The sequence below is a fragment of the Hyperolius riggenbachi genome, chromosome 10 (assembly GCF_040937935.1).
Source record: "Hyperolius riggenbachi isolate aHypRig1 chromosome 10, aHypRig1.pri, whole genome shotgun sequence".
Classification (NCBI taxonomy): Eukaryota; Metazoa; Chordata; class Amphibia; order Anura; family Hyperoliidae; genus Hyperolius; species Hyperolius riggenbachi.
The window spans coordinates 204165474-204237562 of NC_090655.1; the positions used below are offsets into that span (position 1 = coordinate 204165474).

General features: G+C 45.8%; 1 protein-coding gene across 1 annotated transcript; it reads right to left on the reverse strand.

Annotated features, from left to right (window-relative positions):
* Window positions 1–13178: 13178 nt before the first annotated feature.
* LOC137536215 (membrane-spanning 4-domains subfamily A member 15-like) lies at window positions 13179–40599 on the reverse strand. Its single transcript, XM_068258326.1, has 7 exons — window positions 40528–40599; window positions 35889–36353; window positions 27611–27730; window positions 25613–25669; window positions 21490–21624; window positions 17596–17702; window positions 13179–14809 (listed from the first exon to the last, which is right to left on the reverse strand). The coding sequence occupies exons 2-7, from the start codon at window positions 36339–36341 to the stop codon at window positions 14803–14805; spliced, it is 879 nt and encodes a 292-aa protein (XP_068114427.1). The 5' UTR covers window positions 36342–36353; window positions 40528–40599; the 3' UTR covers window positions 13179–14802.
* Window positions 40600–72089: the final 31490 nt, after the last annotated feature.

Consider the following 72089-nt stretch of genomic DNA (forward strand, 5'->3'; position numbering starts at 1 on the left):
TATAGCTAGCATAGTGCCCAGTATATAGCTAGCATAGTGCCCAGTATATAGCTAGTATAGTGGCCAGTATAGTGCCCTAGTATGGGTAGGTAGTGCCCCCCTCCCCCCGCAGCCGCCGCTCCTGTTACCTTATGAGTGGGCGACGCTTCTTCTCTTCTATTCTCCCGCAGCCGCTTTCCCGTCTGCAGCATATCATATTACAGCAGTGCTTCCTGCGCGGCTGCTGTAAGTAAGGGAAGGAAGCAGGGCAGCGGCTTCCTGTAGCGGCGATATGCATCGCCGATACCATAGGAACCGCTGCCCTGCCTCCTTCCCTTCCTTACAGCAGCCGCGCAGGAAGCGCTGCTGTAATACGAGATGCTGCAGACAGGAGAGCGGCGCCTGGGGGAATATAAGAGAAGAAGCGGCCGCCCGCTCATAAGGTAACAGGAGCAGCGACCACGGGGGGAGGGGAGCGAGGTGACAGACCCGCCGCGGCCCAAAAGAAAACTGCCCACGGACCACCAGTGGGCCACGGCCCACAGGTTGGGGACAGTGTAGAAGACAGGTCTGCTGGTCCTAGTAGTGCACCGACCATAACCCAGTAATCCTTCACACCACTTCTGGCATCTAGTATCCACTACTGGCCCCTGTATAAGACCTCAGTTCTGTTGGAGACAGGTCTGCTCTGCTGGTCCCAGTAGTGCACTGACCAAAACCCAATAATCCTTCGCTGCCACTACTGGCATCGAGTATTCACTACTGTCCCCTGTATAAGGCCTCAGGCCTGGTGCACACCAAAAACCCGCTAGCAGATCCGCAAAATGCTAGCATATTTTTAAACGCTTTTTGTTATTTTTATGAGGCGTTTTGCTAGCGTTTTGCGGATTGCTGCTGCGGATTTCAGTGTAACATATTTTAGATATTGTTACAGTAAAGCTGTTACTGAACAGCTTCTGTAACAAAACCGCCTGGCAAACCGCTCTGATCTGCCGTTTTTCAGAGCGATTTGCGTTTTTCCTATACTTAACATTAAGGCAGAAACGCATACACAATCCAAAAAATGCCTCACCCCGGGAGGATTCGTTTCTGCAAAACGCCTCCCGCTCTGGTGTGCACCAGCCCATTGAGATACATTGACCAAGCGGATCCGCAGCCGCAAGCGGATCTGAAAACGTCCAAAAAGCCGCTCGGTGTGCACCAGCCCTCAGTGCAGAATCTGTGTTTTTTGGTGTCTTTAATTCTCATTTAAGTGAATGAAGATTGTTGCAGAAATGTTAAATGCAGAGCTTTTTAAAAATGAATCATAAATGCAGCTAGTGTGGACAGGCATTAGCCCATTATACTCCCCTAGTTGTTCTGGGTCAACATGAGCTTTCTGGGTATTCACAATTTTATCTACTCAAGCAAAAACTAAAACTCTTTTTCTTTATTTTGAAGACAGCAGTGGTAGCTTCTGATTCTTCAGTACTGATTTGCCTTAAACTGCACATTTTCGATAGCACTAAATGGTTTATAAACTATTGTCTGCCTACTACCAATCTTCCATTGGCACTTGAATGCATTATGTCAGCTGTTCATTCTTTTGCAAGACGGAGCAAAGTAAAATGCAGTAGATTAGATATGTGACTGGAGGAAAGTAGTATTCAGTCAAGAAAACAATCAGATGGATCACTAGCCAAGTGCAAAGTCCAATTTTGTATGGCCCAACTTTTTATGGAGTTACATGGATACCCATTCTGTTTAACAGAGACATATATGTATGTCAGAGGTTAACTCCAGCTCAGAAAGCATTTGGCCTTAATCCACATCTGCCATTTAGCAACACCCATATGTGCACAGTGCACACTAAATTCAAGGGGGAGAAATTCACATACCGTTACACACATACCAAATGAGAAGAGCATCCTGCAGTGTCTCCCGGTGTGCTAATAGTCCCATAGCAGCTTTTCACTAGTTTTAGAACAATGAGAATAGGTCATCTGACCACTATTTTAAGTTTGAACTAGATTAATGTATGTCATGCTAAGTAGTGTTGTGCCACAGGACTCTGCCACTTCTACTGAATATGTTACAGGATCACACATGCAGCTGAACAGAGTAGAGTCAATATAATACTATGTTCTGTAGTGGAAAAGAAAAGGATGCAGGAGTGAGAAAAGAAAAGGGAGTGATCTGAGCATAAATGTCAAAAATTCAGTTTGGATTTTTTTTTTTGACAGATTTTTAATTGTGATGTTTCCACAAGCGGTCCTAACCATTATAGAAAATTGGTAACCATGGTATGATTGTGGGCTTTGCAGTTAACTTGGACAATCAGGCTGATATAAAAATTCTAACATATTCTAGATATTCTAGAGTGTGCTATAGAATGTGCAAATATTATGAAAATCTCACGACTGAAAGGAGATCTTGTCAATGGATTGCCGAGAGACCGGGGTGAGCAGTGGCGTAGATAAGGGGCTGTGGGCCCGATGCAATTTTTACAATGGGGCCCCCCAAGCACTCTATACATAACAATTGATACGGCAAACCAAAACCTGCCAATGGCAACTACAGTGTTAGAGGTGCAAGAAGGGGACAGGGAATAGTTTGTTAATGATTACCACTATTCAAATTATCTATAGAAGTGAATATTATGATCACAGGACCAATAGAGAGCTAATACTGTAGTTGAGGGAGGGCCCTTTGGGGCCCCTCTGGCCCAAGGGCCCCGATGCGGTCACTACCTCTGCACCCCCTATTGCTACGCCCCTGGGGGTGAGTAACCTCTCATTTTACACCCTGCTCGGGACTCTACATAGGAAAAGAGGGAGGGAGGTATTCAGGGAGGGGAGTGAGTCGCCTTTCCATCATCAGGTGCCTGTAGGCATGGGCCTACAGTGCCTTATGGTAAATCTGGACCTGGACATACTGATAGTAAACAAGTTACAATGTATGCTGATCCCTGTTTCAAAAATGTGGTTTTAAACTTTATTACTACCCCTACAGTCAGGGCCGGGCCGAGGCATAGGCTGGAAAGGCTCCAGCCTCAGGGCGCAGTGTAGGAGGGGGCGCAGATTTCATTCAGCTGTCATTCCTAATTATGTTTGAAGCAGACATAAATAAATAAGAAAAGGGGATACATGGCAGTGACTACAAGCCAGATAACTAGATATTAAGGTGTTGGGGAGGTTATGGGCCCTGTGGCCCTCTTAGTCTAATAGCAATCAGTGTGTGACAGCTGGGGTGGGAGGGATGGGGGGGCGCACTTTGGTGTCTCAGCCTTGGGTGCTGGAGGACCTTGTCCCGGCTCTGCCTACAGTATTATATTTTCCTACAGCTTTGACTTAGGCAGCAGAAACACATCAGCTTAGGATTTTCCTATCGGTACAGCAGAGTGTCTTTGGATCTGGAGACCAGTAGCCTTACGTACTGCATCTCCCAGTGGTGTATCTAGGCAAGACAGTGCCCATGGCAAATACTAAAATTGCACCGCAATCGCAAATCGGAATCACAAATTGGATTTGCAGGGGTCCTTATACTGTCAGGTGAGTTTGATTGTTATTGTACTTAAAAGAAGTGTTATTTTGAGTCCTATGGGAGAAAAGCACTACAAAAATGTTATTGTTATATTTGAATTTAGTGCAGGCAGAATATGTGTCAGGCAGGAACTGCAGGGTTCATACACAGCTTCATACAGAAGCTAGACAATCCTCGCCTGAGATGACTAATCAACATCAATCCTATAGAGTCCCAATCACTACATTTTTTAAGCCATTAGAATTCTGCCCCACTCTGTGCAACTAAATGGGATTTCAACTGTGTTTTTCCTCTACCTTTGTTGATTTAAAGAAAACCTGTACTGAAAAGTTCCCCTGAGGGGTACTCACCTCAGTAGGGGGAAGCCTCTGGACCCTATCAAGGCTTTCCCCATCCTCCTGTGTCCCACCGCGGGTTCACTGCAGCCCCCGGAACGCACAGCTGACAGTTTTTCGCGCTGTGCAATATTTACCTTTTCTGGCTCCAGCGGGGGAGCTATTGCGGCTCTTCCCACGGAGATAGGTGAAAATAGCCGATCTCCCTCAGGTCCGCTCTACTGCGTAGGCGCAGGAGACTTGCGCCTGTGCAGTAGAGCGGCCCGACGGAGATCGGCTATTTTTGCCTATCTCCGTGCAGAGAGCGTATACTGCACCTGCGCTGGAGCCAAGGAGGTAAATATTTACATCGCCGCCGCTCCCGGAGGATTTTTGCTGCCGCCGTGGGACCGAGGAGGACGGGGGAAGCCTCAATAGGATCCGGAGGCTTCCCCCTACTGAGGTGAGTGCCCCCTAAGGGAGGTTTTTTCGTTGCAGATTTTCTTTAAAATAAAAAGAAAAAAAAGACCTTTACTATTAAAGGGAGCTCTCAGTCATACTTCACTCTAAACCACATGCTCTCCTGGGCTCACATCTATGGGTGTAGTCATCAGGTACGGCTTCAGGGGAGTAGAAGGGAGGGCAGTGATTGGCTACAATGACAAGCCTGGTCCCGCCTGTGAGACATTCAGCTCCAATCATTAAACAGAAATTCAAACCTGCATGAGAGGACGGTGGAGGCAGCATTCTGTTTCATGAGGTACCTCCGTATCTCTTTGCTGGGCATAGCGAAAAGGTGAAACAGAGGAGGACATTGGGAAATCCGGGGGGACAGATAAGAGCAATCAGGACATAAGGAAAGCTGAGGGGGGGGGGGCACAGAGGACATAGCAGAAAGCCAGGGGACAGAGGAGGGAGCAGGGACAGATGGTGACAGGAACAGATTTTTTGATGCTGCTCTGTCCCCATCCCGCTTTCATGGTCCCAGGCACCGGTCTGGATTGTATTATTCAGACCATAAAGTACACTGACCTTTTCTCCCAACTTTTGGGGCAGAAAAAGTGCATATGGTAGTTTGCAAACGAGCAGGCCGGCCATCCGGCATTTTTTTTATAGATCCTTTCCAGGGGGTGTTTTTATGAAGAATAGAGAAAACATTGAGAACCCCTCATGAAGAGATAGACTATTCCGAAACCTATTAGATCTGTAAGAAATTTACAGTGCATCTTGCTGTAGGAGAATTGTACATTGTTTATGTATGTATGTTTATGTATGTGTAAAACAATGTGTAAAACAATTATGTATGTGTAAAAAAAAAAAAAAAAGATCAAAGATGGCGCCTGAGTAGGACGCCTCGGCACACAGGGCTCCGGCTCTTCTGGCTCTTTCCTCCCTTTCCCTTGGTGGCTCACCTGCGCCGGGAGGTCAGAGATGTCCCCCCTGCTCTCCTCATCCTGGGGAGTTTGGGCATGCTGTGCTCCGGAACCTGGATCGCCAGGACCATCGATGCAGCCATTCCTCACTCGGCTGCACAGCACATGGGGCCGCTCCATCGCCAGACGCTAGTGCAGCCGCTCTGAGTTGTCGCTGCTGGCTGCTGCCGGGGAACAGGCCGCCTCGCCCCACTGCCAGCCGGGGCACGTTGCGGCTCTTCCAACACTCATGTGTCCACCACGTGGGTGGCCACACCGCCGCTGCCGGGGGAACCAAGAGACGCCGCCCGCTTTTTGAGGGGATGGGGACTGTGCTGCACCACCGCGGATCCTGTCCTGCTCCAGTCGGAGCCTGTGCACTCTGCGACGGGGGGAGATGCTGCTGCGGATGGAGGGAGCTGGGACGTTCTCCGGGTCTGCCTTGCTGCTTGCTGTGGGGCCTCTGCCCATACCCACTGATGCTGGTCCGCTCTCCCGGGCCCAGGGGTGACCTCCGGGCACTGCTGGCCGCTCCAACACCCGCTGCACTGCCACATATCTCTGCTCGGCCACCCACGTGGAGGAGATCCCCAGTGCGAGAGTGGCTCTGCTGGCCACTCCAGAGGCAGCCTCTGCCGACTCCAGCCTGGTAAGCCACCAACGTGGAGGAGCTCCTCTCCTCTGAGATCTCCCGCAGGCCAGACCTCCCTTGATGAGGCCACTGCCACGAAGATCTCCCCCACATCCAGCCCTTAATTTGCGGCCATATCTGATCACCCCACCAGGTCCCCTCTGCCTGCAACCATCATCGAATGGACTCTGGACCTGACCAGCCCAGACCGAGCACCAAGCCAGGACTATGCTAAGCGTGGCCCCTCTCAGTGATCCCCTCAGTTCGGCTGGGAGCACTGATTATCGGACTGTACACAATCTGCAGTCCTAAAGGGGACTCTCTGTCTCTCTCCTCTTTTTAGCTATCCATTCTCTCTCGCTTTCTCTATCCACTCCTTTTCCTTTACACTCTTTTACTTTACACAGCTCTCTCAGTTGCTTTCTCAGTTTCTTTCTCTCTACTTTCTTCCTCTCTACTTTCGTGGACAAATCAGGCACCTGTCTTGTTGGGAGCATGTCGCTGTGTAGCGTCCAGTGCCGAAAATGGCAGCGCTCATATCAGCTCTCAGGCTGCTCCTCCAGTTCCACTCTTTTCTGTCCCTGCTATCAATGTATGCTTTGCTATGTTTTGTATTTACGTTAAATGTACGTGTGTGCTGCAATGCTCTGTTTGCTTTTTATTTTTGCTTTTTATTTTTGCTTTTATATTTTATACGTATGACCCATGCTTGACTGCATGTGATGCTGCACTCTGCTTAATTGTACGCACAAGCTGTAATGTTTTTTTGTCCTATGTATGCTTGTCCTATGTATGTGCCATGCTTAACTGTATGCTATTTCTTGTCTCTTCACCAACGACCCTGTATGTGCCAAAACCAATTCCGGGTACAATCCACCGGTTGTACTTGGCGATAATAAATTCTGATTCTGATTCTGATTCTGTAAACATGAGTTTTCAACTTGAAAATTTTTCAGAATAGTGGTTCTATAGGATCTGCTTTATTTACCACTACTGGAGGCAAATCCCAGCAGCAATTTCTTGTCATGCACCGGAATGCTAGACATGTTTTATTAAAATAGTTAAAATTCCCAGGCGCATGCGCAGCGATTCCAAGATGGCTGCTTAGGCTCCGAGCTCCAGCCCTCGCCTCTGCTACTACAGGCTGCACACAGCCACTACTCCGATTCAGCAACGCGGCCACAGCGGGTCTAGCTCCAGGTCACATACGGGCATGGATGGCTGCAAAGAATAACCCCAAAGCCTCCCCGCAAGCCGGCTCCATGGACCGTTTTGTCCGCCCCCCGCCTTCCCAAGATGGCGCCGATCGCGCTCCGGACTCCGCCACAGCACAGCCTCTACCTCCTCCGCAACAAGCCGCACACCTAGCCGAGGAAACCCCTGCTCCTCCAGACCTCACCCCACTTACCTCAGCAACGCTGGAGATGGCTCTGGAAAGACACTACAGAGCCCTACAGGAGTCACTTCAGCAGGTAATCCTTACAGCGGTGAAGGACCTCAAGGGGGATATAGTCACACTAGCAGATCGCACCACCTCCCTGGAGGTAAAAATGGATGCCATGTCTCTGAAACAGCAGGACATAGAAGATGAACAGCGCCTAATCCAATCTGATCTTAAAGCAATAAGATCTTCCCAGGAGGACTTTGAAAACAGAGAGAGGCGGCAGAATATCCGCATTAAAGGTATGTCCATGTCTGTGACCTCTGACAAACTCCCCCTGCACCTCCTAGATCTATACAAATCAATAGTCCCTGACCTTCCTGATGAAATGTGGAGGATGGATAGAGCACACCGCTCACTAGGTGAGAGGAGACCCACAGCACAGCGCCCCAAAGATGTCATAATCAGGATGCACTATTATGAAGCTAAGGAAGCACTCCTGAGAGCCATTCGTAATACATCCACTATCTCTTTCAGAGGCGATGAACTTTCTATTTATAATGACCTTTCCCTGATCACCCTGACTAAGAGAAGGGCCTTCAGACCAATCACCCAACTTCTGAGGGATGCCAAGATCCAATATCAATGGGGATTCCCCTTCCGTTTAATGGTCAACAGAAACGGCGCACGCTTCTCAGTCTCAGACTTGGATGATGCACCCATGTTTCTCAAACAATTAGGTCTCCGCCTTCCTCATCCACCCAACCTCCATCAAGATCTCCCCTTGTCACCGACATCACCACCAAGAAAGATCCGCCACATGAACGACAGGTCTAGAGGTTCTATTCGCAGTCTCACCTTCCCGGAGGCTCCCGAAGACATGGAAGCTCTCCCCACTGGATGACCACCGATACCCTGATATAGCTCCTTCCTGACCCGGACACACACCATGTCCAAACTCAGATATCACCTTTATTACCACCATCCTTGTGCTTTTGGTTCTTTCCTTACCTTCTGATTTAAAATGTTACTCTAGCTTACTATGTTATGCTTCATCTATGCCCTAATGTTGCTGTTATTGTTATTGACAATGTTTAATATATGACCCTTATAACTGAATTTGGCTATATAGCAGAGGAGATCTGGGCGACCCTCTTGGCTCACCCACATGTACCTCAGAAGAGCCACCACACTATCCCACAAAATTCCCCAGGGATGGTGTCTTTTTTGGCGGCTCTTATCTCTGCAACTCTTTACAGTTGCCTCACCATTGTGCCACGTACTATACAGTGGCAGTTTTCTTAAGAATGTCTTTCAACCACTGCCTCATATAACTTATGTATGGTTCCTCACTTTCTCCCCACCTGTTCTCCTACCTCTTTTTTCTAGACCACATCGAATACTCCTGGATCTTATCTACACATACATCTTTTCCATGACTAATGATTAATCTCTGTACATTAAATACCAAGGGCCTGAATATTCCACAGAAAAGGTCATCCTTACTGCGGGATCTTAGAAAACTTAATGTAGATCTGGCTTTCCTGCAGGAGACCCACCTGACCTCTAGTGACTCCATACGACTCACAAATAAACACTACCCAACTGCACACTTAGCTTCAGGACCTACAAAACGTGCTGGTCTAGCTATTTTGTGTCAAAAAGATCTTCCGCTCCAAATTGACAAAACTATAAGCGATCCACAAGGTCACTTTCTGATCTTGGTTGGGTCCCTAGCGGAAAAGCCAATCACAGTGGCTAATGTGTACGTACCTAACTCAAAACAAATCACATTCCTCACTACATTCTTTATTAAACTTAATAGGGTACTGAAGGGTACCCTCCTCCTGGGTGGTGACTTCAACTTGGCTTTCTCATCCTCAAAAGACAGAAGTGTCTCTCCCACCACCTCCTCACAAGCCTCTCATGACAGAAACTCACGCAAATTCAGAATACTCCTAAGGAAATACAAACTTTTTGACCTATGGCGTATAGCTAACCCTACAAGTGTAGAATACACCTTTTTCTCCCCCCCCCCCACATGCATCACACTCCAGGATTGACTATTTCTTCGCTAATACCTCAGTCCTCCCCATCCTCATTTCCTCTAATATTATCCCAATGGCCTGGTCTGACCACCATGCTGTCACTATTGAATTGGACAGGTTTTCTACACCTCACAAGCCCTTACATTGGAGGCTCAACGAGTCGCTTTTTAGAGACAAAACGTTACTATCCAAATGCGCAGATGAACTACAACATTTTTTTTCCACAAATCTAGACTCAGTTTCCTCTTTTGGCTTGCTCTGGGAATCCCACAAGGCCTTTATAAGAGGTCTCTTCATTGCTGAGAGTTCAAAACGTAAACGTTTTTCCTCTCAAAGGCTGACTCAACTCAATTCTTCCCTCGCTAAGGCCTTCTCCACTTATAAAAGCTTCCCCACCCAAACTCACTTTTACAATATTCAGCGAATTAAATTGGATATTAAATCCCTCCAGACCTCCCAACTGGAAAAAAGCTTAAAGTGGACAAGACAATTATTCTTTGAAAGAGGGAATAAGCCCCACACCATTTTTGCCCACAAACTAAACCCTAGGAGCACCTATCAACCTGTCCATTCCTTAAAAGACCCCCAAGGTACCCTACATCATGATCCCTCAAAGATCGCCCAAATCTTCACATCTTTTTATGAGCAACTATATAATCTGCCAGACCCCTCTTCTTCCCCTGAATATGACTCAAAAGTCCTATCCTTCCTAACCCCACTTGATCTCCCGAAACTCACAGATCAGGAAAGTTCGGCCCTCAACTCTCCTATAACCATAAATGAGATTACAGAAGTACTTAAAACTCTTCCCTCCTCTAAGTCCCCGGGTCCCGATGGCCTCCCCTACTCATATTATAAGAATTTCAGCTCCATCCTTGTCCCACACCTGGTATCCCTGGCCAATAAAATCATGAATGGACACATCCCCCCTAACTCTATCCTCTCCTCACTACTCACAGTCATCGCAAAGGAAGGGAAAGACCCCCACTTACCCCAAAGCTATTGACCCATCTCCCTCCTTAACTCTGACCTTAAGATAATTGCGAAAACACTAGCCAACAGGCTTAACCCTATCCTCACTAGAATCATTGATAATGATCAAGTTGGCTTTATCATGGGGAGACAGGCAGGAGATAATACCCGTCGAGCTATAAACCTCATATCTATAATGAACAAGTCAAATCTCCCCTCTCTGCTCCTCAGTTTGGATGCGGAGAAGGCTTTTGATAGGCTTTATTGGCCTTTCCTATTCCACGTTTTAAAACATCAAGGTTTCTCAGGTCCTTTTCTCTCCATGATAAAATTTATCTATTCCTCCCCCTCAGCCTCATTAAAACTCCCCTTTGCCCCTTCCTCCCCCTTCCTAATCCACAACGGGACTAGGCAGGGCTGCCCACTTTCCCCTCTCCTATTTGCTCTAAGCATAGAGCCACTGGCCACTGCCATTAGACAAAATATTAACATCAAAGGAATTTCCCTTGGAAAACATGAATACAAGATCTCATTGTTCGCGGATGACATACTCCTAACACTCTCTAGCCTCCTTACAACCCTCCCCGCTTTACATGACACTTTAAAAATCTTCGAATCCCTCTCAGGATTTAAACTCAACCAAGACAAGACCGAAGCCCTCCCCATTAAAATCCCCCCTCAACTCCTTACATCCTTACAATCCTTCTTCCCCTACAGATGGCAAACCCGCTCTTTAAAGTATCTAGGAATCTACCTTACCCTTTCATACAAATCACTCTACATGTCTAACTTTCCCTCCCTAATTCAAAAAATACTACAAGATTTACACAAATGGACAGCCTATAAAATTTCTTGGTTAGGTCGTATCTATGCCCTTAAGATGAACATTCTCCCCCGTCTCCTATACTTATTCGAGACCCTCCCTGTCCTAGTACCTTCCTCACAACTGTTCACCCTACAATCAGCCTTCTCTAAATTCATTTGGAATCATAGACCCCCAAGAGTTCTAAAATCCATTCTTCTCTCACCTAGAGACCAGGGTGGCCTAGGAGTCCCTCATTTACGACTATATTATCAAGCAGCACACCTAAGGCAAATACCAGAATGGTCCAATTTAAAAGTATACACTAAATGGGGTCTCATAGAGGCGACTAGCACCCTTCCTATCTCACTAGCATCACTTATATGGACACACCCTTCTCCAAAAATCGACGATCAAAATTTACTCCCTACCATCAAATTCACGCTACAAATCTGGAGATCTTCTGTCCACATTGCCAAGTTGAGGTCATCACCCTCCCCTCTGTGCCCAATTTTGGGAAATCCTCATTTCCCCCCCGGTCTTTCCAGGCCTTTTATGACCAAGTGGTATGGTTTGGGATACTTCAACCTTAATGACTGGCTCAATCCCCTCACAGGGAAATTACATCACAGATCGCACTTGGAAGAAAAAATTCCCTTCACGCCTCAAATGACTATGCAATACAACCGAACCTCTCATTTTTTACAATCTCTCCTAAAAAATTCAAGTCCTACAAAATCCGCATTTGAGAGGATCTGTAGCCAAGCTGGACACCAAAAGGGTTTGATATCCCAAATCTATACCATTCTACATACAAGGTCCGGCACATGGTCCCCTGACCACCCCTACATACATAAATGGGCAAACATAATATCATCCCCTATCACAATGGACGACTGGTCAGAAATATGGAACAATGCTAAGAACTCTTCACAATGTATAAAATATATATAAGATTATTTTCCACTGGTACCTCACACCTGATAAATTAGCAAAGATCTACCCGGGCTCATCAGACCTATGTTGGAGAGGTTGTAACAACAAAGGGACCATAGACCACATTTTTTGGTCTTGTCCCTTAATAGTTCCTTTTTGGTCCAAAGTACAGGACCTTATTAAATCGACAACAGATCTTATGGTCCCTCTTGACCCCCTCTTTATGATCCTGGGCAGAACTTTGAAAAAAACTAATAAATACACCAATCGCCTCATCACCCACATCTTAACTGCTGCTAGACTAACCATAGCTTCCAACTGGAAAAAATTAGCTCCTCCAGATATCTCGGAGGTTATACACAAAACAGATTGGACTAAAAATATGGAACAACTTACAGCTTCCCTCAGAGATACTGAATTAAATTTCCACAAGGTATGGGACGCTTGGCCCTACGTCTCGCCTACATATCACCCCCCCTGAGTAGGATACATTCTACCCTTCTTTCACCCTCCTACTCCCTCAACACAACTGGACCCCTTACGTTTAATTCCATCATCTCTTTCCCCGGTCTCAAACCACTCCAGGCCCTTGGTACTACCATTGTACCATCTAACCCTTTTAACACTCAACAAGGTCCTGAATAGTATTGATGTGGTCCCATACCTACACTCTCCTTAATAGGAGTTACCTTTATTTCCTCTTACTTTCTCTCATCTAACCTACTTTCCCATCCTCTCCTTGCTCTCTCCATGTGTATGTCCGCCACTCCTCTCTCTCCACATTCCTCTCCGGTCTATGAGGGGCTCCCCCTCTTCCTCTTTCCCAACAGGTATCCCCTGAACACATCACTGGAGATGTGAGGTCATTTGCCTTTCAAGGTTTCCAGCTCTTTGATTTAGAATTCTCTGACACTATCCTGCTAACAATGGATTCATCCTGAACTCTAAGCTACAAGGGGACTGCCCACATAGCAACTGGTTACTTTTCTGATTCGAACTACACTCTGTACTTGATACTTTATATGCTACGGTTTATTATCTATCTGTTTAACTGTTTTACTTGACACCATTGTTTTAAGACTTGTGAGAAATCATTACTCTTTTCTTTCAAAATAAAAACAAGTATAACAAAAAAAATAGTTAAAATTCTCTTTTGTATTGAGAAAACAACACGTAAACCGTTTAGAAAAAAAAAACATTTATTTTAAAGTCATAATGGAAATAATAATAATAATAATAATAAATAGGATGCATTAAAATTACTCTTTTTAATAAACACATATATTTACTGTATATTATTGTCATATTTAAAAAAAGCTACATTTGAATGTGCTATATACTGTAAATATCCCAGTGATAACAGAAAGGAGTGTTTGCCAGTTAGGCCCAGTTCAAACAAGATTTCGCTGGCATTGCATTTAGCCAATGCTAAACACTTCATTGCAGATTAGTAGAGAAGCGTTTGGCATCGTACGGGCTCTGACCCCCGCAGGTGGTAATGGAATCACCGTGCTTAGCTGAACCTGGATGCTACATGCGGTGTCCAGGATGAAATGAAATGAAAGGAGACAACAAGATCATTTCCCCAAACAATGGGAAAAGCTGGTACCGAAGTTTAAATAGTACTGTCCATTCATTTGAATAGAGAGCATTTGAGCAACAAACTCCAAGCGCTATGCTTAATGCCATTTTTTTTACGCCTGTGTGAAAGTGGCTATAAGTTTCTGCAAATAGTAGCCTTCTGTCTGCTGAATGATTTGTTCCTGGCTGTGCCCGACCCGAGGTGTCTGATTTGCAATAGTCAGATGTGCCATCATTGTGCAGAGGGAGGTATAAAAACCACACTTCTTATCAAAAGAGAATAAAGAAGCTCACTACCTTGGAGTCAGCTGCTATATTCAGTCAGGATTGGGGTTTGACCTCTGTTATGAGAGAGCTATTTGTTATGCTGATGATTGGTGCTAGTGACAGGTTTATTTAAAATGTCCACAGAGGCATCACAGATGGTACAAAAACATGACGTGATATCTAGGGATGCTCATTCCGATTCCGCGGAAATTAATTGTACGCATTTCCGAACGGAAATCAGATTTCTGCGGAAATACCGCATTACCTCAGCAATTTTAGCCTAATCGCAGAAATCTGAAGTATTGGACCAATCAGAGAATGCAGAGTCAGAACGGACTAATCAGACAATGCAAAAAATGACCAGAAAAGACTACTCGGAAATCAGATTTTGGCAGAAATACCAGATTACCCCAACTCGGTATTTTAATTCAATCACAGCATTGGCCCAATCAGAGAATGTAGAGTCAACTTGGAAGTATTTGGCCAATCAGGGAGTGCAAAAAATTGGAAATCAGAAATCTGTGGATCGGTAATTGCCATTGGCAGAAATTGGAATTTCCGTGGAATCGGAAACCGTAATTTCCGACCATCCCTAGGGATATCTAGCCCGTGGCAGTTCATGCGCATTGCCTGTAAAAACTAAATGCAAGGTACTTCTCCTTCCCATTGTTTTTGCTAATGTCATCTTCCTGAGGTCAGTGGTGGAGTTAAATACAAATATGAACACCATGAATAAGTAAAATATAATCAGATTTAATATCAGTACAATTTTGAATCACACCACCAGCTGTGCAGTTTTCAGTGGAGCCATATTGTGCCACGTGGATCCCAGCCGTGACGCTGTGGCAGATTTTCTCATTACTACTTCTCATGTACATTCATTTAGGTTGCGACTTGTTGGCAATAACAGGTAAAGCTGTGGAGGATATACTGATGAAATTCTCTCACACTCAAACACTAATACCTATAAACGGAAACATAAACATAAGACAATAATTTATTACCGTAGTGCAATATGAAAAAAAAGCTGTTTCGGTTTAATCAATTAAGGAAAAATTTGATTTGATTTATTTCTCTTCAGATTTCTCCTAGGAGATCATTTTTTCATTTTCTGTTTAAAATAATATTTCAGCACTCTGCAATTTAAAAAGTACTAAAAAGTAGGTTAAAAAAGTATTGTAAAAATTAACATTGAGTATTTTCTCCTGGTAGCTTAAAAAGCATTTTATTGATTAGGTGTGAATGGGAAGTAACGGTTTGCATGGTAAGTAATGGTTCATTAGTAGTTATGCACATGATTTGCATCTGATTTGAATGCGACTTGTGCAGATAGCTTATTAGAGGTACTACACATGTGAGCTGTTGGTCATTTGGGATGCAGCCTGTTGTGGTATGCGCTGGCCCTCACTTTGCTGTGAAAATAACACTTTGTAAAAAAAACTTAGGCTATGTTTGTAGTGGGTGTTTGCGTTCCCTGTAAAAGCAGGAATGCAATGGAGGAGAACGTATAAGTAGTACCGCATGTTAGCCACGCATTGCTTTGCATGCAGTGAAGCATACAGTCAATTAAAAATATGCTTCACGGTCACTGTTAATATGCACGCTTTGCGGTAATGCACTGCCGTTAGATACCAGATACCATTAGATTGCACCAGCTGCAGTATGAACGTTGCATAGGTGGTGCATTGTGGTGCTACATCCTGCGTTACAATGCGGCCATTACATCGCACTGCAATGTCCCAGCGTGAAAGTAGTCTTAGGAAAAAAAGTGAATTTAATAAACGCCACTGTGTCTTTGTATCTGATTATTTCTCTACATGATCACTTTCTTTATTTAAGCAATTATCATGTATCTATACCAGGTTTTCTATTTGTTGCAGTAGCATTACATTCCATACCTATGGGTCAGAGGCATTAGGGATGGGGAGCTTCATGTTAATGCTACTGAATAAACAGTTACCAACATTCTGCAGTCACAAGTGGTGCAGGGAGAGAATAGATTAACCTGACAGATGCAAGTTAAATTACACCAAATGTATACCTTGCCTGGCAGATAAAGCAATTGGCTGTTACTTTTTGGATGAGCCTTGTATAAACTCTATAAAAATAATTTGTTTGCACAGCTGCACTGGATGTCATGTCACTTGCAGATTTTTATCAAAGTAATATTCGCATCAAAAATGCTATTTTCAATTTTGAAAATATATGCCCAAAAATACATTGTATTTTTGCAATGTGACTTTTCCCCAAAACTGCAAATTGTCATACATGAATTAAGAGCAATTTACACCTTGTAAAGCGAAAAATCACAAAAAAAGTAAAAATTACACATTTTAAGGTAAAAAAATAATAATCACAAAATAATGTGAAAAAAGCAAAAAATCACAACACCCCCCCCCCCCCCCCCCCCAACAAAATGAATTTAGAAGGCATTTTTGCTTGAAAGTTGAAATTCAAATTTTACATTGTTTTTGGGAGATTTAACTGAAAAAAAAAATAGAGACATTTTCACTCATCACTAGATGTCAAGCAACAGCATTGCTATGGGGGGGGGGGGGTGGGGGGCAATGATCTCCTGGGACACCTGTGCACTCTTTGGGCTTGATTCATAAAAAAAGCACGCCCATGCTAAGCAGTTAGCATGCGAAGTGCCGCACGCGCACTTTTGCAAGCAAAGTCTTGCAATCGCGGACAATTGCGCGCGATAACGTGGCCACGCAAATGTCTGTGGTATCGTGCGCAAATGTCCGCAATCAGGAGACTTTGCACGCGCAAAAGTGCGCGTGCGGCACTTCGCGTGCTAACCGCTTAGCACCTTTTCGTGAATCAAGCCCTTTAAGTTTTTGACAATATTTACAGGTAAATCTTGAAAAATTTGAATATCGTGCATTTATTTCGGTAACTCAACATAAAAAGGAGAAACTAATATGTGACATCATTACATTCAAGGCCAGATATTGCAACCCTTTGTTATAATTTTGATGATTATGGCTTACAGCTTATGAAAACCCCCAAAATAAAACCTCAGACCATTAGAATACTGTGAAAATGTTTTTTTTTTATGCCTGCCAGTAGTAAAGATGATTACATGTAGCTGATTGTGGATCAAACGATACGAACAAATTACATGGCGGATATCAACCATTTCTCTATCTCCTATTTTTTAACTTCTCACTTTGCAATGTATTGATTTATCCCCCCCCCCCCCTTTCCCCTCGCTAAAGATCCTCTTTAATCAGCAATCATTCTGAGGGTTGGGAGCCACAGGAGCTGTTTCAGCCATGCTTTAGATAGACACTGGCGATTCCAAAAGCGCTGGATTACTGAAAGCCAATGGAGGTGATTACACAGAGGGATTGTGATTTCCCAAAATCGCAGTTGTGGGTCCTGTCACATGTTTAGAGCTATTGTGCATCGATTCAAAGTATAGGATCAATGCAAGTTTGCTTTTCAATCACTGCATAAAGCGTTATTGCAGTGATTTTACTACTCAGAACCGCCCAAAAAAAAAAAAAAAAAAAAAAAAAAAAGGAAATCACAATTGCTGCACAAATCGCTAGCATTAAATTCAAGGGCACTTTACAATCTCTTTGGAAAACGCTGCTAAATCAATAAAAATGGGCTGTGCAATTGTGTTTTGTGATTCCTTGTGGGCCCCGGCCCTGAATGCACACTTACAATCATCTAATTTAACATTTTGTAAAACACTTTATTTTGCAATGGAAATGTACATACCTGGGGCACACTTACTCTAGCTTCCTGAAAGCGCAGCATCCAAAACAGAGAGAAATAATGGAGAGAAATAGAATAAACCCGTTTGTACTCACAAGGCCCCAATAAAAAGGCATCGCATCAAACTGTAAATAAACAAAGACAAAAATAAATAAGTACATACATACTATAAACAAGCAATCAATTTGCAAGAAATTACTTAAATGTAGCTAAAGACCATGGAAAACTTCACTAAGGGCCCGTTTCCACTAGCCACCGTGCGCGGCTGCGAGACGCGCGGCGGCACTGCCGGGTCTGCGGGTACGCAGACGGATCCCAGAAGCTGTGCCGCGAAAACTAACGGCAATGCCGGCCGAATCGCTAGGGCAAACAATTCGGCCGGCGGCGCCATTATTTCCTATGGCAGAGTTTCCCCGAGCGATTTGCCTGCGGGGAAACTCTGCGGATTCGGCTCGGTTTCTGCGCTAGTGGAAACGGGCCCTAAATTACACTGGTTTAAACATTGCTTAGGAATAGACATTTTTAATTCAACTGTTTATTTTATCTATGCATTTAAATATTTATATACTGTCATTCAAAAGTTATCAGCTAATTAGAGGACTCTGCTATTTGTAGGAGATAACAAGAGAAGCAGATAATTTTGCATTGCAGATGCAAGAAAAAAAAGGACTAGCTTTGGACACAAAATAATGCCTGAGAGAAACAGCTTATCACTCAAGTGTACCCAAAGTGACATGAGACACGATGAGAAAAATATGTAGGGTACAAAACATATTAACAACCAAGCTGTTATATTTTTCTGCCTGAAAGAGTTAATTTCTAGGCATGGAAGTGACAGCTCCTGGCTTGTCTGTAATACACTAAACATCACTGATAAGCAAATTACAGCTATAAAAGTTTTCCTGGAAGAATACAACATCTGAGGGCAGGGAGAGATAAAATACATTAAAGAGACTCTGTATTGAAAACAAAAATGTTCCTGGGGTACTCACCTCTGGAGGAGGAAGCATCTGGATCCTATCGAGGCTTCCCCCATCCTCCTCCGTCCCACGGTGGTCTCGCTGCAGCCCACGGAATGCACAGCCAACAGTTTGTCAGGCTGTGCAAATTTACTTTTCCCTGTTCCAGTGAGGGCGCTGTTACAGCTCTCTGCTCGTAAATAGGCAGAAATGGCTGATCTCAGTCGGGTCCGCTCTACTGCGCAGGCGCAGGAGACTTGCGCTTGCGCAGTAGAGGGGCCCCGACTGGGATCGCCTATACCCGCCTATTTCCGAGCCAATTGCCGCCACTGCGCCTCTGCTGGAGCTGGGAAGAGAAATATTTACATTCCCGCTGTTCGGGGAGCTGGATCGATGCTCCTGTGGGACGGAGTAGGACGGGGTAAGCCTCAATAGGATCCAGAGGCTTCCCCCTCCTGAGGTGAGCACCCACCAGGGGCATTTTTTTTGCAATGCAGATCCTTTTTAACTTTTTTTTTTCCTTTTTCTAACTCTGGGATGCTTAATAGGCTGCCACTGATTGAAGGCATTAAAACATTCAACCTACTTGGTAAATGTTTAAATGTAAAAGAAAACTATGGGATACTTTAAAAAGTTGTTTTTAGGAGTAGGAGGATCTATATAATTGTTTATCTCATCCGTTTATTTTCACCTCAGGTTCAATTTAACACAAATGAAGTTGTGGAAAAAAAGGTCCATTTATCTCACTTCAGAATTATACAGTGTCTTCAAGAGCAAAAAGATTAGTAGAGGTTTCTCAGCACCCGAGAGAAAAAAGGCACAGGAGACCAAAAAATTTTAAAAAAAGAACATGTACAATAAGTATTGTAAATTGCCCGTGAAACGCGTTGCCTGTCCTAAATAAATATTCGTCTTTACAAAGATCTCGTCATTAAGGTAAGCCACCTCATTTTTTTTCAAGTTTATCTTGTTTTTAATCCAATTTTTTCACACTGGGGCGCCTCTTTACCCAAATTATGTCATGAGCAAAAAAGCTGTTTTCGTTCCACAAGTAAAGGAAGACACAGCTTTCAAATACTGATTGTAAAAATAATTATAACTAAGGGATACTTTTTTCCCTACAACATCCTTGAGATGTACTGAAAAGGAAATGTGTAGTGACAAAAAATAATGAGACTGCTATCTTCTTGGCTACCATACTATAGTGAGGGCAGCCCAGCAGGATTGTGGTTGTGAGAAAATACTTAAAGTGGTCTGAAGTGGTCTTATATATTGAAATCTTCTAATGAGTTGTTCTGAGCTCTGTGTGTGCCTGAAGCAGAGACAGCTTCTCAGAAAGTGTTTTTTACTTGTTACAGACAAATGTATCAACATTGGAATGTAAACAAATATACTGTTATATCCAGTTTGGATGCAGATTTGAAGCTGAATAGCAGGACAAAGTGCTTTGTTTAACCATTTCAGTGATGTCCTGATAAACAAAATGTCTGGGATAGTAGCTTTAAAGCTATGAGGAATGTTTTAAAGCAAAGTAGAAATGTTGACTTTCAGACCACTTTAAAGTGAACCCGAGGTGAGAGTAATATGGAGGTTGCCATATTTATTTCCTTTTAAGCAGTTGCCTGTCATGGTGCTCCTCTGCCTCTAATACTTTTAGCCATAGACCCTGAACAAGCATGCAGCATATCAGGTGTTACTGACATTATTGTCAGATCTGACAAGATTAGCTACATGCTTGTTTCTGGTGTGTGATTCAGACTAGACTGCAGTCTAATAGATCAGCAGAGGTACCAGGCAACTGGCATTGTTTAAAAGGAAATAAATATGGCATCCTCCATATCCCTGTCACCCCGGGTCCACTTTAAACTGTGGTGCAGGGGTGGGGGTGGCGGGACTACTGTAGGGAGAGATTGGGAGAGAGCATTGAAAGGTACATGCTGCCACATATTAGGCCAGTAGGAAATATTGGATCAATCAGAGATTGTAGAAGTGAACCAAGGAAATTGGAATACCGGAGACATTTTAGACCAATCACAAGACTTGGAAACTTCTAAGTGTTGTGATTGGCCTAAAATGTCTGCAGCATTCCGATTTCCATGGTAATCCTCCACATTCTCTGATTGGTCCAGTACTTCCAAGCATTTCCTAATCCTGTATCTGGCATACAATTTCTGCTGTATTTTGATTTCTGCGGTAAAACTCAGCATTCTCTGATTGGTCCAATACTTCAGACTTGAAATGCCATGTGATTGTTTTGCCCCAAAACAATCACATGGCATTTTTTCACAAACAGCACTCTCCATCCCCTGATTTTGTACCAAGATCCTGGTGAGTGAATTAATGGCTTTACATTTTCCCATCTGAACAGGTAAAAACCCCTCACACCTTGGTCATGCTCCCTCCTGAACTGTGGCTGCAGACTATCCTCTGTACCAAAGAAGTACATGTTAAAGTGAAACTAAACTTACTCTCTGATCTAAAAATAAATAGCCAAAGCATGATAACCTTTAGTGGAAAAAAAACGTCAGTACAATTATTAGCGATCCTAAAAAAACTAAAGTTTTAACTTGACCACACATTCTTGGGAGCAAAGAAAGGGTTAAGTCTCAGTGTTTACTTATTAGCAGACAGCCTGGACAGAGCTTATAGGTTTGATTCACAGCTGCTGATCTGATTGGACATTTTAAACTGGCTAACAAACACAGAACACACAGCTGTGATTTTTTTTCAGCAGCTTTATGTGGAATAAAGACTTTTCATTGTGTGCTGTACAAGAGTTTGGGTCCGCTTTAAGAGTCAGTGTTTGATTAAAACTTAGGAATCAAAGTCTTTGGAGAACCCCATCAGTGACAGGCACTGTGCTGCACTCCTGATGTTGCAAAATTGCAAACTATGAAGTTTGAGTTTACAGTGATCCAGTCTAGGATGAATTTAAAAAACTATCTCAACTTACACAATCATAGCTTGGTCCCCAAAATCCGGGTCCGAACCAGCAGTCATTTGCATCATTGAAATCCATCACATTGATTACTAAATCAATAGCAGCAACAATCGAGGTCCCAAAAGTCAGGACAATAGCACAGATAACCTGCAGAAATTAATAACAAATTGGGAGAATTAATATATTCTGGTGATAGTATTGCCAGGAAAAAAAAAAAAAGCTTACAGTATCAATAGAAAAACAAGAAGATTGTGTGCCGTAACCATTTGGTTGTGCAAGTTTTCCTTAAAGGGACACTATCGATTAACATGTTTTTTTTCAATTGAGATAGGAAATGTTTGGAAAGAGCTGCTAAGAACTTGTGTATACATTTCACTGCTTATCTTTTTGTTTACTGTTATCTAATTCCTTTCACATTTTTCTGACGGCAGTCTGCTAAAATTCTGACGGCAGACTCAGCCATGAGGGCTGTTGGAAAATTCCCTCACAGTGTATCTTTTAACTGTGTGTGTAGGGAGCTCAGTCAGAGACAGGCAGAGCTTTCCCTCACAGAGAGCAGAGGAAATGTGTCTTATGTGCAACATAAACATTTGTAATACTACAGTGTGAAACCTGATACTTGTTTTCATATAATCTGCTTCAATATTACACTGTTCTTAGCATGTCAGATTGCAGAGATTCATACAGATTCATACCTTTGCAAATGAGACATTGCAAACGTAACTAAAATCTGCACACAACAAATTACAGCTTTTGCCTCTGATATTCAACATGAATAGTAGGAAAATGTTTACACAGCTACTTAGACATTATTTTTACATTGTCATTTTAGAACACTTGGATATTGATAGATTTCCTTTAAGCTAGGTTTGCATGGTTGGCCATCAAGGACCATCTCAGTCAAGAAGGTAGCATGTAAACAGGAACCCCCTTACATCATAAAAAGATCTGGCATGATGAAATCGACACCCAACTGACACTCGTGGATTTATCTCCTCCTCACCCCAGCCACCTGAAGCTGCTCAGTCATGCATTGTGCATGGTCCCTCCTCTTCTCCCATAGAAACAGAAGTGTCGCTATCCTCTAGAATAGTGCTCCATTTGTGCAGCACTCAGTTCCAAACTGTTGGCTGAGGAGCATGGTAAAAAGTCTTTAACCTGCTCTGCACACATATATACATAGGCCCATATGCAACTTTTTTCCTGAGTTTTCTCCTATGTGATATTTTTGGGTCTTGTCAATAAAATGCCATTTGAACCTTTAGCAATCAAAAAAATACTTAGACTAATTATAACAGTACTTTTCACCTACTTTTTGATACTTTTTCAATTGCAAAGTGTTAAAAAGTTATTTCAAAGAGAAGCTGAAAAACTATCTCCTAGTAGAAAACTCTGGAGAAAAGTGAATTGCATATGGGTCCGAGTGTCTGCTTTCTCATAAAAGTAGAAAATAGTGTGGTTGTAAATATCTTGCTTGGGAATCATTTTATATTTCTAAAGATTAAGGGTGCTTGTACAAACATCTAGATTATCTGAGGAGGGGGGTAGTACTATTTGGACTAGTTGCTTCTACTGAGTTGGACCCCCTTTTGCCTAAAGAACTGCCTTTATTGTTTGTGGCATACCTTAAAAAAGATGTTGGAAGCATTCCTCAGAGATTCTGGTACATATTGACATGATAGCATCACATAGTTCCTCCAGATTCGTCAGCTACACATCTATGATGCAAATCACTACCTCCCAAAGGTGCTCTTTTGTATTGTGATCTGGTGACTGTGGAGGCCATTGGAGTACAGAGAACTCTTTGTCATGTTCAAGAAACTAGTTTTAAGGTTCATACAAACGTCTAATTTTTCCAAACGACCGATCATTTGGATGTCCAAATGACTGGTCGTTTGGACGTCAAATCGGGTGTGTGTACAGCTTGGCAGATCAGTCAAAACCAGCGTTATCAGCTGAACGACCGACTGTACACACGCCCGATTTGACGTCCAAACGACCGGTAGTTTGGAAAAACCTGACGTGTGTATGTACCTTATGACAATGTGAGCTGTGTGGTTATTGTCTTGGTGGAAGTAGCCATCAGAAGATGGGTACACTCTAGTCATAAAAGAATGGCCATAGTCAGCAACAATACTCATGCCAGTTAGTTTACATATTGCTCAGTAAGTACTGAGGGGCCCAAAATTCCAACAAAACATCCTCCACACCTTTACTATACCACCACCAGACTGACATGATGACACAAGGCAGGGTGGATCCATGATTTTGTGTTCTGTCTGTATCTGTAACCATCTGAATGTCACACCTGAAATTGAGACCCTTCCGACCACATTTTTCCAATTTTGTACTGTCAAATTTTGGTGAACCTGTGCAAATTGTAGCCTCCGTTTCCTTTTCTTATCTGACAGGAGTTGCACCCAGTGTGGTCTTGTGCTGCTGTAGCCCATCTGCTTCAAGGTTCAATGATGTAATCAGAAATGGTATTCTGCATACCTTGGTTGTAATGTTTGTTTATTTGGTCTACTGCTTCTTTTTGATCTTCTTGAACAAGTATGCTCATCCTCGTATGACCTCTGACATCAGTCATCCCTTTTTTTTTTTTTACACAACTGCTTCTCATTGGATATTTTCTCTTTTTATGGACTGATTTCTGTAAACCCTAGAGAAGGTTGTGCTTTAAACTCCTAGTAGATCAGCAGTTTCTGAAATACTCAGACCAGCCCTTCTTGTACCAACAAACATGCCACATTCAAAGTCACTTAAATCCCCATTTCTTAATCATTCTGATAATCTGTGTGAGCTTCCTCAACTTGTCTTCACCACATGTAGATGTCCAGATGCACTGGGCACTGGCATGTGATATGGCAGAAGCAGTGCATTTACAAACAATTGAGCAGGCATACCTAATAAGGTGACCAGTGAGTGTACAGTTTCCTTCATTAAAATATTTTTCTGGGCTTTCTTTAAAAAAATGCTTATGTAACATTTTTCTTCATGTAGATCAAAGATCAGATATGTACAAGTCTACAATATTTTTATCTGGTTGTATACTTTAATTTTGATATAGTTTGTATCCCTTTCCTTGCCTTCACCCAACCCTGACCTCATTTCTTCTTCTTAAGTCATCAGGGATCCTATTCGGAAATATGAGAATCTCTGATGGAATGGTTCACAGACAAGGGGCTTGATTCACAAAACGGTGCTAACCCAGTTAGAGACTTTAGGCGTGATAACCATTGCACCACGCTGGGGAAAAGCCAGTTTAGGTGTGATAAGTTTAGGCGTGATAAGTTTAGATATGTTTAGGTCACGCGCAAAGCCCCGCGCGCAAAGCAGCGCCATTAAACTCTATGCGAAGTGCACCAGAGTTTGCTAGTACAAAACTTTTGATCAGCTCTGCACTGCGGTGCTAACCCAGTTGGTGCTTAAACTTATCACGCCTAAACTTATCATGCCTAAAGTTATCACGCCTAAACTTATCACGCCTAAACTGAGTTTAGGCGTGATAAGGGGCTTTTCACCAGGGTGCTAACTGTTAGCACCACTTTATGAATCAAGCCTAAGGAATGAAAAAAAAAAAAGAAACTTTGTAGGACAGCAAATACATCTTAAAGGGACCCTGAGCTCTCTGTAACAACATAATTTGGACTTCCTCCAGCCCCCGTAGCTCTTGAGGTCCCTCAGCATTCTCCTGGTTCCTTTCCTGGTCCCACTGGTGGCTCCGTTAATTGGGGACTTCGGCCTAAAGTCGCCAGTGTGCACCGACGCCACACACGCTATGCGCCATCATGCCGGCTGGCGTGAGAGTCCTGCCATGCTCAGTTCAGTCTTTTGAGAACCAAGAATGCGCAGGACTCTCACTGACACGTTGCGTGTGCGCCATGGACGCGCACTGGGGGCTTCAGGCCAAAGTCGCCAATTACCGGAGCCACCAGCTGGGACAGGAGAGGAGCCTGGAGGACGCCGGGGTACCACACAAGCCAAAGGGGCTGGATGAAGTCACATGTAAGTCCAAATTGTGTTTTTACAGAGAGCTTAGGGTCCCTTTAATCCCCAAATCCAGGTGAACATACTAGCTACATCCTATGAAGTATAATTCTTCCCACTTGAATCTTTTTTGAGGTTATCTTACCTTGCAGCGGGTAAGTGAAGCATGAGCTGCAATATTGACGGATCCTGTGATGATGTGCTTTAAAAAAAAAATAGAATTAGATGCACATTTTAAATTGGATTGCACAATACTGTATACGTTGTAAAGTTATTGACTTAATGAGACATATCCTAGTAACTTTTCTTCTAAGTTTCCTTCAAGGAGATATTTTCAAATTTTAACAGTAAAATACCTTGAAAGTTCCCACTGTACAAGAAAAGTCTCAATAATAATTATGCTATTGCTTTATACACACTGTTTAGTACTTTTTTCAGTTGTTAACTGCTGAAGTTATTTTTAGATAAGATGACAAATTATCATCCTGGGAGAAAATTTGAGAGAAAAAGTTAATTGGAGAGGGGTCAATGGCTGAAGAAAAAAACAGGAGAGAGCGATCTGTGAAAGCGATATCGAGGCTGCCAAATTTACTTCCTTTTAAACAATATCAATTACCTGGCTGACCTTTTGATCTTCTGGCATTAGTAGTGCCTGAGTCACTCACAACCCTAAAATAAACATACAGCTAATCCAGTCAGGCAGGGGTATAACTTTACTGGACAGAGTATAACTATACTGGCAGAGATCTGATGGCAAACACCTCAACCCCCATCACAGGGGACAGACTGGGATCTAGGGAGGGCAGGTCCTGTGCAATATTATGCAGAACAGAAGCATTATTATACATTACCTGCCCCCAGCACATGCGTCTCCCCCACTTCCTGGACCGTTTGCAAGTTGCATGCAGCTAGCCTATCACCATGCGAGGGCTGCAACCGCATGGTGATTGGCTGACTGCATAGAACTTGAAAACTAAGGTGGGCTCAAAAATATAAAACAAAAGTAGGCTACCTGATCCGGGGGGGCTGAGGTAGCCGCAAAAAAACAATGCTCCCGTGGGCCGCAATGGCCCACTTTCACTTTATTATTATTATTATTAAGTATTTATATAGCGCTGACATATTACGCAGCGCTGTACAGTGTATATATATATTGTCACTAACTGTCCCTCAAAGGAGCTCACAATCTAGTCCCTACCATTGCCATATGTCTATATTATGTAGTGTAAGTACTGTAGTCTAGGGCCAATTTTTAGGGGGAGCCAATTAACTTATCCGTATGTTTTTTGGAATTTGGGAGGAAACCGGAGTGCCCGGAGGAAACCTACGCAGACACGGAGAGAACATACAAACTCTTTGCAGATAGTACCCTGGCTGGGATTCGAACCAGGGACCCAGCGCTGCAAGGCGAGAGAGCTAACCACTACGCCACCATGGTGACCTATGGATCACAACGCTGCACAGAGAGACTGGGTGTTTCTCACGTCCTGCTGGGAGGTGGGGAAGCATCAGTGGGCGTGGCCATGGAGAGAGAGCTGCTCAATAGCAGCTCTGGAAACCCTGTAGGAATGCCCTTGATGGGCATTTTGAACAGGAAATCCCTCTCCCTTTGTTTACCTCTGAGATGGTGACAAATATTGTCGCTAATCTCAGGAGGCTATAGCGCGGCAGTGGGGAGGGCAGAGAGCTGCAGTGTGGAGACACAGAGGCATGTCATGAAGCAAAGAACATGCCTCTGTGTCCCATCTGCCCACCTCAGGTTCTCTTGAAGGAGACATGATCATTGGGAGCAGGTCATGTATAATAATTCAATAATGCTGCTCTGTGATCTGCATATTAATGTACAGGACTTATCTGCCATGGCAGTCATGTGACACAGGGGAGAGATCAAATTACAACTTGTTACCGCTTGTTATTAGACACAAATGCGGGGGAATTAAACAGGCTAAACTCTCTAAACACATACGGTGCATTTCTCTATGTTTTCCTAATGTCCAGAGCAAGAGTTCAGGTCTACTTTAAACCTACTTTAGTTATTTACCAAAACTGCACCTTGGCCTCGTGACAGAAGTGTGTTATATATAAATACATGCCTGGACATTATAATCCAGAGAATTTTATGAGTTATGTGTTTTATACTAACCAATGCAGCTCCCCAGAAGGGAATGCCACTAGAAATAGTTGAAGATCCGCCACCATGGTAATTCGCAGTCAATCCAATGCCGATTCCAAGGTGTGCAATTGCCATTATAATCATAACAATCTGTAGGACAAGAGAAATAAGGAACACATTTACCTACCGTAGCATTACATGTAATGTATACTTAAAGAGAGCCCGAGGTGGGCTCAAAAAATAAAAAAATTAGGCTACCTGATCCGGGGGGGCTGAGCAGATCAGGTAGCCACAAAAACCGCTGCTCTCCGCCGCTCCTGTGGGCCACACTAGCCCACTTTCACTTTCGTGACCTATAGGTCACAACGCTGCAACGAGAGACAGTGTGTCTCTCATAGCGTGCAGGGAGGCGGGGGAGGGGCAGGGGGTTCGGCCGCCGGCCAGGAAGAGAGAAGAATCCCTGCAGGAACACCCCTGGTGGGCGTTTTGAACAGGGAATCCCTCTCCCTGTGTTTACCTTCGAGATAGAGACAAATATTGGTTGGGGAGCTATAGCACTGCAATGGCCCATTGTGTTAATGATAAGGCCACCAAACCTTGTTTCCAGCGTGTAGCTCCACCCCCTTGAAGAAAACACCACCAGCTCTTTTTCTATCTCTGGTGCTGGAAAGAGAAGTGGCAGAGGCCATTTTCTTGTAGGTGGAGCTATGCACCAGAACCTGGCTGAAATGGGGTTATTACTAAGCTATTACTAAGACAATGGCCCGTATTCAATTCACTTTTTCTGCTGTTTAACCACGTCACTTCCAAGGGTTTTTCCCCTTAAAAAAAAACAGAGCAATTTTCACCTGTCAGCACTCCTTCCAGTCACTTGCCTATAACTTTATTACTACTTATCACAATCTATATCTTGGGGGTTTTTTTTCCGCCACTAATTAGTCTTTATTGGGGGGGTGGGTACTTTTTTTTGCTACTAAATATTTTATTCTAACTGCATTTTAAGGTGTTCCCATTTATTGATCTACCGGCTAATGACTGGCGGAGGTAATGATCGTGGGAGGGCACGTGAGGGGGGGGGGAGCGAGCGGGAAGGGACATAGTAGCTATATCCCTGCAGGGAGATATGGGATTTTTCAGGGATGTAGTTACTGTTCCCGGGGAAGAGGAAGTAGTAAATATCCCCCCCCCCCCAAAAAAAAAAAGTACCAAAAAGTAGTTCATTGTCAAAATGATTCTTAGTATTTCATTGCTTGCTGGTGACTTAAAATGCATTTTATTCACAAGGTGTGAAAATATCAACTTGGAGAAAACTTTATTATAACTTCAGATAATTAGGTATCTATTAGTTTGTTATTTTTCACCAGAGGAGTGCTTTAAATATTATTTTTTGGCCTTAAAGAGAATATATCAGGGCTCTTTTCCACTGCAAAACACAAAAAGTTTGCAATTTTGATGTCTGTTTTTTTGTGCGTTTGCTTTTTTCTGATTGGCAAATGTTGTCTTGATTTTTGAAAATAGATACTAGTGGTTAATCAATACAAAACACAAAATGCATTTCTATGCATTTTTTATGCGTTTTTCATGTGTTGCTATACTTTATATTGAAAGGCAAAATGCATCATAATCGCACAGACATGCGTGTGCGTTTTTTTCTTTTTAAATCGAAATGCAGCAGTGGAAAAGGATCATCCAAGATTGTTATTTTAAACAGGCTGCACTTAAGAATCAGCAAACGCATGCCTTTTGCGTTTTTGGCAAAAACGCAGCTAGTGAAAAAGACGCCTTAGGGATTGTCTGTTACTCAAATAAGGGAGAGTCTACTCTACACCAAAAGACTATTCTCAGTAACATAACATTGCTTCTCATTTTTTTAATTCTTTTAATTTCATCTATTTATTTATATAGTTTTAACCTGTTTCAGAAGTCACTGATTGAAATGTATGCCTTGCTTACTGACTGTTATCTCTGCCAGGGTGAAGAATTCAGTCTCTTATCACTGCTTGCTCTTGTGCTCAATGAAAATGGCACCTGACCCTGTGATCACTGTGAGCCAATCACAGTGATCACAGCAGTAAAATATTGGGGGGAAAGGCTCTGGTCCTTAAGGGGCCAGAGTCTGCAGTTTCAGAAAAGGTTACATTTTAAAAATGTCACCTGAAATTGTGGCAAAATGTATTCATAATTTCTTGGCTTCACCTTTCAAAGAGATATAGCCCCTGATTCATTCAACTTTTTTTCCAGAGGTTTTTTGTTTTTTTTTATACAGATGAACCCTAATAAAAGCAAAACAATTACTCAAGTTAATTTGTCTGAAATTATCTTACCAACTTTGAAATAGAGATGTCCCGAACGGTTCGCCGGCGAACGGTACCAGGCGAATTTCGGGTGGTTTGCTTTCCCGGAAGTTTGAATCACCCTATAATGCTCTATTGAGCAAACATTTGACCCTCTACATCACAGTCAGCAGGCACATTGTTGCCAATCAGACTGCACTCACTCCTAGAACCCCCCCCCCCAGGCGCGGAGCTAGGGGGGGTCGGGGTAGGACAAGTGCCCCGGGGCGCCTGGTCCCCAAGGGCGCCCTCCGCCTGGCTGAGCTGCGGGGGTTTTTTTTTTTTGTTTTTTTGTTTGGCGGGTGAGGGGAGCAGCGCAGAGAAGAGGGAGAGCTGTGCGGACGGTGGGGAAGGGGGGCCATATCCCCCCTCCTTCCCTCACCTTAGGTGCTCTCTCCCTCCCTCGCTGTCCCCTCCAATGTCCGGGTGGCTCTTGGCTGGCAGCGGCGGGCGGAACTCACCTCCGTCTCGCTCCAGCGCCGGGCGGAAGTTCGGGTGCGCAGCCGCTGCTCTGGTCTGGACCAGACCAGAGTAGTGGCAGATCCATCCGGCGCTGCGACGAGACGGAGGTAAGTTCCGCCCGCCGCTGCCAGCCACCCGGACATTGGAGGGGACAGCGAGGAAGGGAGAGCAGCTCTTCTCTGCGCTGCTCCCCTCCTGCTGGGGAGGGGGACACCTGACCTGGCTACCTACTCTGGGCACATATACCCCTGCCTACATATACTGGACTTATATCCCTGGCTACCTACTCTGGGCACATATACCCCTGGCTACCTACTCTGGGCACATATACCCCTGGCTACCTACTCTGGGCACATATACCCCTGGCTACCTACTCTGGGCACATATACCCCTGGCTACCTACTCTGGGCATATATACCCCTGGCTACCTACTCTGGGCACATATACCCCTGGCTACCTACTCTGGGCACATATACCCCTGGCTACCTACTCTGGGCATATATACCCCTGGCTACCTACTCTGGGCACATATACCCCTGGCTACCTACTCTGGGCACATATACCCCTGCCTACATATACTGGGCATATACCCCTGGCTACCTACTCTGGGCACATATACCCCTGGCTACCTACTCTGGGCACATATACCCCTGGCTACCTACTCTGGGCACATATACCCCTGGCTACCTACTCGTGGCACATATACCCCTGCCTACATATACTGGGCATATACCCCTGGCTACCTACTCTGGGCACATATACCCCTGGCTACCTACTCTGGGCACATATACCCCTGGCTACCTACTCTGGGCACATATACCCCTGGCTACCTACTCTGGGCACATATACCCCTGGCTACCTACTCTGGGCACATATACCCCTGGCTACCTACTCTGGGCACATATACCCCTGGCTACCTACTCTGGGCATATATACCCCTGGCTACCTACTCTGGGCACATATACCCCTGACTACCTACTCTGGGCACATATACCCCTGGCTACCTACTCTGGGCATATATACCCCTGGCTACCTACTCTGGGCACATATACCCCTGGCTACCTACTCTGGGCACATATACCCCTGCCTACATATACTGGGCATATACCCCTGGCTACCTACTCTGGGCACATATACCCCTGGCTACCTACTCTGGGCACATATACCCCTGGCTACCTACTCTTGGCACATATACCCCTGCCTACATATACTGGGCATATACCCCTGGCTACCTACTCTGGGCACATATACCCCTGGCTACCTACTCAGGGCACATATACCCCTGCCTACATATACTGGGCATATACCCCTGGCTACCTACTCTGGGCACATATACCCCTGGCTACCTACTCTGGGCACATATTCCCCTGGCTACCTACTCTGGGCACATATTCCCCTGGCTACCTACTCTGGGCACATATACCCCTGCCTACATATACTGGGCACATATACCCCTAACTACATATACTGGGTACATATACCCCTGGCTACATATACTGGGCATATATACCCCTGGCTACATATACTGGGCACATATACCTCTGGTTACATATACTGGGGACACATACCCCTGCCTACATATACTGGGCACATATACCCCTGGCTACCTGTTCTGTGGACATCTCTACCCCTGGCTACCTGTTCTGGGGACATCTATACTGCTGGCCACCTATTCTGTGGACACCTATAGACCTGGGGCTACCTATTTTTGGGGAAGCACTGCTGTCAGATTGAGTGTATTTTGGGGAACTGCTGCCAGGTGAGAGGTGTCTACCATATTAAGGGGGCATTCTGCCTATTTATGTGAAATGCTGTCTATTTATGTGCCTCATGACTGCTGAATTTGTCTTGTTGGGGGCCTCATGGTTACTGAATTTGTCTTGTTGGGGGCCTCATGATTTGTTGGGGGCCTCAAGATCGCTGAATTTGTCTTGTTAGGGGCCTCATGATTGCTGAATTTGTCTTGTTAGGGGCCTCATGATTGCTGAATTTGTCTTGTTGGGGGCCTCAGGATTGCTAAATTTGTCTTGTTGGGGGCCTCATGATTGCTGAGTTGGTCATGTTGGGGGCCTCATGTTTACTCATGATTGCGGAATTTGTCTTGATGGGGGGGGCTCATGATTGCTGAATTTGTCTTGGAACATGCTGAAAGGTACATACTGAGGGAGGGTGGGTGAGCGGGAGCCTGCTAACCTCCATGTACATTTGAAGGGGCGTGACCAAATGTGGAGCACCCAAACGCACGCCCACATTTGGTCACGACCCTTCACCTTAGGGGGCGCATTAATAGTCTTTGTCCCCGGGCGCTGAAAACCCTAGCTACGCCTCTGCCCCTCCCCCTTATACAAGGTAAGGTCCTTGCGCCGTTTTACTCACTAGTCTGCCTACACTAATTAGTTAGAGGACAGCTGCTGACAGACTCTGCTAGGGAGAGTTTAGTGAGGCTTGTTCCTTATATTCCTTCCTCTCTCTTTCTCCTTCCTCCTTTACTCACTCCTCCTCGGTCTCATCTTCCAGGGAATTGTAGAATTTCAAAAGCCAGCTTATATACCTTGGCCAGGAATTGAACCCAGGTCTTGGCCGGGAATTGAACCTAGGTCTGAGTGCTTGGTAGATAGCTCTCTTAACCGCTATACCACCACCAACACTACATGCTGAAGGCAGCCTAGCATGTACCATTATGATATATCCTAGAGAAAAATGAGCTTGCTTAAAGATTTGTAGGCTTTCAAAAGCCAGCTTACATACCTTGGCCAGGAATTGGACCCAGGTCTCAGTGTGTGGTAGGTATCTGACTTAACCCCTATACCACCAACCACACTACATGGTGAAGCCAGCCTAGCATGTACCATTATGATCAATCCAAGAGAAAAAGTAGCATGCGTAAGGATTTGTAGAATTTCAAAAGCCAGCTTACATACCGTGGCTGGGAATTGAACCCAGGCTGGGCTGGGAATTGAACCCAGGTTGCAGTGTGTGGTAGGTATCTGACTTAACCCCTATACCACCAACTACGCTACATGCTGAAGCCAGCCTAGCATGTACCATTATGATCACTCCAAGAGAAAAAGTAGCGTGCTTAAGGATTTGTAGAATTTCAAAAGCCAGATTACATACCATGGCTGGGAATTGAACCCAGGCTGGGCTGGGAATTGAACCCAGGTCTCAGAGTGTGGTAGGTATCTGACTTAACCCCTATACCACCAACCACACTACATGCTGAAGCCAGCCTAGCATGTACCATCATGATCACTCCAAGAGAAAAAGTAGCGTGCTTAAGGATTTGTAGAATTTCAAAAGCCAGATTACATACCATGGCTGGGAATTGAACCTAGGTCGCAGTGTGTGGTAGGTATCTGACTTAACCCCTATACCACCAACTACGCTACATGCTGAAGCCAGCCTAGCATGTACCATTATGATCAATCTAAGAGAAAAATTAGCTCTCTCTCTCTCTCTCTCTCTCTCTCTAGGACTTGATGCCACTGAACTGAATTTTCAGCTTAAAACCATCAACGGATACCGGCAGATTTTCGCATGCATTTTCGGAATTCTGCCAGATTGAAAAAGCAATTCCGTTCCGACCAAACGGAATGGAATGACCAATTTCCGCCTAAAAATTCCAGAAAATACAATTCTGTGGAAAGCAGTGACCATCCCTACTAGAGAGAGAGAGAGAGAGAGAGATGAATCTACCTGGCTATCTAGGGTTCTCTTCTGACAACTGTTGAACACAAAAGGCAAGGCCATGCCTGGCTACAAATACTTAGAGAGAGCTCATTTTTCTCTTGGATTGATCATAATGGTACATGCTAGGCTGGCTTCAGCATGTGGTTTGGTTGGTGGTATAGGGGTTAAGTCAGATACATACCACACACTGAGACCTGGGTTCAATTCCCAGCCCAGCCTCGGTTCAATTCCCAGCCATGGTATGTAAGCTGGCTTTTGAAATACTACAAATCCTTAAGCATGCTACTTTTTCTCTTGGATTGATCATAATGGTACATGTTAGGGTGGCTTCAGCATGCTGTGTGGTTGGTGGTATAGGGGTTAAGTCAGATACTACCTACCACACACTGAGACCTGAGGTCAATTCCCGGCCAAGGTATGTAAGTTGGCGTTTGAAAGCCTACAATTCTTTAAGCAAGCTCATTTTTCTCTTGGATATATCAGAATGGTACATGCTAGGCTGCTTGCAGCATCTTAGTGTTGGTGGTGGTATAGCGGTTAAGAGAGCTATCTACCAAGCACTCAGACCCGGGTTCAATTCCTGGCCAAGGTATACAAGCTGGCTTTTGAAATTCTACAATTCCCTGTAGATGAGACCCTCCTCCCTCCGAGAGGAGGGAGAGAGGGATATACTGTCTGATGTTGTAAAGCAGTGTAGGCCTGTAATTGAACATTGCATGAGATTTGTGACCTAAAAATAGGGGTTTATGTGAAATCTAGATTTTTGCCTGGGACTTTTGTTGCGTATTTCACTCAATAATGTCTTCCTCCAGGTATTAGAACCCTTGAAACATGTTTTCTATCATTTTTCCAGCCAGTAGAAATCTTTCTAAAATTTAAAGTTCGCCTCCCCATTGAAGTCTATTGCGGTTTGCAAAAGTTCCTTCCGCGAAAGTTCACGAACGGGGTTCGCGACATCACTACACATTTTCCCTTGCTAGGGGCTGAAAAAGTGTTTTGCCATATGTAAATATTACCTGTAAAAAGTTTTGTTGAAGACTTGCCCTAGAGAGTGGTCAGTTCAGCAGTCCCTACCTAGATCGGGGTGGGGGTTTATTCAGATTTGTGTTTAACTGGTTAAGGTTCTTGGATGCAGAAATGATTTCTAAAATTGAAAACCACTGCATGTTGCACATTCATGAGTGCGCTCCGGCACGCTTACACCCCTAATGCCAGTGCACATTCACAAGCACACACACTTGTGTGCTATACCAAATGGCAGAAATAATTCACTAAAAAATAGGCATAGAGGGAGGGGTGTATAGTTTTAAATGCTAATTATAGTGATATGAGTTTCTTCCATGAATTTGTAACCCCTACCTAGCCTATTAACCCCTTGGTAACCCCCTCAATATATGTACCTGTCCATACACCTTTAATGACTGCTGCCTGCAGCAATCGCATGCTATCGCTATGGTGACAGATCAAGGCCCCAATAATCTGCAGAGTCATTGCTCTGCCTAGCGATGCATCTGTACAGCACTGGGGCCCCTAAACTGTCGCCCTAGTGATTGCATCCGATCACTACAGATGTGCAGGTGTGTTTTCCTAATTATTACTGTTTAAAAGTCTGAACAATCATTGACAAGCACTGCGATTTGGACTGCTATATTTGTATTGTTCTGTATTGTTTGAAGGAATTCAGAAAAAAAGGGTTAAAGTATGGAGAATTGTCATTAGGTTTGAACAAATGAAGACACATTAAACTTTCCAAAGATAACACAATGACCTATAAGTTAAGCACATACGTAGCATTGTCTAAAAGCTCTTTACTCATCACTTACGCCAATACATGGATTTCCCCTTCTCTGATTTCTACTGACTGTCTCCTGGGGCCAGACTGGTACTGAAGTCTGAGTAGTGTTGATCACTGGTGGATTTGTTGTTGGTGTGCTGTAAGGGATATTGTTAAAGGTGGCTGATGGTTGTATGTTCCACTGTTGGTTATTAGCTGGAACCTGCACTTGGGAACCATTGTAATACTTAGGCCATGCATCATTAGGTCCAGCTGGAGCACTAGGAGTGACATTCAACTGAAAATCACCAGGATACAATGGGAAATCACTGATTGTTTCATAAGCCGGAGGAAGTTCAGGATCATGATATTGTTGAACAGGATATGGAGCTACAGGGACATTCTGTAATGGTAACGCATGTTGTTGAGGATGTGCTGCAATTCCAGCGTACGGAGGAGGAACATATCGCTCGCTGTTTACGTCATTTCCAGGTGTGGGCATCCCCAATTTAAACTGTGAAAATAAAATCTTAATTTTAATTAATTCAGTAACCTAAATAGAATAGTCTTAAAAATAACAAAACAAGGACAATAAGAGTAGAAAATGGGCCTGATGCAATTGTCAGACTCACCAACATTAAATGCTGCGCTGTGTCCGATAATCAGGCGATGATAACATCGTCTGATCCAATTGCATTTAGCCCTAAGCAGAGTGTTAAAAAATCTTGCTTGGGCAATATTATCGCCCAGCGAGTTATTTACACCCTATTCCATTACAAATTGCATGCCTCTGGGAAGCAATGGTTCCGGGCAGACATGAGCGTTAGCTCAGACCTGCAAAATGCAGGTCTAAACCAGCTAACGCACATCGTCGCTGCTATATCTGGGGGAGCTCCCCGCCGGGCCACCGCACATCTCTGAAGCTATCCACGTGGCAGCACAGGCACCCCAGTGCCTGGTGTAGCCTGTATATGCCAAATTCGGCTACAAAAAGGGCGCCTGGTGTAACCCATATGCCAACTTCGGCTACAAAGGGCACCTGGTGTAGCCCGTATATGCCAAATTTGGCTACAAAGGGCGGCTGGTGTAGTCCATATATACTAAATTCAGGTTCAAAGCGCATCTGGTGTAGCACATATATGTCAAATTCGGCTACAAAGGGCACTCGGTGTAGCCCATATGCCAAATTCAGCTAGAAAGGTCACCTGGTGTAGCCCATATATGCCAAATTTGTCTACAAAGGGCGCCTGGTATAGCTGAAAAAGCTAGTTTTAGTTTATAAAAAGGATGCTGTTATAAGCAAAATTTGTTGGGCTATAAAAGGGCTCTAGATATAGCTGAGAAAAGTTATTACTATGACCTAACGTCTCCCTACTCTCACACAGAACCCTCCCCTAACCCTAAGACCCCCCCCCCCCCCCTACTTGTGATGCCTAATCCTAACCCCCTCACCTCCAAATCAAAAATCTTGGCTATAAAAGGGTGCCCTTTTGTAGCAGAATCAAAAACCTTGTAGCCGAAAATCTTGTAGCTGGATAAAAAATGTTGTCTACAAAGGGGCGCCCTTTTGTAGCAGAATCAAAAACCTTGTAGCCGTAACCTTGTAGCCAAATAAAAAATATAGGCTACAGTAGGGCGCCCTACTGTAGTCGAAAGCCTTGTAGCCGATTAAGAAATATGGGCTACATAGGGGCACCCGACTGTAGCCGAAAGCCTTGTAGCCGAATAAAAAATATGGGTTACAAAGGACTGCCCTACTGTAGCCGAAAACCTAGTTGCCGAATTAAAAATATGGGCTACAGGGGGGTGCCCGCTTGAAGCCTATATCAAAACTCGGGCGCCCTTTTCACCACCTTGTAGCCGATATTTGCGGAAATAACATTGATGTGTATGGAGACGCCTGTTCATACAGGCAGTTCAGGTGTCCTTTTCAACTGATCCCGGACTATTTTCATAGGATCTTGCCATTTGCCATTACAACTGAAATCATGCAGTGAATATTTTATTCTACCCAATAATCTCTGGGGCTACTGGATGCTGAAGTAAGAAGGTTCATTAAATATAATTTAAGGTGATTCTTATGTAGCTCATTGCATTTAGATTCCAGACTGGAGGTTTTTTTGTGGTTTTTTTTTTTTTTTATGGATCTGTTTCCTTACATCACATAATCGTGCCCTGTTTAGCTTTTTTTTTTTATTTAGGTGTATTCTTGCAATTTTATTGTGCATGGAGCCAAATTCAGACAAGAAGGGCGGCATCTAACTGTGTATATCACATTCAAATTATTCACACATTCAAATTATTTGAACATAAGGTAATGTTTTTGTGATTCATACAAAAAAAAAAAACATTACAGCCTCATTTCATGTGTGATATGACTGTGAATTTGGTTCAGAAAATGACTGTATATCTGCAATATATTTTGGTTCATACATACAGTAGCTATTAAGTCAGTTTAGCCAGTTTTTAGTAGACAGCAAACAAAGCAGAAATAAAGAAATATAATGCTTGCTTCAGACAATGTAGTGTCAGTGTCTCTGCCAGTGTTGTATTACTGTCCCATATGCGGAACCAAGCTATAATAGATGAAATTCTCACAGGTTGCTTTAGTTACTAAAAATCCTAAATAAATATATATTTGGCTTATTGTTGTTTGCTTTGAAACATCATTAAATAGCCTAACAATAATAAGCTATTACCTCTTGCTACAACTTTAAAATTCTTTGGTCTGTAAGCCAAACATGAACCCACCTGTAATGATCGCTGCTGCAGCAGGTGTTGCTGGAAGTAGTAGTGCTGCAGCTCAGGCAGTTCTGATGTCTTTCCATGCAAGCTGCATAGCTTTGTCTGTCTTTCCCTGCTGTCAGCTTGTGACTGATTATCATTCACCTGTGTGGGAATCTGCATGTCTGCTCCCATTGGATGACCTCAGTATAAAGATCTGCTTCCTGCAGGGTTTCCTTGGGTTTTCATAGCTTCAGTTTAAGCCTGTCCTGCTGTCGCTTCGGCCCCCGATCGTGTTTCTTGTTCTAAAGATACTTTGCTGGTCTTTGCATCATATATTGGTTCATTGCCAATATATATGCATACCAGCACGTTTATTATTTTCCTTGTATTTGTGTTACGTTGATACATCAGTGTCGCTGATGTATACGTACACGAACTGTTTATATCCTGTGTGCAGTTAGTCAGCTTTCCAGCACGTTTTGGTAGGTTGCGCGTACCGTGACCACCCGTGCTGAGGTAGTTACCCTGCTCCTGGTTCTGTTTGTGGATTGCGTTCATCTCTGCGAAGAGATAACGAATCCTTCTGAATCCTGTTCTATTACCGTTTGTGGATTGCGTTCATCTCTGCAAGGAGATAACGAATCCTTCTGAATCCTGTCCTGTTACCGTTTGTGGATTGCGTTCATCTCTGCGAAGAGATAACGAATCCTTCTGAATCCTGTTCTGTTACTGTTTGTGGATTGCGTTCATCTCTGCGAAGAGATAACGAATCCTTCTGAATCCTGTTCTGTTACCGTTTGTAGATTGCGTTCATCTCTGCGAAGAGATAGCGAATCCTTCTGAGTCCTGTTCCCTGTATTACTCCAGTCCTAGTCAGCGTTCCTGCTTATGTCATATATCGGTTCATTGCCGATATATACATATGTTAGTCAGACGTTACAAATAGTTTCATTGATAGCTGTAATTGTAATACGCTAGGAAAACATACTTATTGTATATTTGTCTGTGTTACGTTCATCTATCTTGATCCTGCTATTTCCTGACTATCCTGTCCTGTCTTTGTGAGGCACGCCATCGCTGCAATCGCATTGGCTGCCTCATTCCAGTCTGTCTTGTTTTGGACGCTTGCTGTCGCTAAGTAGCCGCTAGCTAGCAAGCGTTCATTCTGTCTACCTGTCCTGATCTCCTCAGTTCTGGTTTATGCGCTCAGCGCTACTTTGCGCTGAGACGTTATAACGAAAGCATTGTTTGTGGCTGTCGGATCTGCACCGGCTCTGTGCGCCACAATCTCCTTTTGGAGTCAGTCCTCCCCTCCACTATACTAGGGATAGCCTGTTTCCTTGTGCTAGTGTGTGTACCTCCTCCACGTCAGCTCATGCGTTGCATGCTGACTGTGGAGAATACACCACCAAGCCTTACACCACCTTTTCCATCGTTTCTGGAAGGGGTAATGAGAAAATCAGTCAGCCAGTAAGGAGCGGCCAGTAGTTACTGGCAATAGCAATGTGGCTCTATCAAACATCATTAATCAAAAAAAGGAAATGTAAATTTACAGAAAATAGATATTGAAAAAGCATAATGACAATGCAGCCAGTATTTCTCCATAATACGATGCATCTTCAACTTGAGCCTTGTTCACATAGTGTAGTCTTGCTGAATTCACATCAGTTCTACCTTACTACTTCCCTATCTATGATTTTGATGATGATTTGTAGTAATTAATGCAGAAGTGTGTATATACTGTAGAATGTGTAATATATATATATATATATATATATATATATATATATATATATATAGTGCAATTTGCGTATCATTGATGCGTATTTACATCTGAAAGCATCCCACTCCTATCCGTAAGGTAAATCACTCGTTGTCTACTGTTCACATTGTTTATGCAGTTGGATATACAGTAGAAGTCTATATATAAGGTTATATATGTAAGTAAAGAGTCTACTCACCCAGAAGAGAGAGCTTGTTACTGCCTGTCTGAGTTCAGGGACTGAATTTCCTGTATGTATGAATTGCTTTGTCTGCCTGCTGCAGTTTTATAATCTGTTTGGATTCCAATTCATGCGATCAGCGGGCAAAGTTCAAGGGGGAAGTACAGGAGATGAGTCATGGAAGAAGGAGGACTGCACAGTCAAGACACGCAACATAGGCAAATGAGGTCCAATGACCATTGTGGATTACATCACACTAAGGAAAAATTGAATGTTATATCCAGGATGTCATGCTAGGAAAGTTGCACAACCAGCACTTTGCACTGCCCATTAGCTGTTGCTTAATTCACTTTTTGAAAGCAAGACTTTTCTAACTTGTGTGCATATAAATACAAAAGCTGCACTCCTTCCTTATATGATTCTTATTATATAGTCATATTATTATATTGACATCACAAAACTCATTTTTATGACAAGCATACGCTGTAACTTAGGCCGTTCCCCCTTCAACCTCTGATTAAGTTGTACTCCTTACTAGATAACCTAAAAACACACACAACAGGCATACATGAATGCTACCACATCTCTACATCCCCCCTCCCCCCCCCCCATTCATTTAGATTGTAAGCTCACAAGGGAAGGGCTTTCTCACCCCTTTGTGCCTTGGAATGAGTTATATATTTTGTGTCTTGGAATGCTTTATGCATTTTATTCATCATGTTACATTTGTCACTTTAATTTCCGTATCTGCCAATTCTGGATATTTCTACCAGTATATATTTGGTGTGTATCATTGTCTGTATTATTATGTACCTCATGTTTTGTTTCTTACTCTGTGCAGCACTATGTTGAGCATTGGCTGGATAGTGTAATGGTTAAGGGCTCTGCCTCTGACACAGGAGACCCGGGTTCGAATCTTGGCTCTTTCTGCTTAGTAAGCCAGCACCTATTCAGTAAGAGACCTTGAGCAAGGCTCCCTACCAAAGGTCAAAAAGTATTTTACCCTGCGCTATCTAACTAATGCAATGGTGTACACATATAAGTAATAACACTTTGTCGGTTCACTTTTGGAACTGCTTCTCTCTGGGTGGCGCCAGGTACTAGAAACTGTGAAATTAGAAAAGGAACAGAAGCCCTCCAATAGTGCATTCACTTCTTTTTAATCAACAAGATAAAGTATTGCACTTACAATTCAGTTTCTTTAAAATGAGCGTGTATGTGGCCTGCCACGATCTTTCCTCTCTACGTGGGTCTGGCCAGTATCTCCGCAATGATCGTCAGTGTTGCGTGTCAGGAAGGAGGGGGCGTGACCGCACCATGTAACTGCTGCTACGTCACTACCGGTTTCAGGCATTTGCCACGCCTTCCTTTCCGTGGAACTGCCAAAACTTTTTTGCATACTTGTAATGTACCTAAAGCGCTTATCAATTTTAGAATGATTCATGTAACTAGTGGTCCTGGCATTGACTGTAATGAGGTGGCCCAAAACGCAGTAAAAAGGCTAAAAAAACGCTGTGGGAAATCAATGTAAAGGCATCATATAAAAACACATATAAAAATATATATAAAAATTATGTACAAAAATGATATATAAAAATTACATTCTCGTTTCAGTGTGTAACTGGGTGTGCAATCTATTGCATGCTTCCGCCAATACGTGGTGATTACATGCATGTAATGGCGGCCGTTTGTTTATATTGTAATAGTTTAATTAAAACCACCCTGGCATTCTATTTATTGCGCCAGGGTGGCGGCGCAGCAGTTTTTTTATATATATATATTTTTAAATCATGTAGCTAGCCTAGCACTAGCTACATGATGCCCCTCTCCCTGCGGCGTTCGCCTGTACCGCTCGATTGCTGCCGGCGCGTACCCACGTAAGGAAATCCTGTTCTGAACAGTATAGCTACGCCCCCAGGGACTTCACCTTAGCTCCAGGGGTGTAGATATACGTATCTTGCCGCTACTTGCGCTCCCACGCGTGTTCACATCGCCACACGTTAGTACACAGATCAGTGATTTCGCCGATCTAAGTGCCTGTGACGGATGACCACCGGCATTAATGAGATGCCAGGATCATTGACAAACAGAAAGTAAAAACATGCAGACATTACTTTCTGTTAGCATACTAATGATACGCACAGGAAGATAAGGTGGGTGGACGTCTAAAGGCCAAATAGTAAAAATACACCTTACAAACATCAAATTACACACTTATACATAAATACCCATTAAAATGAACCCCTTACCACCCCACTCTCCCAGTTATATATAATATATAGTCTACTAGTATATAGCGCAACACAATCCTGCGTGACAGGGAATTCACTTCCTCTGTGATAAGTCCAATTTAAATAATTTTCCAGAAATATATGGTTCCTCTTTGTAGTTCTTTTCCCTGCTTGTCACCTCCACTACACCCAAATAGGAAAATGACTCACCCTCTACTAAGACCACCACTCTGGTCTTAGTTGTGCCTTAGGGTTATACCCCAAAACAAAGATTGACCCCGCATAATTTGGCATGCGAAAGCAAATGCATATTTGCATGAGCATTGCCTCATGATAAGCCAATTAGGCCAAATTTGCAAAGCCAGATTTGCTAGGGTTAAACTTGGTGCTTGATGCACGCATAAATGTTCTTGTGGAAAGGAAGAACCACATATGTCTGATAAATTATTTAAATTGGACTTATCACGGAGGAAGTTAATTCTCTGTTACGCAGGATTGTGTTGCGCTAAATACTAGCAGACTGTGTTTCCTCTTTACTTACATTGACGCACTGCCTTGCACATTAGATAGAATTGCATTTGCGTGTCTTAGTGCACGGATATATATCTATATTTAGGAATTTATATAGCGCCGACATATTACACAGCGCTGTACAGAGTATATTGTCTTGTCACTGACTGTCCATCAGAGGGGCTCACAATCTAATCCCTACCATAGTCATGTGTCTATGTATGTATCATGTAGTTCAAGTATTCTAGTCTAGAGCCAAATTTTTAGGGGGAAGCCAATTAACTTATCTGTATGCTTTTGGGGTGTGGGAGGGAACCAGAGTGCCCAGAGGAAACCCACCCAGACACGAAGAGAACATACAAACTGCTTGCAGATGTTGATATGGCTGGCATTCTAACCAGGGACCTAGCGCTGCAAGGAAAGAGCGCTAACCCCTACCAGGGCCGGCCCTAGGCTTTTTGCCGCCTGAGGCAAAATTTTAAAAAATCGCCGTCCGCCAAGTAGGTGAGGGGGGCCACTGAGCTGGAGGGGTAGCGGGCAGGAAGGGGGTATTGGGCCTAGCGGTGGGGAGGGGGGTTGGACCCGCCTGGGTCCCTCGATCTGCGCTCCCCTCCAGCTGTAAATAGTTACGTTCCAGCGTATAGATTAAGAGGCAACGGGCGGGGATCACTCACCTTTCCCGCGTTCCAAAGTGCGCTCCACTGACGTCACTTCCTGCAGCGTGACATCAGTGGAGCGCTCGCTGGAACGCGGAAGAGGTGAGTGATCCCCGCCCGTTGCCTCTTAATCTATACACTGGTACTTAACTATTTACAGCTGGAGGGGAGCGCAGATCGGGGGACCCAGGCGAGGGAGGGGGGGCCCGACCCCCGCCCCACCGCTAGGCCCAATACCCCCTTTCTGCCCGCTACTCCTCCAGCTCAGCGAGCGGCCCCCCACGGACAGGCGGGTGCCGCCCACCCCCAGATGTGCCGCCTGAGGCAAATGTTTCACCCCGCCTCATGAGCAGGCCGGCCCTGACCACTACACCCTGATCTTTAGCTCCCTCCACAAATTCTCAATTGGAGTCAAGTCAGGACTCTGGTTGGGACATTCCAAAACGTTAATGTTGTTGTCTGCTAACCATTTCTTCACCACTTTTACTGTGTGTTTTGGGTCATTGTCATGATGAAATGTCCACTGGCCTTATCTACATTTCCCTCCTGCTCACTATGCATAGCTCCAGCTCCTGCCATGCCGACTGCGGAGCTGAGTGAATCAGAGCACTGAAAACAGAGTTATCAGCGTAAGGAGGAACTCCAGCACCCTTTGTGATGATATACTGGGGTGCTTATGCTGTAAGGAATACAGGAACATATTTCTTTAATTTTTCTGACTGTATCATATGGGATTGTCTGTTAGCCAGTCTGGCTTTGAAGGCTGGCAACTAGCTTCCTGGAATTCCGTATAAAATGTAAATTACCTCTATCATTGTCTGCTTCTAATTAGGAAACCCTTAATTAGACAGTTGCTGTGAAGCCTATACAGGTGGTCAGACCATGTTGTCTGAATAATGTCTCAGAGGTGTATTGTGTTTGGGAGCAATTGTCACCTGGACTGGCTGCAGTATGCTTTGAAGCAGCTCACACCACCCTGAGCCAGGACTTCACACAGGACATCCTGCTGCAATGTGAAAGCCTTAATCAATTGTCACCTGTAACCTGGGGAGATTGGAGGTTAAGGAAGTCTTTTGTTGTGTGTGTGCTATAGTACACTTTTCACATGTGGATGTTAGATCTCTGGAAATCAAATTATGTCTGAGGATGTAATTAAATCTAGTTCCCCCCCCCCCCCCCCCCCCCCGTCCATGGGCGTCCGCACATACGGCAAAACCGGGCATCTGCCCGAGCCTCGCCGCCTGCTGCCCCCCCCCCCCCCCTGGCCGCGTGCCCGTGCAGCCAGAAGGAGGGGAGCAGCGCAGAGTAGAGAGAGAGCTATGGGCACAGTGGGGAAGGGCGGACGTCTCCCCCCCTTCCCTCACCTTAGGGGGCTCTCTCTCCCTTGCTGTCCCCTCTGGAATGAAGTGTGCAGCGGCTGGGCAGCGGGCGGAACTTACCTCGTCTCGCTCCTGCGCCGGAAGTTCTGGTGCCGCACTCTGGTCTGGATCAGACCAGAGTAGCGGCTAATCCATCCGGCGCGTGCAATGAGAGGAGGTAAGTTCCGCCCGCTGCCCAGCCGCTGCACACTTTATTCCGGACTCCGGAGGGGAGAGCAAGAGAGGGAGGGAGAGCCCCCTAAGGTGAGTGCCCATAGCTCTTCCTCTTCTCTGCACTGCTCCCCTCTAGAGATGTCGCGAACCTCCGATTTTTGGTTCGCGAACCGGGTTCGCGAACTTCCACGGAAGGATTGGTTCGCGGAAAAGTTCGCGAACCGCAATAGACTTCAATGGGGATGCGAACTTTCAAAAATAGAAAAAATTATGCTGACCACAAAAGTGATGGAAAAGATGTTTCAAGGGGTCTAACACCTGGAGGGGGGCATGGCGGAGTGGGATACATGCCCAAAGTCCCGGGGAAAAATCTGGATTTGACGCAAAGCAGCATTTTAAGGGCAGAAATCACATTGAATGCTAAATTGCAGGCCTAAAGTGCTTTAAAACGTCTTGCATGGGTATACATCAATCAGGGAGTGTAATTAGAGTTCTGCTACACACTGACACACCAAACTCCCTGTGTAACGCAGCGCAAACAGCTGTTTGCGTAGTGACGGCCGTACTGGACTGGTGTGCGCCATGGCCAGAGTGTAGGCCATGGCGTTTTTCAAGCCCATATGGTCGCCGGGCTGTGGTAGCTCAATGATAGAACAACAGTGACTGTCCAGCTGATCAAATTTGGTCTGACCACAATGAAGCAACGACCTTATTATCTTTTGTGTGCCACCCCCACCCGAGACACTCAAATAGCCGGCGGTCATTGCTTCATTGTGATGCGCAAGCCCCTTCACCGCGGCAAGGTAATGATCATGAAGGGGGATGGGCACATGTACATGCCTTTTGTTTTGTTGTTGCAGCCGCCCGCAGTGCAGCCAGAAAAATTAGGCAGGCATGTACATGCACCAGAAAAATTAGTGTAGCGGCCACTGCTAGCAGCGGCCTTAAAAATTCAGGAATCCGCCTAGAGTCCTGGACCCTGTTGGTGGTGGCGGAGAATGCAGTCAAGCCGCCTGCTGGCAGAGATGCTGTGTGTGGGGACTGGACTTAGTCTTCGGTCGTGCAGTAGCCCTCCGGGATCCATTCCTCATTCATCTTGATAAAGGTCAGGTACTGAACACTGTCGTGACTTAGGCGACTTCTCTTCTCAGTAACTATGCCTCCAGCTGCACTGAAGGTCCTTTCTGACAGGACGCTTGCGGCAGGGCAAGAGAGAAGTTGTATGGCAAATTGGGACAGCTCTGGCCACAGGTCAAGCCTGCGCAACCAGTAGTCCAAGGGTTCATTGTCGCTTTTCGCAGAGTCTACATCCACACTCAAGGCCAGGTAGTCGGCTACCTGCCGCTCCAGGCATTGTTGGAGGGTGGATCCGGAAGGATTATTGCGAGGAGTTGGACTAAAGAATGTCCGCATTTCCGACATCACCCTGAGATCGCTGGAGCGTCCTGTCCTTGCCTGCGTGGACTTGGGAGGAGGAGGGTTACTGCCAGTGGTACCTTGATTGCATTTTGCAGCCACATCACCCTTAAATGCATTGTAAAGCATCATCGACAGCTTGTTCTGCAAGTGCTGCATCCTTTCCGCCTTTTGTTGAGTTGCTAAGAGGTCCGCCACTTTGTGCCTGTACCGAGGGTCTAGTAGCGTGGCCACCCAGTACAGGTCATTCATCTTGAGTTTTTTGATACGGGGGTCCCTCAACAGGCTGGACAACATGAAAGAGGACATCTGCACAAAGCTGGATGCAGACGTACTCTCCATCTCCTCTTGCTCTTCCTCAGTGACGGGACGCAACTCCTCTTCCTCCCCCCAGCCACGAACAATACCACGGGAACGTGGAGCAGCAGAAGCCCCCTGTGACGGCTGCCACGGTTGTTCTTCTTCCGCCGCCTCTTCCTCCTCCACAGAAACACCTTCCTCATCATCACCATCATCAGAGTCTGACTCCTCTCCTTCCCCACACGACTACTCTGCTTCCTCCTCCTCCTCCTCCTCCCCCCTCTGTGCTGCCGTAGGTGTTGTGGGAACATCGGGTTCGTGTGTAAATGGCTCCCACGACTCCTGCTGCCGTAACTCTTCTCGTTCACGCTCCTCCACAGCTGTATCCACCACTCTACGCACGGCACGCTCCAGGAAGTAGGCGTAGGGGATCAAGTCGCTGATGGTGCACTCATCGCGACTCACCAGTTTGGTCACCTCCTCAAAGGGCTCCATGACCCTGCATGCATTTCGCATCAGTGTCCAGTTGTTGGGCCGCAACATCCCCAACCTCCCAGATTGTGTCCTTGTACTGTAATGATACAGGTAGTGGGTGACGGCTTTCTCCTGGTCTAGCAGACGAGAGAACATCAGCAGGGTGGAATTCCAGCGAGTCGGGCTATCGCAAATCAGGCATCTCACCGGCAAGTTGTTTCTACGCTGAATCTCCGCAAAGCGTGCCATGGCCTTGTAAGAGCGCCTGAAATGCCCACACAACTTCCTGACCTGCTTCAGGACGTCCTCTAAGCCTGGGTACTTGGACACAAATCCTTGCACGACCAGATTAAGCACATGTGCCATGCAGGGTATGTGTGTCAGCTTTCCCAAATTCAACACAGCAATCAGATTGCTGCCGTTGTCACACACCACGTTGCCGATCTCAAGCTTGTGCGGGGTCAGTCATTGCTCCACCTGTTTGTTAAGAGCAGCCAGGAGAGCTGCTCCAGTGTGACTCTCCGCTTTCAGGCAAGACATGTCTAACACTGCGTGACACCGTCGTACCTGGCATGCAGCATAGGCCCTGGGGTGCTGGGGCTGTGTAGCTGGAGAGGAGATCGTGGCACCAGCCAAGGAGGAGGAGGAGGATGACGACAGCGAAGCGGTGGTAGCAGGTGGAGAGGAGGTGGCTGGAGGCCTGCCTGCAAGCCGTGGAGGTGTGACAAGTCGGTCTGCTGCGCAGCCACGTACTCCCTGCTTGCTGCCATCAGTCACCAGGTTGACCCAATGGGCTGTGTATGTAATGTAGTGGCCCTGCCCGTGCTTGGCAGACCAGGCATCCGTGGTCAGGTGGACCCTTGACCCAACGCTGTGTGCCAGAGATGACACCACTTGCCTCTCAACTGCACGGTACAGTTTGGGTATGGCCTTTTGTGAAAAATAATTGCGGCCTGGTATCTTCCACTGCGGTATACCAATGGCCACAAACTTACGGAAAGCCTCCGACTCCACCAGCTTGTATGGTAATAGCTGGCGAGCTAATAGTTCCGCCACACCAGCTGTCAGACGCCGGGCAAGAGGGTGACTGGCAGACATTTGCTTCTTCCGCTCAAATACTTCCTTCACGGACAGCTGGGTACTGCTGTGGGCAGAGGAGAAGGAACCGCTGAAGGGAAGAGGCGGTGTGGAGGAGGGTGGCTGTGAAAGTGCAAGGGAGAAAGTGGATGAAGACGATGCACCTGAAGGAGGAAGAGGAGAAGGAGGGTGGCTTGTCTTTTGAGGGGTGCTGCTTTTCCTCTGGTGTTCTTGCCATAGCTGTTTGTGCCTTCTCTCCAGGTGCCTTCGTAAGGCACTTGTCCCTACTTGAGAGTTGGCCTTTCCACGGCTCAATTTTTGTTGGCAGAGACAACAGATGGCTTTGCTCCGATTTGAGACACACACGTGAAAAAATGTCCAAACCGCTGATCCCCCCTGGGCTGATGGCGCTACGGTGGCATCAGCAGCTGACGTTGAAGGGCATGTGTGCTGGCTGGCCATAGCTGGCGATACATGGCGCCGGACACTGCCCCCAGCTGTTTCTGAGGACGAGCTCCCTATGCTTCTATTATGGAGTCGTCTCCTCCTACTTCTCTCTGACTCCTCCTCTGAACTGTCCCCCTGGTCATCTCCTCTACCGGGAACATATGTGGTATCCGTATAATCGTCATCATAATCCTCCTGGCCAGCTGTGCTTTCTTCAGACACCTCCTCAAGTGCACCAACTTCAGGTGGTCCACCATCATCCCCATCCACACACGTGACGTCCATATTATCGCCACCTAACTCAGACGTATGAGGTGGTGTACCTGCGCCTTCTTGTTGTTGTGGCAGTAGTGGCTGGGAATCAGTGATTTCACCACCACCACCAAATAACTCCTGCGAAGTGTCAAATGCAGTGGATGTGGTGCTTGTTGTAGCACTGGTGGCTGCGGGAGATGAGGTGTTCTGTGTTAAAAACTCAATCACCTCCTCACGATTTTGGGAAGTGATGGCACGTGCCTTCTTCTGAGCACTGTATTTTGGGGCAGGTCTGCACGAAATCAGAGAAACACCACCTCGCACAGACCTGCCGGTGCCTGTTGGCCTTCCTCTGGGCCTGCCTCTACCTCTTCCTCTACCTGGTTTGTCCATTTTGTCCATCTCGGGGGGATGCTAGCTATATGCAGTAAGGTGGGTTCTCACTCAACACAACCGGTAGTTAGATGCAGTGAGGTGGCCAGGTGGGTTCTCACTCAACACAACAGGTATTTAGATGCAGTGAGCTGGGTTCACTCAACACAACGCTAGGTATATGCAGTGATAAGGTGGGTTAAGTATACACAACAGGTACTGGGTAGTTAGATGCAGTGAGCTGGGTCCACTGAACAGTAAAGGTACTTAAGATGCAGTGAGGTGGGTTCTCACTCAACACAACCGGTAGTTAGATGCAGTGAGGTGGCCAGGTGGGTTCTCACTCAACACAACAGGTATTTAGATGCAGTGAGCTGGGTTCACTCCTAGAGTTGGGCCGAACCTCCGATTTTAGATTCGCGAACCGGGTTCGCGAACTTCCGCGGAACGTTCGGTTCGCGTTAAAGGTTGCGAACCGCAATAGACTTCAATGGGGATGCGAACTTTGAAAAAAAAAAAAAATTATGCTGGCCACAAAAGTGATGGAAAAGATGTTTCAAGGGGTCTAACACCTGGAGGGGGGCATGGCGGAGTGGGATACACACCAAAAGTCCCCGGGAAAAACCTGGATTTGACGCAAAGCAGCGTTTTAAGGGCAGAAATCACATTGAATGCTAAATGACAGGCCTAAAGTGCTTTCAAACATCTTGCATGTGTATACATCAATCAGGTAGTGTAATTAAGGTACTGCTTCACACTGACACACCAAACTCACCGTGTAACGCACCGCAAACAGCTGTTTGTGTAGTGACGGCCGTGCTGGACTGGTGCGCACCATGGCGAGAGTGCAGGTTTTGGTGGCTTTACAGCCCATATGGTCGCCTGGCTGATGTAGCTGAATGACAGAACAGTGACTGTCCAGCTGATCAAATTTGGTCTGATCACAATGAACCAACGACCTTATTATCTTTTGTGTGCCCCCCGAGACACTCATCTAGGCGCCGGTCATTGCTTCATTGTGATACGCAAGCCCCTTCACCACGGCAAGGTAATGATCACGAAGGGGAATGGGCGCATGTACATGCCTTTTCTTTTGTTGTTGCAGCTGCCCGCAGTGCAGCCAGAAAAATTAGGCAGTCATGTACACGCACCAGAAAAATTATTACAGCGGCCGCTGCTAGCAGCGGCCTAAAAAATTCAGCAATCCGCCTGGAGTCCCGGACCCTGTTGGTGGTGGCGGAGAAGGTAGTCAAGCGGCAGACATGCTGTGTGGAGGGACTGGGAGCGACTTAGTCTTCTTGAGGCAGGCCAGGCAGCCAGTCACATGGCGTGCAGGCAGAGATGCTGTGTGTGCGGGGACTACTTAGTCTTGGGGCGAGCAGCAGCCCTCCGGGATCCATGCCTCATTCATTTTGATAAAGGTGAGGTACTTAACACTTTTGTGACTTAGGCGACTTCTCTTCTCAGTGACAATGGCGTCAATTCACCAGAGGTTACCAACCTATTTATCGCTTGGGAGGTAATTTACCTCCTGTGATATCTCCAAATAGCAATTCTCCAGAAGTATAGGGGAAAATATCGACAGAGAGAAATGCAAGAGATAAATGTGAGATAAGTATGAGATAAATAAGTGATAGTAGTTAGTTTTTCTCCAAATCACAATTCACCAGGGAAGAAAGGGGGTGTGGCCATTCGTTATTTTTTCATCTCTTTATCCCCTGAATGAACCTGGAGATATCGTGGTTTTCACACAGCAGCTGCTGCTGTGGAAGATGGAGCCTTTTGAGCTTACTCTGTTAGGCCTGGTGCACACCAAAAACCGCTAGCAGATCCGCAAAATGCTAGCAGACTTTGAAACGCTTTTTCTTCTTTTTCTGTAGCGTTTCAGCTAGCATTTTGCGGTTTTGTGAAGCGTTTTTGGTGTAGTAGATTTCATGTATTGTTACAGTAAAGCTGTTACTGAACAGCTACTGTAACAAAAACCGCCTGGCAAACCGCTCTGAAGTGCCGTTTTTCAGAGCGGTTTGCGTTTTTCCTATACATAACATTGAGGCAGAAACGCCTCCCCAATCCAAAATCTGCAGCAGCCCGGGAGTATGCGTTTCTGCAAAACGCCTCCTGCTCTGGTGTGCACCAGCCCATTGAAATACATTACCCAAGCGTATCCGCAGCCGCAAGTGGATTGCAAAACGCAGCCGAACCGCTCTGGTGTGCACTAGGCCTTAGAGCTTGCTTCTGTTATGAGGAGACGAAGGCGCAGGAGGAGGGTCTGTTTAATCGCCCCTCGTATTTTTCGTGAGAGAACAGTTCTTGATAATTTTACTGAGACAGAGGTGGTGAAGAAGTTCAGACTCACTCGTGATATGATTTATGATATGATCCGGCAGTAAAAGGCGGGAATACTCTGGTCAGGTAGTGGTAAAACTCCGCCTCCTACCCACAATGCTTCACTTTCAAGCTTACAGAGAGGAAAAGTATCCCATGTAAATCATTAATACCGATTACCTAACTCTCTGCTTTCTCACACTTTCCTCATGCATATCTCTCCATTATCCCCAGCTATCGAACACTTTTCTCTCTGTCCTCTCACACTGGTGAATTGACTCCAGAGTGTTAAAATACCTCATGAGATAAACTACCTACCTTTTTTCTCTTAGTAAATCCTCTCTGGTGAATTGACGCCAATGCCTCCAGCTGCGCTGAAGGTCCTTTCTGACAGGACGCTTGCGGCAGGGCAGGAGAGAAGTTGGATGGCAAATTGGGACAGCTCTGGCCACAGGTCAAGCCTGCGCACCCAGTAGTTCAAGGGTTCCTCATCGCTGTTCACAGCAGTGTCTACATCCACACTTAAGGCCAGGTAGTCGGCTACCTGCCGTTCCAGGCGTTGGTGGAGGGTGGATCCGGAAGGGCTACGGCGAGGCGTTGGACTAAAGAATGTCCGCATGTCCGACATCACCATGAGATCGCTGGAGAGTCCTGTCTTTGACTGCGTGGACATGGAAGGAGGATTAGTGGCACTGGTACCTTGCTGGCGTTGTGCTGTCACATCACCCTTAAAGGCATTGTAAAGCATAGTTGACAGCTGGTTCTGCATGTGCTGCATCCTTTCCACCTTCAGGTGAGTTGGTAACAGGTCCGCCACTTTGTGCCTGTACCGAGGGTCTAGTAGTGTGGCCACCCAGTACAGCTCATTCCCCTTGAGGTTTTTTATACGGGGGTCCCTCAACAGGCAGGACAGCATAAAATACGACATCTGCACAAAGTCGGATCCAGTACCCTCCATCTCCTCTTGCTCTTCCTCAGTGACGTCACGTAAGTCAACCTCCTCCCCCCAGCCGCGAACAATACCACGGGAAGGTTGAGCAGCACAAGCCCCCGGCGACGCCTGCTGCGGGTGTTCTCCTGCCGCCGTCCCCTCCTCCTCCTCCTCCCCCAAAGAAACACCTTGCTCATCATCCTCTGAGTCTGACTCATCTTCTGCACACGACTTCTCTTCTTCCTCCTCCTCCCCTCTCTGTGCTGCCGCAGGTGTTGAGGAAACAGCTGGGTCTGATGAAAATTGGTCCCATGCCTGTTCCTGCCGTAACGGTTCCTGGTCACGCTCATTCGCAGCTTCATCCGCCACTCTACGCACAGCACGCTCCAAGAAGTAAGCGTAGGGAATTAAGTCGCTGATGGTGCCCTCACTGCGGCTCACCAGGTTGGTCACCTCCTCAAACGGCCGCATGAGCCTGCATGCATTTTTCATCAGTGTCCAGTTGTCGGGCCAGAACATCCCCATCTTCCCAGACTGTTTCATTCTACTGTAGTTGTAGAGGTAGTGGGTGACGGCTTTCTTCTGTTCTAGCAGGCGGGAGAACATGAGCAGGGTCGAATTCCAGCGAGTCGGGCTATCGCAAATGAGGCGTCTCACCGGCATGTTGTTTTTCCGCTGAATTTCCGCAAAGCGTGCCATGGCTGTGTAAGACCGCCTCAAATGCCCACAGACCTTCCTGGCCTGCTTCAGGACATCCGCTAAGCCAGGGTACTTTGCCACAAATCTTTGAACAACTAGATTCATGACATGTGCCATGCAGTGTATGTGTGTCAGCTTCCCCATATGCAAAGCGGCAAGCAGATTGCTGCCGTTGTCGCACACCACGTTGCCTATCTCCAGGTGGTGCAGGGTCAGCCACTCATCCACCTGTTTCTTAAGAGCAGCCAGGAGAGCTGCTCCAGTGTGACTCTCCGCTTTGAGACAAGACATGTCTAAGATGGCGTGACACCGTCGTACCTGGCATGCAGCATAGGCCCTGCGGAGCTGGGGCTGTGTAGCTGGAGAGGAGAACTGCCACTCAGCCAAGGAGGAGGAGGACAGCGAAGAGCATGTAGCAGGAGGAGAGGAGGTAGCAGGAGGCCTGCCTGCAAGCCGTGGAGGTGTCACAATTTGGTCCGCTGCGCCCTGCTTGCCATTGTTCACCACCAGGTTGACCCAATGGGCTGTGTACGTAATGTAGCGGCCCTGCCCGTGCTTGGCAGACCAGGCATCCGTGGTCAGGTGTACCCTTGACCCAACGCTCTTCGCAAGAGATGACACCACTTGCCTCTCAACTTCACGGTGCAGTTGGGGTATGGCCTTTCTCGAAAAATAAGTGCGGCCTGGCATCTTCCACTGCGGTGTTCCGATGGCCACAAATTTACGGAAGGCCTCAGAGTCCACCAGCCGGTATGGTAACAGCTGGCGAGCTAACAGTTCCGCCACGCCAGCTGTCAGACGCCGGGCAAGGGGGTGACTGGCCGTAATTGGCTTCTTCCGCTTAAACGTTTCCTTCACGGACACCTGACTGCTGCTGTGGGCAGAGGAGCAGGAACCGCTCAAGGGCAGAGGCGGAGTGGAGGAGGGTGCCTGTGAAGGTGGAAGGGAGAAAGCAACAGAAGCAGATGATGCACCTGAAGGAGGAAGAGGAGAAGGAGGGTGACTTTTCTTTTGTGTGCTGCTGCTGCTTTTGCTCAGGTGGCCATCCCATTGCTGTTTGTGCCTTTTCTCCAGGTGCCTTCGTAAGGCACTTGTCCCTACGTGAGTGTTGGCCTTTCCACGGCTCAATTTTTGTTGGCAGAGCGAACAGATGCCCTTGCTCCGATCTGAGGCACACACATTAAAAAATTTCAACACCGCTGAGCCACCCTGGGATTTGAGCACTATGGGGACCTCAGCAGCTGATGCTGAAGGGCAAGTTGGCTGGCTGTCCATAGGTGGCGATACATGGTGCCGGACACTGCCACCAGCTGTTTCTGACGAAGAGCTGCCCCAGCTTCTTTCAGCAACTTCTCTCCTCCTACTACTCTCTGACTCCCCCTCTGAACTGTCCCCCTCTTCATCTCCTCTATTGGGAACATACAGAGGATCCCTATCATCGTCATCATCGTAATCATCCTGCCCAGCTTTGCTTGCCTCAGACAAATCCAAACATGCACCATCAGTAGGTCCTTCATCCTCCTTACACGTTACATCCATAGTGTTGCCGCGTAACTCAGACATATGAGCTGGTGAAAATGCATCTGGCTGTAACAACAATGGCTGTGCATCAGTGATTTCAACACTAAATAATTCTTGCGAAGTGTCAAATGCAGCGGAAATGGTGCTAGTAGTAGCACTGGTGGCTGAGCAAGATGAGGTGTTCTGTGTCGCTAAATACTCAACCACGTCCTGACAATCTTGGGAGGTGATGGGACATGCCTTCTTCCGAGCACTGTACTGTGGGCCAGGTCCACACGAAATTACATTTACACGACCTCGCGCAGACCTGCCGGGTGGCCTTCCTCTGGCTCTGGCACTACCTCTTCCTCTACCTGTTTTGTCCATATCGGGTATGCACGGAGTGGTATATCACACTGCGTGCACTCACGTAGGTAGGTGGGTTCACTTAACTGCACAGGTATGCGCACTGATGCGGTGGGTTCACTGAACAGAACAGGTATGCAGTGGCGGGTTCACTGAACACAACAGGTATGCAGTGGCGGGTTCACTGAACACAACAGGTATGCAGTGGCGGGTTCACTGAACAGTACAGGTATGCAGTGGCGGGTTCACTGAACAGTACAGGTATACAGTGGCAGATTCACTGAACACAACAGGTATGCAGTGGCGGGTTCACTGAACAGTACAGGTATACAGTGGCGGGTTCACAGAACAGGTATGCAGTGGCAGGTTCACTGAACAGAACAGGTATGCAGTGGCGGGTTCACTGAACAGGTATACACTGGCGGGTTCACTGAACAGAACAGGTATACAGTGGCAGGTTCACTGAACACAACAGGTATGCAGTGGCGGGTTCACTGAACAGTGCAGGTATACAGTGGCGGGTTCACAGAACAGGTATGCAGTGGCAGGTTCACTGAACAGAACAGGTATGCAGTGGCGAGTTCACTGAACAGTACAGGTATACAGTGGCGGGTTCACAGAACAGGTATGCAGTGGCAGGTTCACTGAACAGAACAGGTATGCAGTGGCGGGTTCACTGAACAGGTATACAGTGGCGGGTTCACTGAACAGAACAGGTATACAGTGGCAGGTTCACTGAACACAACAGGTATGCAGTGGCGGGTTCACTGAACAGTACAGGTATACAGTGGCGGGTTCACAGAACAGGTATGCAGTGGCAGGTTCACTGAACAGAACAGGTATGCAGTGGCGGGTTCACTGAACAGTACAGGTATACAGTGGCGGGTTCACAGAACAGGTATGCAGTGGCAGGTTCACTGAACAGAACAGGTATGCAGTGGCGGGTTCACTGAACACAACAGGTATGCAGTGGCGGGTTCACTGAACAGTACATGTATGCAGTGGCGGGTTCACTGAACAGTACAGGTATACAGTGGCAGGTTCACTGAACAGAACAGGTATGCAGTGGCGGGTTCACTGAACAGTACAGGTATACAGTGGCGGGTTCACAGAACAGGTATGCAGTGGCAGGTTCACTGAACAGAACAGGTATGCAGTGGCGGGTTCACTGAACAGTACAGGTATACAGTGGCGGGTTCACAGAACAGGTATGCAGTGGCAGGTTCACTGAACAGAACAGGTATGCAGTGGCGGGTTCACTGAACACAACAGGTATGCAGTGGCGGGTTCACTGAACAGTACAGGTATGCAGTGGCGGGTTCACTGAACAGTACAGGTATACAGTGGCGGGTTCACTGAACACAACAGGTATGCAGTGGCGGGTTCACTGAACAGAACCGGTATACAGTAGCGGCTCCACTGAACAGAACAGGTATGCAGTGGCGGGTTCACTGAACAGTACAGGTATACAGTGGCGGGTTCACTGAACAGAACAGGTATACAGTAGCGGGTCCACTGAACAAAACAGGTATGCAGTGGTGGGTTCACTGAACAGTACAGGTATACAGTGGCGGGTTCACAGAACAGGTATGCAGTGGCAGGTTCACTGAACAGAACAGGTATGCAATGGCGGGTTCACTGAACAGGTATACAGAGGCGTGTTCACTGAACAGAACAGGTATACAGTAGCGGGTCCACTGAACAGAACAGGTATGCAGTGGCGGGTTCACAGAACAGGTATGCAGTGGCAGGTTCACTGAACACAACAGGTATGCCGTGGCGGGTTCACTGAACAGGTATACAGTGGCGGGTCCACTGAACAGAACAGGTATGCAGTGGCAGGTTCACTGAACACAACAGGTATGCAGTGGTGGGTTCACAGAACAGGTATGCAGTGGTGGGTTCACAGAACAGGTATGCAGTGGTGGGTTCACAGAACAGGTATGCAGTGGCAGGTTCACTGAACAGGTATGCAGTGGTGGGTTCGCTGAACAGGTATGCAGTGGTGGGTTCACTGAACAGGTATGCAGTGGTGGGTTCACAGTACAGGTATGCAGTGGTGGGTTCACAGTACAGGTATGCAGTGGTGGGTTCACAGAACAGGTATGCAGTGTTGGGTTCACTGAACAGGTATGCAGTGGTGGGTTCACAGAACAGGTATGCAGTGTTGGGTTCACTGAACAGGTATGCAGTGGTGGGTTCACTGAACAGGTATGCAGTGGTGGGTTCACTGAACAGGTATGCAGTGGTGGGTTCACAGAACAGGTATGCAGTGTTGGGTTCACAGTACAGGTATGCAGTGGTGGGTTCACAGAACAGGTATGCAGTGTTGGGTTCACAGTACAGGTATGCAGTGGTGTGTTCACAGAACAGGTATGCAGCCAGGAACAAGCTAAGCCTAACTAATCTTTCCCTATGAGAGACAGTCTGCAGCAGCTCGCCCTACTCTCACTAATGCAGGCACATGAGTGACCGTAATGGCCGCCGCTGCCTGCCTTATATAAGGGGGGTGGGGCTCCAGGGGCTAGTGTAGCCTAATTGGCTACACTGGGCCTGCTGACTGTGATGTAGAGGGTCAAAGTTGACCCTCCATGTGCATTATGGGGCGAACCGAACTTCCGCAAAGGTTCGCCTGCGGGACGCGAACGCGAACCACGGAAGTTCGCATGGAACCGTTCGCAGGCGAACCGTTCGGCCCAACTCTACTCAACACAACGCTATGTATATGCAGTGATGAGGTGGGTTAAGTATACACAACAGGTACTGGGTAGTTAGATGCAGTGAGCTGGGTTCACTGAACAGTGAAGGTACTTAAGATGCCGTGAGGTGGGTTCTCACTCAACACAACCAGTAGTTAGATGCAGTGAGGTGGCCAGGTGGGTTCTCACCCAACACAACAGGTATTTAGATGCAGTGAGCTGGGTTCACTCAACACAAAGCTAGGTATATGCAGTGATGAGGTGGGTTAAGTATACACAACAGGTACTGGGGTATATGCAGTACTGGGTAGTACAATGTGCAGCTCCCTGTCACACACACAGGCAGTCAGTCACTGAATGTGCTGGGCTGCTGGCAGTGGCACACACACACTATCAATTAGCAATGCTGTGCATGCAACAAAAGTGTCAGTTTGACACACAGAAAAAAAAAAAAAAAGTACAGGATGAGCTCTGACAAGAGCTGTTGCTGGGTGCTATAAAAGCAATAACAATCAGTCAGGAGCAAGCAAAGCAGCCTAGAACCTAACTACTCTGTCCCTAGGAGAAAAAGTCTGCAGCAGCTGTCCCTTTCCTCTCATTAGCAGGCACACGAGTGAGTGTAATGGCCGCCAGAGGCTGCCTTATATAAGGGGGGGTGGGGCTCCAGGGCTTAGTGTAGCCTGAATGGCTACAATGTGCCTGCTGACTGTGATGCAGAGGGTCAAAGTTGACCCTCATAGTGCATTAAGGGGGGAATCGAACTTCCGCAAAAGTTCGCCTGGTGCAGGCGAACGCGAACCCCCGAAGTTCGCCTGGAACCGTTCGCCGGCGAACCGTTCGCTACACCTCTACTCCCCTCCTGCTGGGGCACACATGGCCACTTTTTCTGGGGACATATACCCCTGGCTACATATACTGGGACATATCCCCCTGGCTACATATACTGGGACATATACCCCCTGCCTACATATACTGGGACATATACCCCTGCCTACATATACTGGTACATATACCCCTGCCTACATATACTGGGACATATACCCCTGCCTACATATACTGGGACATATCCCCCTGGCTACTTTTTCTGGGGACATATACCCCTGCCTACATATACTGGGACATATCCCCCTGGCTACATATACTGGGACATATACCCCCTGCCTACATATACTGGGACATATACCCCCTGCCTACATATACTGGGACATATCCCCCTGGCTACATATACTGGGACATATCCCCCTGGCTACATATACTGGGACATATACCCCTGCCTACATATACTGGGACATATACCCCTGTCTACATATACTGGGACATATCCCCCTGGCTACATATACTGGGACATATCCCCCTGGCTACATATACTGGGACATATACCCCTGCCTACATATACTGGGACATATACCCCTGCCTACATATACTGGGGACATATACCCCTGCCTACATATACTGGGCACATATACCCCTGTCTACATATATTGGGCACATATACCCCTGACTACATATACTGGGCACATATACCCCTGGCTACCTGTTCTGGGGACATCTATACCGCTGGCCACCTATTCTGGGAACACCTATAGACCTGGGGCTACCTATTTTGGGGGAACCACTGCTGTCAGATTGAGTGTATTTTGGGGAACTGCTGCCAGGTGAGAGGTGTCTACATATTAAGGGGGCATTCTGCCCATTTATGTGAAAAGCTGTCTATTTATGCGCCGCATGACTGCTGAATTTGTCTTGTTGCGGGCCTCATGGTTACTGACTTTGTCTTGTTGGGGGCCTCATGATTTGTTGGGGGCCTCAAGATTGCTGAATTTGTCTTGTTGGGGGCCTCATGATTGCTGAATTTGTCTTGTTGGGGGCCTCATGATTGCTGAATTTGTCTTGTTGGGGGCCTCATGATTGCTGAGTTGGTCATGTTGGGGGCCTCATGATTGCTGAATTTGTCTTGATTGGGGGGGGGGGGGGGGGCTCATAATTGCTGAATTTGTCTTGTTGGGGGTCACATGATTGCTAACTGCGAGACTATGGAAAAAGCTGAATCATCATCATATGAGACAATAGCATTAAACCTACTTTTTCCGCTTTTTAAAACAGAAAATGAATCTGGGAGGTTCTAAAAAAAATGAATAATTTTTTCAGGAGTACGATGGATGAAATTGTTTATCTTCACAGTTTATTTTCATGTATGAGTTAAAACGTTTGTATTTAGTTTAAATTGCTGTTGGCACTTTGTGATAGTAAAGTGACTTTGCAGTTTGGACACTCGACCTCCAAAAGGTTCGCCACCACTGTCCTAATCTAATGTCCCACCATTGCTTAGTTCATGTAAACTTGTCTCCACCCACGACCACACCCACATTCTGGTTCATGACCACACCCATTTTTCGGCTACGCACGCCGCATGACGTAGCTCCATTTTTTGGCGCGCTACGCGCGCCACACAACACCAACCCACATTTGCGGCGCGGCGCGCTATGCGCGCCGCCCCGCTTTTGCTCCCCACTTTTTGCCCCCCCCCCCCGGAAAATTTTCTGCGAACGCCCATGCCCCCGTCCAAACAGGCTTGCAGCCTCGAGGCAAATATTCCATTATAAAAAACAGGGGACAGGTACCTAAAATCAGTCCTTTTCAGACGGTAGCTGCAGCTGGACTCCCGGCCCAAGCTAAGGGGCTCCTGGTCAAGCCAGAGCTGTGTCCGTCCACAAAAGTCCAAGGTTCTTCTATCTGGATCCCTGTATTTTGGTAAGCAAATCCCTTGGTGTGTATCTTTGTAACTCTTAATTTTGTAACCTTTTATTTAGTTTTTTTGTAATCTTTTGTATATATTCTGTTCTGCATTGTTCCACTTTTTTCCTGGAATATTAAATTATTATTTAATAAGTTTGACTTCTGCTGTACTAAACTAACACTCATAGCCTAGAAGAGACTGCAGTGTAGCTGTGTATAAGTCCATGCCTAATTGTACGCTTGAGCAACACTACCATATGAAATTGTAATTGCATTGTGTGTATGGGGCACTTCTGCGCTCGACAGCCGAGTGGGAAGTCTAACAGTATCGTTCGGAATGACTGTTAGTGGTTTTGCTTCACTACCATGTAAGATTGCAACTGTGTGTGTGTGTGCGTGGCGTTCTCGTATTCGGCCTAAGCACAAAGCTGACCTAAATGCGAAAACGCAGATTGCGTATTGAGCATTCGACAGCTGAGTGAACGTGTCTAGCAAACCGCTAGTGGTGGCAGTAAGGAGATTTTTAGGGCAGAGGCGTAGCTAGGGCTTTCAGCGCCCGGGGACAAAGACTATCAATGCGCCCCCTAAGGTGAAGGCTGCGCCACATAATAAACATGGGCGTGGTTATGGGTGGAGCCAAATGTACATGGATGTTAGCAGGCTCACGCTCACCCACCCTCCCTCAGTATGTACCTTCCAGCATGTTCCAAGACAAATTCAGCAATCATGAGCCCCCCCCCATGAGCCCCCCATCAAGACAAGCAATCATGAGCAAATATGAGGCCCCCAACATGACCAACTCAGCAATCATGAGGCCCCCAACAAGACAAATTTAGCAATCATGAGGACCCCAACAAGACAAATTCAGCAATCATGAGGCCCCCAACAAGGCAAATTCAGCGATCTTGAGGCCCCCAACAAATCATGAGGCCCCCAACAAGACAAATTCAGTAACCATGAGGCCCCCAACAAGACAAATTCAGCAGTCATGAGGCACATAAATAGACAGCATTTCACATAAATAGGCAGAATGCCCCCTTAATATGGTAGACACATCTCACCTGGCAGCAGTTCCCCAAAATACACTCAATCTGACAGCAGTGGTTCCCCAAAAATAGGTAGACCCAGGTCTATAGGTGTCCGCAGAATAGGTGGCCAGCAGTGTAGATGTCCCCAGAATAGGTGGCCAGCGGTATAGATGTCCCCAGAACAGGTAGCCAGTGGTAGAGATGTCCACAGAACAGGTAGCCAGGGGTATATGTGCCCAGTATATGTAGCCAGGGGTATATGTCCCCAGTATATGTAGCCAGAGGCAGGGCCGGGCCGAGGCATAGGCTGGAGAGGCTCCAGCCACAGGGCGCAGTTTAGGAGGGGGCGCACAATTCATTCAGTTGTCATTCCTAATTGTGTATGAAGCAGAAATAAATAAGAAAAGGGGATACATAGCAGTGACTGCAAGCCAGATAACTAGATATTAAGGTGTTGGGGAGGTTGTGGGCCCTGTGGCCCGCTTAGTCTAATAGCAATCAGTGTGTGACGGCTGGGGTGGGAGGGATGGAGGTGCGCACTTTGCTGTCTCAGCCTTGGGTGCTGGAGGACCTTGTCCCTGCTCTGGCCAGAGGTATATGTGTCCAGTATATGTAGCCAGGGGTATATGTGCCCAGTATATGTAGTCAGGGGTATATGTGCCCAGTATATGTAGGCAGGGGTATATATGCCCAGTATATGTAGGCAGGTGTATATGTTCTCTCAGTATATGTAGTCAGGGGTATATGTCCCCAGTATATGTAGTCAGGGGTATATGTCCCCAGTATATGTAGTCAGGGGTATATGTCCCTAGTATATGTAGTCAGGGGTATATGTCCCCAGTATATATAGTCAGGGGTATATGTCTCCAGTATATATAGTCCGAGGTATATGTGCTCAGTATATGTAGCCAGGTGTATATGTGCCCAGTATATGTAGTGGGGAGTATATGTCCCCAGTATATGTAGTCAGGGGTATATGTGCCCAGTATATGTAGCCAGGGGTATATGTGCCCAGTATATGTAGCCAGGGGTATAATATGTGCCCAATATATAGAGTAAGGGGTATATGTGCCCAGTATATGTAGCCAGGGGTATATGTAGCCAGGGGTATAATATGCGTTCAGTATATGTAGCCAGGGGTATATGTGCCCAGTATATGTAGCCAGGGGTATAATATGTGCCCAGTATATATAGTCAGGGGTATATGTGCCCAGTATATGTAGCCAGGTGTATATGTGCCCAGTATATGTAGTCAGGGTTATATATCCCCAGAGTAGGTAGCCAGGTCCCCCCCGAGCAGGAGGGGAGCAGCCCAGAGAATAGGGAGAGCTGTGCGGACGGTGGAGAAGGGGGCCATCTCCCCCCCCTTCCCTCACCTTAGGGTGCTCTCCCTCCCTCGCTGTCCCCTCCATTAATGTCCGGGTGGCTGGCAGCAGGGGGCGGAACTTACCTCCGTCTCGCCGCAGCCCCGGATGGATTTGCCGCTACTCGGTCTGGTCCAGTCCAGAGCAGCGGCTGCGGCACCCGAACTTCCGGTGCCGGAGCGAGACGGAGGTGAGTTCCGCCAGCCGCTGCCAGCCACCCGGACAATAATGGAGGGGACAGCGAGGGAGAGACAGCACCCTAAGGTGAGGGAAGGGGGGGAGATGGCCCCCTTCTCCACCGTCCGCACAGCTCTCTCTTCTCTGCGCTGCTCCCCTCCCCAAAAAGAAACAAAAAAAAAACGCAGCTCAGCTGGGCGCCCTTGGGGACCCGGCGCCCGGGGGCACTTGTCCTACCCCGACCCCCCCTAGCTACGCCCCTGTTTTAGGGGTCACAGCCTTGTTTGTAGCTTGAATAAGGCTGTCCCCCGCTTGATCTGGTCAAACCCGCAGTCGGGAACCGTATACGCAGGCGTGCCGCGGGCCGGTTCCTGACACCCTTTGCCAGAGTGAGCAGTCCAGCAGCCCCTCCCTCATGAATGCAAGGATGTGAAGAGACACAGACTGGCCCACATGCAGAGCTGCTTGTGTGTATGCATTGTGTGTGCTGTATGTCTGCATATGTATGGACAATCTGTGTATAAAAGTATGGTGGTGTGTGTGTGAGTGTGTGTGTGTGTATAGAAATAAAGTATGTGTGCCTGTGTGTGTAAATGTATGGTGGAGTATGTGTGCCTGGCTATGTGATATGTATGGTACACATCACACAGGCACACATACTCCATACATGTACACACACAGGCACACATAGTTTTTTATACACTGTATATGTACTTTAGTTTTATATATATATATATAGAGAGAGAATGTTTCCCCAGCATAAACTTTATGGGGCCCTTCCCTCCTCCCTTGTGTCCAGTGGGGCAGCCCTCCTCCACCTCCATAGCAAGAATTGCCCGTGAACTTATGGTGACCAGACATCTCATTTTACTTGGGACAGGATCCTAATCCAGAGTCCCCTGTCCCAGGCAGAAATATGTCCCGACCTGGGGACTCTGTGTGGCAGCATGCCCCGCCTCCTGTCCACCTCCGATCCACTGCTCAGTGTGTACAGTGTACTACACAGGCACAACCAACTGGCTGCATACAGGACGATCCTTTTACACTCTATCAATTGTTTTATCCACTTATATCAACATTATTATATCAACTGATGTGCCGTCCAGTGTCCAGGTTTCCTTATGGCCTCTTTAACTATCTGCTGAAAAATTGAAGCATTTTCACAGTGCACTGCTATGGTGAAAAAAACGCACAGCAAGGCTTAAAAATGCATTAAGTGTAGAAGGGCCCTTACAGTCGCTGTGCCTGTGTTTTTGAAAGAAACGCAGGGCAATGCTTTAGAGTTACTTAATTAGTGCCACCTATGCCATGTAATCATGGTGTGCTTTGCGTGCCGCACTCACTTCTTTCCTTTTCTTTTTTTGGAGGGGGGGGGTGTCTGTAAAGAATCAGCACCAAGTGTCAAATACCGTAGCTATGCCACTGGAAATGTCCACTGGGGCCCAGGGCCAAGTTTTTACTTCAGACTGCCTGATATTGTCGTTGAGAATCCTCATGTATTGCTCCTCTTTCATGGTGCCATTTACTGTGATTAGGTTCCCTGGTCCATTGGTTGAAAAACACCCCCAAAGCATTAGGTTCCCACCACCATGTTTGACAGTGGGGATGGTGTTATTTGGGTTGAAGGCTTTTCCTTTTTTTTACGCCAAAATGAAGGAAACATCATTGTGACCAAACAATTCAATTTCTGTTTCATCTGACCACAACACATGAGACCAGAAGTCTTCTTTGTCCAAATGAGCATTTGCAAAGGCCAAGCTCCTTGTTCTGCATCCGTGGAACCCAGCAGTGTGCAATGTCCGTTAAATTGTCTGCCTTGAGACATTGCCAACAGCAGAGCCCAGATTCACCAGGAAGGCCTTGGTGGTGATCCTTGGACTCTTTTCACCTCTCTCACTATCCTCCTGGCCAGTACAGGTGTCACTTTTGGCTTCCAACCACATTCTCTGAGATTTTCCACAGCGCAGAACATCTTGTATTTTTGTATGTTGTATGTAGTCCTTTCCTGACTTGTGAGCAGCCACAATGAGCAGCCGCAGGTCCCTCACTGAGCTCCTTTGTCTTAGCCATGACTAAAAGCACAAACCAACTGCAGAGAGCTGCTGTTTTTCACCTGTTGAGTTGATTAAAACAGCTAATCCCAATAAATAAGGGTAATTAGAATGCTTTAGAACAGCTTGGACTATTTGGAATGGTATAGAACTTTGGATTTTCCCGCACACTGTGACAGTTTGTGAGGGGTATGAATAATTTTGGATTGGACACTTTTTGCTCAGCTGTAAATTTAAGCTGAGAAATGTTTTTTTTCCCCCACAATAATGCCTCTTGTACATTGTCTTATTAACTTTTGGGAGACACCAATGTATTTTCCAGTCAAAAATTGCTTGCTGGTTGAATAAAAGTAACTTTAAAGAGGCTCAGAGCTGAATAATTATGCAAGATTTATACATACCTGGGGCTCCCTCCAGCCCCATCCGCACGGATTGCTCCCACGCCGCCGTCCTCAGCCTTCTCCGTCTTCAACACCGGGTCAAAGCTTGCCAGGGGTATGAATAAAATGAATAATTATGGGCAGCACTGTATGTATATATATATATATATATATATATATATATATATATATATATATATATATATATATATATATATATATTTATATATACAGTGGGTTGCAAAAGTATTCGGCCCCCTTGAAGTTTCCCACATTTTGTCACATTACTGCCACAAACATGCATCAATTTTATTGGAATTCCACGTGAAAGACCAATACAAAGTGGTGTACACGTGAGAAGTGGAGCGAAAATCATACATGATTCCAAACATTTTTTACAAATAAATAACTGCAAAGTGGGGTGTGCGTAATTATTCGGCCCCCTGAGTCAATACTTTGTAGAACCACCTTTTGCTGCAATTACAGCTGCCAGTCTTTTAGGGTATGTCTCTACCAGCTTTGCACATCTAGAGACTGAAATCCTTGCCCTTTCTTCTTTGCAAAACAGCTCCAGCTCAGTCAGATTAGATGGACAGCGTTTGTGAACAGCAGTTTTCAGATTTTGCCACAGATTCTCGATTGGATTTAGAGCTGGACTTTGACTGGGCCATTCTAACACATAGATATGTTTTGTTTTAAACCATTCCATTGTTGCCCTGGCTTAATGTTTAGGGTCATTGTCCTGCTGGAAGGTGATCCTCCGCCCCAGTCTCAAGTCTTTTGCAGACTCCAAGAGGTTTTCTTCCAAGTTTGCCCTGTATTTGGCTCCATCCATCTTCCCATCAACTCTGATCAGCTTCCCTGTCCCTGCTGAAGAGAAGCGCCCCCAGAGCATGATGCTGCCACCACCATATTTGACAGTAGGGATGGTGTGTTTAGAGTGATGTGCAGTGTTAGTTTTCCGCCACGCCACGCATAGGGCCTGATTCACAAAGCGGTGCTAACAGTTAGCACCCTGGTGAAAAGCCCTTTATCATGCCTAAACTCTGTTTAGGCATGATAAGTTTAGGTGTGCTAAGTTTAGGCATGATAAGTTTAGGTGTGATAAGTTTGTAGGCGTGATAAGTTTAAGCACCAACTGGGTTAGCACCGCAGTGCACAGCTGATCAAAAGTTTTGCGCTAGCAAAGTCTGGTGCACTTTGCATAGAGTTTAATGGCGCTGCTTTGCGTGCGGGACTTTGCATGCGATCTAAACTTATCTAAACTTAGCATGCCTAAACTTATCATGCCTAAACTTATCATGCCTAAACTGAGTTTAGGCATGATAAAAATGGTTATCACGCCTAAAGTCTCTAACTGGGTTAGCACCGCTTTGTGAATCGAGCCCATAGCGTTTTACATTTTGGCCAAAAAGTTCCATTTTGGTCTCATCTGACCAGAGCACCTTCTTCCACATGGTTGCTGTGTCCCCCACATGGCTTGTGGCAAAATGCAAACGGGACTTCTTATGCTTTCTGTTAACAATTCTTTACTTCTTGCCACTCTTCCATAAAGGCCAACTTTGTACAGTGCATGACTAATAGTTGTCCTATGGACAGAGTCTCCCCCCTGAGCTGTAGATCTCTGCAGCTCGTCCAGAGTCATCATTGGCCTCTTGACTGCATTTCTGATCAGCGCTCTCCTTGCTCGGCCTGTGCGTTTAGGTGGATGACCTTGTCTTAGTAGGTTTACAGTTGTGCCATACTCCTTCCATTTCTGAATGATTGCTTGAACAGTGCTCCGTGGGATGTTCAAGGCTTTGGAAATCTTTTTGTAACCTAAGCCTGCTTTAAATTTCTCAGTAACTTTATCCCTGACCTGTCTGGTGTGTTCTTTAGACTTCACGGTGTTGTTGCTCCCAATATTCTCTTAGGCAACCTCTGAGGCCCTCACAGAGCAGCTGTATTTGTACTGACATTAGATTGCACACAGGTGCACTCTATTTAGTCATTAGCACTCATCAGGCAATGTCTATAGGTAACTGACTGCACTCAGATCAAAGGGGCCGAATAATTACGCACACCCCACTTTGCAGTTATTTATTTGTAAAAAATGTTTGGAATCATGTATGATTTTAGTTCCACTTCTCATGTGTACACCACTTTGTGTTGGTCTTTCATGTGGAATTCTAATAAAATTGATTTATGTTTGTGGCAGTAATATAATCATACTAAGAGAACAGTACCCAATAATTAAAGCACCAAACCACTCCTAATAGTAGTCAAAAAATCATACAAACTTTATTGGAAATAGTTAACAATATTAACCACTTCACCACTGAGGGGTTTTACCCCCTGAGCACCAGAGCAATTTTCACCTTTCAGCGCTCCTTCCATTCATTCGTCTATAACTTTATTATTACTTATCGCAATGAAATGAACTATATCTTGTTTTTTTCGCCACCAATTAGGCTTTCTTTAGGTGGGACATTATGCCAAGAATAATTTTTTTCTAAATGTGTTTTAATGGGAAAATAGGAAAAATGTGGGGAAAAAAATAATTATTTTTCAGTTTTCGGCCATTATAGTTTTTAAATAATGCATGCTACTGTAATTAAAACCCATGAAACGTATTTGCCCTTTTGTCCCGGTTATAAAACCATTTAAATTATGTCCCTATCACAATGTTTGGCGCCAATATTTTATTTGGAAATAAAGGTGCATTTTTTTCAGTTTTGCGTCCATCCCTAATTACAAGCCCATAGTTTATAAAGTAAGGCCCCGTTCACACTTGCGGTTTTGTCAAAACCGCACCGGATGTCCGGACCGCACCGGAGCCGGACCGGACCTGATCCGTACGGTTCCTATCCGGATCCGGTCCGGATCCGGTCCGTTTGCATCCGGTTTCCGTGCGGTGTGAACACGGTTGCGGTCCGGATCCGGTTTCTTAAGGAGATACCATCCTGTAAATACCTGGGGTCTGGGAGGTCAGCAGAAGGGTCTGGGGTCATTGTTGGAGACAGGTGGACGTGTGGAGACCATCCGTGGATACAGAGACTGCAGTTGGGACCATGGATCCAGGCATTTTTTACTCGTAAACCTGGGAATTCTCTCCTTCCTGTTGTTCGCCTCCTCATTATCAGACATCAGACATGTTGCTGCCAAAACGAGCTCCAGCATGAAATCGCTGCTGCCCCACTCTTTGAACGCTGGGCCCATGTGGTCCCCATTCAAAATGCATAGGAAGTGGGGTAGAACGTCCGGTTTTTGTAGCCAGTGTGTTGTGCGCTCTCCGGCTCTCATTGCTTTGTATTGGCCGGATGGTGCAGTCCGGCTCCGCTCCGGATACGGCTGCCGGAGGAGCCGGACCAAAAAATAGCGCATGTTGGAACGGACGCCGGAGTCCGGATCCGGTCCGGATCCGGTCCGGCTCCGGTCCGGCAGAACGGACGCATGTGAACGGACGCATAGGCTTTCATTGCTATTGCCGTGCGTCCGTTCCGTCCGTTCTGCAAGCGGTCCGGCTCCGGCACGGCGATTCCGGACGGCCACCGCTAATGTGAACCGGGCCTAACAGTGTTATACCCTCTTGACATAAATATTTAAAAAGTTCAGTCCCTAAGGTAACTATTTATGTATTTTTTTTTAATTGTAAATTTTTTAATTTTTTTTTTAATTACAAAAAAAAAAAAAATGGGGAGTGTGGGAGGTAATGAGTTAATTTTATGTGTAAAAGTCATTTATTTGTATGTGAAAAATGTGTAGGGTGTAGTTTACTATTTGGCCACAAGATGGCCACAGTAACTTTTTGTTTTAATGCGACCTCCAAGCTTCCTTCCGGAAGCTTGGAGGAAGAATAAGGAGGCTGGACACGTGAGTTTTTTCTCACAATGATCGCGCTGCCCATAGGAGAGCAGCTGATCATTGCGGGGCTTAGATCAACGAACGGGAATGGATTTTCCCGTTCATTGATCTCTGGGCGAGCGGGCGGCGGCGTGTTTACTAGCGGCGGACGGCGTGTTTACGAGCGGGAGCGCGGGCAGCGTCGGGAACGCGGAAAGTGCGTGTTTCTCCGTCCCTGGTTTTTAAAGGATGGAAAAAGGGGCGAAGAAATACGTACGCGCGGGGGTAAAGTGGTTAAAACACTTTAAAAATCACCAAAGGTGATAGCAGCAGTGTACAAACTACTCGATATTATTATAACAGGATAATAGACTAATCACAGACCTCGCGAGCAGCAGTGAATCAGTCTCTTTCCTCCTCCACCTCGTAAGTCTTGCGCTACTCTTCACTGCCTGTCTACGGGCCTCACTTTTTTCTTATTCACACACTCTACTCAGTGACATTGGAGCTCCCTTTGGGACTCCTGTGCCAGCACTCACTTAAAATCACTGTCACCACTATTGTATTTATTTATACTGTGTAGCTTGTTGACACTATTACTCAGTATATTACACTGAGGTTGAATATTTATGCGCTTTTATGGCTTATCATATTTTTTGATTATTTAGAGGTGTTTGTGAGGTCTGTGATTAGTCTATTATCCTGTTATAATAATATCAAGTAATTTGTACACTGCTGCTATCACCTTTGGTGATTTTTAAAGTGTTTTAATATTGTTAACTATTTCCAATAAAGTTTGTATGATTTTTTGACTACTATTAGGAGTGGTTTGGTGCTTTAATTATTGGGTACTGTTCTCTTAGTATGCTTGTATCCTTTATTGCCCAATTAGCACATTCCCTTCAATTTATCTATTTGTAATTATATTGGATGGTGCTTGTCCATGAGTTTGTTTACATATTAACTGTGGCAGTTATATGACAAAATGTGGAAAACTTCAAGGGGGCCGAATACTTTTGCAACCAACTGTGTGTATGTATATATTTATATATATATACATACATAATAATATGTATGTATGTCATTTTTTTATATGCATGTCATGGGGGTATATTACTATTCATTTTGCAAGTAAGGACTTGTAATTAGTGACTGACACAAAACTGAAAAAGTGCAGCTTTATTTCCAAATAAAATATTGTCACCATACATTGCACTATGAACATAATAAACGTTGTAATAACTGGGACAAAAGGGCAAAAAAAAAAACCATGTGGCTTTGAATAGTGTTCAAATCCAGAGTTCAGAACAGAACAGTTCTGTAGCTGCAGCTCTTGAGCGCTTTGAGTCCAACAGGAGGAAAGCGCTATACAAATGTTCGTATTATTATTTATTCACCGTAGCATGTTGTTGTTTTTTTTTAACTATAATGGCCAAAAACTGAGAATTTTTTTTCCATTTTTTCTTATTATTCCTGTTAAAATGCATTTACAATAAAATAAATCTTAGCAAAATGTCCCACCCAAAGAAAGTCTAATTTGTGGTGAAAAAAACAAGATATAGATCATTTTGTTGTGATAATTAGTGATACATTTATCGGCGAGTGATTTGGAGGAGCACTGAAAGGTGAAAATTGCTCTGGTCCATGAGAGAAAACCCCTCAGTGGTGAACTGGTTAAGTACTTTGTCCCACTGTTAACAACAAGGTGTTTTCCCATCTCCAGTACCAGCAGGAGGTAGAGGTAATTTAATGAAGAGCTGTATGTGCTATGATTATGTACGTGGTTCAGAGGTGCCACAGTGAAAATACATTATTCATTACTTGCCCACTGCGTCACGCCAATGGGCATCAGCCCCAGGACCCCCTAACACCGATCAGTCCTGGGGTGGGGCGGGGATTTGCAGGAGATTGCGTTCGCCGATGCATGCACATCTCCGCTTGGATGACGGAGCTCTGCTCCTCCATCAGTCTCCCAGTGGTGATTGCCGCTAGGAGACTGTTATTTAGTCTGTACAGTGCTGAGATCTACGGCAGCACTGTACTGGGGACAGCCATGTGACTCGGCTGTCCCCCTGGGACACGGGAGAGCAATCAGCTCTCATTGACTGAAGCCTATGACAGCCGATCGCTGTCATAGGCTGGCTAGGCGATGGAAGGAGGTGCTGCAATAAAATAAATTTAAAAAATGGATACATTTAAAAAAAAAATATTTGTATATATATATTAAAAAAA

What these genes read in the sequence shown, in the direction of transcription:
- LOC137536215 (XM_068258326.1), bottom strand. Translation starts at nt 36,341, where the DNA reads ATGCCCACACCTGGAAATGACGTAAACAGCGAGCGATATGTTCCTCCT. An exon ending in CCTTCTGGGGAGCTGCATTG is followed by an intron (nt 25,670 to 27,610) that starts GTTAGTATAAAA and finishes TTTTTTTTAAAG; the next exon opens with CACATCATCACAGGATCCGT. An exon ending in CTTCACTTACCCGCTGCAAG is followed by an intron (nt 21,625 to 25,612) that starts GTAAGATAACCT and finishes TAATTTCTGCAG; the next exon opens with GTTATCTGTGCTATTGTCCT.